The sequence below is a fragment of the Perca fluviatilis genome, chromosome 9 (genome assembly GCF_010015445.1).
Source record: "Perca fluviatilis chromosome 9, GENO_Pfluv_1.0, whole genome shotgun sequence".
Classification (NCBI taxonomy): domain Eukaryota; kingdom Metazoa; phylum Chordata; class Actinopteri; order Perciformes; family Percidae; genus Perca; species Perca fluviatilis.
This window is the reverse complement of record NC_053120.1, coordinates 18,425,446-18,497,534: the sequence shown is the minus strand read 5'-3', so window position 1 is coordinate 18,497,534 and position 72,089 is coordinate 18,425,446.

Genomic DNA, 72,089 nt, shown 5'->3' with positions numbered 1-72,089 from the left:
TGGAGTGGTTGTTGTGTGCGGGAGATCGACTTGTTCACGTTGTAGTGTATTAAGCTCTGCTCCCTTCAGTATTAATCTGCCCTGCTTATCTCACCACTTTGATCAAGGTGGAGCCCATTTCTTACAGTCTGCGCTCAAGTTATTTTTTAAACTTTAAAGGGCTGAAAACTTCACTTTTTGGCTTTCCTCCTCTCAGCCTTATTACTGCCATGTTCAGGAACTAATGACAGTTAAGTTTATTGAAGCAAAGCTGAGCAAATAAACAGCTTAAATAGTATTATATCATTCAGTAGGCTAGTTATTAAACTCAGTGGCTGTGTGGGAACATGTTTGTTTCCACTCTTCCCCCTAATACATTTTGGCCAACATCAGTGCTCTTTAGTCATCTTCGCCTTCTCAACTGCTATTCAAGTTATGTAAGGACCAATAAAGCCATCTTATCCACCTGGTATTAACTATGAGCCACTCCAGCCTTATCTGTAATTAGCATGACTCATGGGATGGAGTTCATGGAGTGTTTACATTGTGGCTTTAAGAGCTCATTTAGGGAAAGTATGTGTAAGGCAAGTATTTATCTCTTACTGCTCATACACTGGCTGCTTTCCAAACCAACGTTAGCAAGGACAGTTGGACCACAGGAAAAGGAAAACAGAGCTTCCATATTTTGCACTGATGATCTGCCTTAAGATTTTCCACACAACTTGACAAAGGAATTATCAACAGTAACAGTAAGTGAGTAATAGAACAGAAAAGAATGTCTCTATCTATGCCTTCTACCTTGATACAGCTCAGGTAATCAGCACGGTAAAGTTAACTGCCTATTCAAATCTAATCAAAATGAATCACTGTTTTCAAAAAGGTTTTATCGGCTGTAATGTAAGCCAAATTATTATTATTACAAACTATATGCTCTCCGTCCATAACATCAATACAAAGTAGGCACAATGCAGGGTCGCACAAAAACAGATTTTCAGGATTTAGAATTAATCAAGAGTCATTTTCCAAGAAAGACGCGGACTTCTCAGGTTTGCCCACAGTGGCAGCTTCCTGTCCTACAAGCCACATTAATGTCCTTACGGGACGGTACCCCTGCTGCATTCCCCGCCCTGGTTTTAAAGCTCTTGGTAGCCACAGCTATGGCTTCCAGATGCCGTCTTCAATGTGTTTTTAGGGATAAGAAAGGAACTAATCAAATAAGTGTGGGCAGCACAGGAGAAGCCTGGAAGGTGGGGAATAATATTAGCACATCTTCGTAAATCAGAGCCCTTGGAGCAGTCCAGCAGACATTTTGTCAAGATGCCCGGACCACCTCTGTTAGGGAATTACTGGGTGTGAAAACACAGGGAACAGATTGCCCCACCCCTTACAATGTTTATAACGATTATAGTGTATGTAATGAGGAAAAGGACAGAAGTGAAGATTATGGTGATTAGTGTTTTATTAGTCATCAATTCATGAATAATAATAATAAAAAAAAAACAGTTTTCCCCTTTGCTTCATTATACCAAGTCCTTCTTTGGAGGTTTCTCTCCTACTCTTTCCGCAAGATATATTTTTTCCAGACCTCCATATGGTGCTTTTATCTCGTCGACAGACAGGGCAAGTTGTATGTATTTATTCATTTATTTTGGGGAATGGAGTGGAAAATAGTGTTTCCGTGCTAATTTAACCAGTTCAAAGGGATCAATCTGAGGAGAGAAATTCCCAAGAAATGGCATCATATTGTCTCAATGAGCATGATCCTTATCATGCGGGCTCTGGCCCGTGCTGCACACAATCAGGAGAAATGCCGCATCAGAGGCTACATCTGTGGAAATTGTGAGCAGGGGGCTTTGAACCTTAACAATATCACTGCGATAAAAGAAGGTAATTCTGCTGGCTCTTGTGTGTCGACTCAAAAGACTCCAAATGGTGTTTAATTGCCACAAGTGTAGGAGAGGATGAGCTATTTCTGACTGCATCAGTCCTTCTGCTCTGCATTCCTGTGCAGTAAGCCTCAAGGACTGCCTGGGACTGGGCTGAGGGCTCAGTGCTGTCAAGAAGTTACGTTTGAGAGAGCCAAAAAGAATCATTGAGATTCAACAGCCCAACTGAGTTTGTCATTTAATTTTTGTCCTTTCTTCCAAAAAACACCCCCGGTGTCACTCTCCAGGGGAAGGCTACCTTTCTCTCCAGCGGCTGTCGCAGAGGGAAAGTGTTATTTAGAAATTCACAGGAGGAAAATGCACAGTATTCATTCAAGATAGACAGGACCCAAACGTTAGCATGCGCCTTCAAAAAGACACAGCTGTCCTCGCCCTCCCCGCCTGTCATACTCTGTTTCTCATCTTCAAGGACTCCTGGCTCTGCCAAATTTCTCTTCCTCTCCATCTTCCACGCTCTCAGTCACTTCCTCTTGCAAAACTCTTTCACTTTCTCTGTCACTGCTTTAATTTCCTCTCTCCAATTTCCTTTTCACTTCCTCTCTTTCAGGCTCCCAAGTTTCTCTCACACTAACCACTTCTTCTCTTTCTGCCTCCAAACTTTCCCTCCTCGTCCTCCTCCTGGTGGAATTAGGTTGTGCTGGGGTGTGCTGGTGAGATGCTAATTAGCTGGTGGTGTAGAGAGATGCATGGGCATCCTTTCACATAAACAGGGAAACGCGTTGACACCAAGGCCACATGGACTACCTATACTGTTTATAGCAATCACCTGAAGGTCTGACTAATGTTTGAGTTAATCAGCAGGACAGGAAGAAAAAAAAAAAAGAGAGAGGAGAGAGAGAGAGAGAGAGAGAGAGAGAGAGAGAGAGAGAGAGAGAGAGAGAGAGAGAGAGAGAGACTCAACACATTACATGACAGAGTTTATATCTTTCTGCAGTGATATGAGTTTGTTTGTAAGACATGTAATTAAATGGATTTGAGTACTTCACCAAAAATCTCTATTTAATGTTGGTCATTTTTACATACAATACAAGTCTTTGTGTATAATTCTGGAGAACTTTGTTTTATTTATTTTCAATATATGACCTCAGTGACCGTTTTGGGTGATGTCACTATATTGGCCTGATTCCCACTCAGTGTCCTTGGAGGAGAGAGCGATGTTATCTGTCCAAGTGGTGTTAGCAACAAACAGTAAAAATGTAATTTATATATTTTCTTTGTTTAAGTTATTTTATGTAGGAAAGCATTCACATCAGTGTACAGTGTAGGGATGTCCCGATCGCAAAAATGATCATCGGGACATCCCTAGTACAGTATTTTCTAACTTTGCATGACTACACAGTTATTTATGGTTCTTTTGTTTGAAATTGAACCCTGTGATAGACTGTTGCTGTGTCTGGGGTGTACCATGCCTGTGGATTCAGCAGAAAGAGTTTGATACTGACCCAGTCAAGTTAAGAGATCCTATTAACCGGTTTCCTGAAATGTTGATGTGTCACATGAGGACTTCTGCCAAATAAGAGACATGATGAGGACTATCAAGCTGATGGTGGGCAGCTACTGTATCTGTAAGTGTTATTACACAAAACTGATAGTATCTGACACATGTCATGAGAAATACATGTATGCTTAAGCTCGAAAGATATGAAACAAATACACCTGCATTTTTTCCATTCAACTAACACTAATGTTGAGATCAAGATTAAAGCTACTTTCTGCTACTTGAAAAATCACAACATTTCAAAAAAGTATTTTTCCTTTACTTTCTAATTTTAAAAGGTAGTAAAGCTTTTGAAACATCACTACTTTTCACAATACCACATCTGGAGTGGAGACACTGAATAGGAATTAGTGTCAATCTGACTGGGTTTCATTATGATTACTTTTACATCTGTTGTCTGGGCCATGTAGGTGGAATTAAAGAGAACCCAGGACTTTAAAGTGAAAATGTTATGTATCCTTTTGGATTAATATAATTTCCTGAATTGTATCATTCAGTTTGTCTAAAAAAGCAGATGGCAAACTGCTATCATTTTGTCCACCAATGTCTCTGACCTTGTCTCTGAAGTTGCTATAATTTGCTGTGAGATAATATTCTGCCCTTTCAAATTGTGACAACCTTATTTTTGATCAAAGCTCTCAAAATGTTCCATAATTGTGTAGAAGTTTCATGATGGACAGTCATATCGAAGACCATGACATGAGCATGGGAGACAGAAATTATTCTTTATTGCAGATTTGACTGGCATCATGACTTAGATATGAATGTAGCTTCCAAGCTCCAAATGTAGTTTAGATAGTTTTGGCACAGGAACTACAGCCTGTTGGGGGTCACTGGATGATAATGTATGCTGATCACTGTTAAACACCCACAGACAAAGGGTGCTTTCTTACTGCTTCTTAGTCAAAGTCAAGATGTATTTCCTGGTTCTGGCCACAGCATGGCACTCTTGAAATGTGACCTCTTTCCTGACTGTTCTGCTCTCTGCTGTGACATTTTGAGGCAATTCTGGAGCATCATGTGAGACCCTCACCATCTTTTTGCAACCCCTTCCTTTATTTAGATTTCGTGATGAATCCCATCCGTGACAAACCAATCACACATGCCCATCAGTGAAGGGACAGTACTACAATCGGGCACAGCAGGGTTAGAGAAGAGCTTCTTTTGAAATCAGAACACGACTTGACTGAAATCAATCCTCTTTCCTCCCTAGTCCCTGTTTTTTTATTACAAGGCCCCTCTCCTGAAGATCCCCACTGGGTGGTTAGTCTTTCCAGTCAACACTGAGACTGACATCGACGTAGCCATCTCATTACTCTCTGAGGGATCTGGGAGGTCAGTGCTATCAAGTGGAGTGGTGCCATAAAATAAATTGAATGTTCCGCTGAGGCAAATGTTGAAGGTGATGGACAGTGAGGGCCCCTGCTCAGAACCACAGCTCTCTCCAGCTCCCCTGGGTGCTGCAGACTGGGACCTGAGTTGAGCAGCTGGATGACTGTCTGGGAAAAAATGTTGCAGTCAGAATTAAACATGAGCAACGCGACCACTGTGGTATGTTGGCCATCCGTTACTCTCTGCAGCTTGAAGAGGCTACCTGTGCACGTCCAGTGGGCCTGTCAGGTATTGGAATAGACACAGTTGGCTGCACAGAGGTGGAATCAGAATTGCAGATGGGGAAGGAGAGGGAGAAGGCGAGTGAAGCCAGTCAATGTGAAGTGAACGCCTACAGTATAAAGCCACAGAGAGCTGGTCTGTATTTCTCTGGTTTTGGCCAAAGATAATGTTAGGCTACAGTTCCACTTGTCATTTCAATGTGATTTTGAGCTCTGATTCTAAAGATCACCGCTTATGACAGTAAATGACTTTGATTCCCCACTTGGACTGGAAATGTTTTGTATGTATTCATTTAAAGCAGAGTTCTGGTAATTTTTGACCTGGATCGTGTCTGGGATATTCCAAAGTCCATTTATCCAACGTTTGACCACTCAATGGTTTGTTCGAAGAATTTAGTCTGCAGAAATGCCTATATTTACAGTATTTTTTGGGGCTATTTGAATGATTAAACCATATTCCCAAGATGTAACTAGTTTGATGCCAACATCACTATGCCTTACAGTTTCTATATGTGGTTGCCTTGATCTAAAAGGCTAAAATAAGCGATGTCAGATGACATCCCAAAGTGACTGGAAAAAATATTAGTAAGCCCACTTTTCCATTAACATCACTATGTTGTACAATGGTGTGCTTTAGAGGCTTTCTAAGTGGATGAAGTATCCTCAGTCCATTAGGGCCTAATTTGAAAATCGTGCAGCCCATAGAGAGCAACTCATACATATCTCTATCGCATGATAAATAACTAGCTTTTGGTCAGAATTGAGTATTATTGATTGGTTATTATCTATAAGTAGGGTTCAGATTGAAATTTCAATCTTTTTTGGCATTGCATCAAACCTTTTTCCACTTAATTTTGAACATCCATAGAAGAATCCATAGATGTGTTCAAAATCAAAGTTGTTTTTGAAACTACTGTTGTCACTCTAAAACATCTTGGAGTGTTTGGATGATACAAGTTAGATTGAAAAGTAGCCTTTGATCAGACATTATTGCCTTGAGCAATCACAAATAGCGTAGAAGTAGGAATACCATTCCTTTCTCCACATTGCCTGGATTTTTTGCAGCATGTGTATTTGTGGTTCTGATTCCCTGAGAGTGCAAGCTATCACATTTCATTTTCAGATGCTGCAGACTTTGAAACAAGCCACATACTGTGTAATAGTTGTATGTTTTCTCTATAAAGTGCCATAAATAATGTATCTAAAGTTGTGCTGCAAAGAGAATACTTTGTTGGAGAAAAGAATACTTTTGCTGCACTCTTGGGTTTGCTTGTAACAGCCGCTAACACAACAGTGTAGCAGTGGCTCGCAGGCTTGGCACAGACACAATTTGAAATGTGAGCTCAATTATATGGATTCATGCCCTCATAAATGACATATGTTGTTGGTTATAGGGAGAAACTAGTTCAAACGTGGATATGCATTGACAAACAGTTGAGTAATTATTCGCCTGTAATGACTGAAATAAGGCATGATGAGTCAGACAAAATGTGTTAAAAATTAAGGAAAAAGGTGGCTGGGGCAGCTTTTTCTCATGGGGCATTTTTACAAGAAGGGCCTATCACACTCAGCTAGGCTTGACGGTGAAGAATTTAAAAAAAACTATTCAACCACCAAAAGAAGTATCTGGAAATGGGTAAGCTACAACTATTCACAATGACTGTTCTCTAGCGCACTGCAGGAGAAGCAATTTGTTGGAAGTAAATCCATTTAGCCCCAACAGAAAGGTGGACTGCAGACCTAATTGAGGTCTCCGGCTATATTTAAAAGGAGTAAATAATTTTTGGATGCAGCAGGTTATTTTGGGCAGAGTTCAAATGGCTGAACGCACATTCCATTAATGGAAAGACTATTTGAGTTGAAGGTTGTTTTGTAAACTCCACATTTTCACGTCAGCCTGTTCTCTGTTTGAAGCCAGACGACTAATAACACTCCTTTATTGTCTGAAAATTTGAAGTCTTCTGTTTGGCCTGAGATGTCTGTTCTGCCAGAGTAAACACTGGTTTGAACTGCACAGCATGTCACTGCTGAAAAAAACTCTGCAAAGACTGTGTGTGTGTAAATACAAAATGTTTAATCACTGAACAATGAATAACTTATCTTTTATTTTATCACTCTTCTCACACATTGCAAGAAAACTCTCTGAGGTGCATGCACACTGTTGGACACACAGGCACACACCAACATGCACACTACCTATATAAAACACCTGCCTGGAGGCTTAGATTGAGACGGTCCAGAGCCAGACAAGTCTTTGGCTCACTTCCTCCAACACCACAACAGGAAAATCACTATAGACTTGTGACCTGTGAGTCCTGGGTCTTTTATGACAAGTGCTATATAATTGTACTGTCTGGCCTAAATTATTGAGAGTCTCTCAAAAATGTGACAAATATTTGTCTGCAACTTGCCCTTTTGGCCTCCTTTTCCGTCTTATCTGCTCTTTTCTGATTTACAGTATATGTCGCCTCGCTGGCGTGCCGATTTAACCCTGTGTTTTTGATTAGTTTTCATCAGTGTTTTTCTAATGCATCAACTTGTAAACCAATTTAGCCGCTGGCGCCCTAAAACTATTCTGGCATGATACAGCCATTGCAGCGTTTAGCCCCAACCCCCTCCCCTTTCCTCCTTTCCTCCACTGCCAGTAAATGTTTAAATATGTTGCAGTTTTGTTTGAAGGACTGTTTCACCGCACATGGCCAGTCAGCAGATGCCGTCAAGATAAGAGCACACCTTTTACTAGCAATGTTCCAGTGTTGCGGTAAGACCAGTCAGGAGCACACTTCAAGGCCAGTTTGTTTAAAAATCTCTCGAAGATAGTTTCCAAGAAATCCACTTTTATCCTCCACAAAGCATTGGATGTAATGATTAATTGCACGCTATTCTGGGGACAGGAGAGGGCATAGTTTAATCTTGGTAACTTAATCCACTTTTTGACCACTTGACCTTGGGTATTCAGCTGTTCCCAGGCCATCCCAGATAGTGATAATGACAAAGAGGATCTACAGCTGGATACACAAACTGTAGCGAGAGGCATTTTTTGGTCATGCTCTGTTCAACCTTCTGTGGTTAGAGCCGTTTGAAGAGCTATTATCAGGAGAAAAATGGAAATCTCTTTTAGTCGTAGCAGTTCTTACCTTTTGGAAAGGACAGTGACCTCTTTTGTATTTGGTCTCGAGTTTTTGCTTGTTATTTGGCTTGTTCTTTTGTCTAAATGACACTTATTATTCCTGAACCAGGAAGTGGCATCTTCCAGATAAAAGGCCAGCTGTAACTGAAGTCAATCAATACAGTGAGATGGATGACGCTGCTGATCCAGGCACTAAGGGCTTTCCTTTGTTTGGATCCTTACGAACTTGTAGACTTCCACCTGCAGCCTTCTTCTTTACAAGTCCCAAATGTCACCCACTTCATCACTGCCATTCTTTGATTACTGCTTCCTTATTAGTCTTTTATCTGGAGGGCCATAACTCTTCAGCCAAGTGTCATTATTTTGAGTGTGACATTAATGGAATCAATATTTTGACACCTTGCCTTCCCAAAGCAGGTAATTGAAGTCATAGGTATAGCGGGTAATCGAGTTGTGTGTGTGTGTGTGTGTGTGTGTGTGTGTGTGTGTGTGTGTGTGTGTGTGTGTGGGGGGGGGGGAGATTGACATGTAATAGGATAAGGAGTCTCTAAGCTCTGAGGCTCTGACATTGTCCCGGAGCTTATGTGCATCATGAAAAATGTTTTTGGGAAAATGAGAGAGGGCATGAGTGAGGCTGACTGCTTCAGCTTAAGCAGCACTATGCACCACTCACGCACGCACGCACGCACGCACGCACGCACGCACACACACACACACACCTTGGTTAACTAACACCTCTCTGTCATCTGGCAGTTACAAGTTCTGCCTTGATCATATGCTTGCAGGAACATAAAGACAGCTCATCATATTGTCCTCCAGCTCCTTGTCTACCCAGGAAGTCAGCTCCATTATTATCCCAGCAGCAACTGCTTCTCCGGAGGCAACTTGCATCAGGCACTATACCTCATTTGTGGCACCCAGTAAGATTTAATATGAATGATTCATGTACAGACACTAGTCAACTTTATTTTAAAAACAAATGAGTGGGTTGGGCCTGATGTATTCATCATGTATCCATGCTGCTGTAGATACTTTAATAAGTAGATGAAACTTATTGGAATAAAGTTCTAATAAATTATGGATCTGCTTAGTCACCAGGACATTTTTACTCTTTTATTAATAAGCAGCTTAGTAATATAGACGTAATGATGAAGATGTTGATATCTTTTCTCACTGGCATCAAATTAATTATTGTTCTCTTTTTAACGGCAGAAAAAGACTTTACTTTATCCCACAAACTTAAAGTAATTAATAAAAAAAATGTCTCAAGGACCAAACATTAATCTTCTATTTGTAAAAACTGTAAGACACAACTGACTTTACACAGCAGCCTGAATCTGAATCATAATAACTTCAGGTATCAATCAAAATGCATTTAAATTATTTTGTCAATGCTTTCACATTGATGCAAAGGAAATGTGCATGACATACAATACTGCAGACTGTACAGTATCTTTAAAAAAACATCCATTCAACATCCATCATCTGTGTGCAAAACAATATCTAAAACAATACCTAATTAAGTGAAATGTGACTTCCATTACTTTTGGTTATGTGGAGCATTTATTTCAAAAAAGCGGAAGCCAACTTTCTTTTGAGGTTGAGGTTAGCAATTTAATGCATGGGAGAGCAACCTTAGTTCATGCTTTGTTCTTTCCTTGGTGGATTAATTTTCGGGATTTCTTTGCAAATTGCCAAGAAACACTGGCATGGAAAAATCCTCTGGTCATCTTTGAGCCTTTGCACCGAAGTTATTTATTGTATGGGCATCTTTTTGATTTTATAACTAATTACTTCAGTTTCCTTTTTGGTTGGCAATGCCAGGAGTTTCAGAGCAGCATTCTGATTAGTTTCTGCTTTAAGTTTTGACCTCAACATTTTGTTAATCGCATTCTTTTTTTTTTTTGCTGTGACTATAGCTGCTCTTATCTTGCTTTTCCAGTGCTGAGCTTAGTGTTATCTAAGCTCACGTTTATACAGTTATACATGGACAGTGCTTACAGTACAAGGCTACAGAGGCTGTGTCTCATACCTACAGTATATGCATGAGTAATTTTCTCATTACGTATGGGTTGGACTCATTTCTCAACTTTGCTTTTTCGGGAAAATCCGAGATCTGTGTTTTAAAGACCCAACTGCACAGCAAATTCATCAACTTGAACAAATGCTGTTATTTTAATTTTTACCTTTTCATAACTGAGATGCTATAAGCATACCATGTCGGTTAAACAAAAAATACTCTACTTCAAGTCTGAGCACTGGGTCACACAGAGTAGGTTAAGATTGTATGTTGTTGAAAGCTACAAATGGATAACTTAGCAAAGACCTCCTGATTCTGCTTGGCAGTCAAGCACTCAAGAAGCACACATTTCATCAACGACTTGAGTCAGACTTGAGGTGGCCTTGACCGAGCTTATTCCCAAGAGCACAAAATAAAATCTTTCATGTGGAAGGCATATGCTTCACTATTACCACCACTCATTTCCCCAGCTCTCTCTTACATGCACAGAAAGCATAAAGTGTTTATGACCCCATGTTCCAGAGGTCACATTCAGACTTTTATTCGTTACTCTGTCATGTCAAATGCCCCTATCGGCTTTCCCCATCCCATGCATTTATGTGACTATGGTTGTTAAACAAAAATGCAATGAGAGGTGCTGACCCTGACTTTTGACCCAGTAGAAACGTACATACAAATGTCAGGCCAATAACTAGCTTCCTTCTCAGAGCAACCTAAACAGGAGCAGTTGCTGACAGGTAATTCATTGGTCTCATCAGACAAGAAAGGAGGGAGGGGCAGAAAGACATTAAACAAAATGGGTTGCTATGTGGGTCGCAGTGTAAATACTTATAATGAGACTACCAATTGGGATTCTCTGTGTTTGTAGCAAGGCATTATGGGGCGGAGGAGATCTGTATGATTGTTGGCCCTGTCTTTATTGGCCAAAGTCATCACATTTAGAAAACTGCTTACCTGAAGGATGGAAATGTTTTCTTTCCACAGGTAAAAGGGAGAACAGAATGCATGGGTCAGTGCTGAAACCTGAGCGTATTGGGCATTAGTACAATTTAACAATTACTGATTATAAATGAGCACTTAAGGACCTTTAGATAGCAACGACACGGTCTCTGTTAGCTGTTTCCAATGAGAGACTGATTAACGAATTGCGCATACAGTGTAAAAAAAACAAATGTTAATATAATGAGTAGACTGCAGATGTGGAAACATGCAGGAAATATAGATTTTTCAATACAACCCCTCTACCCACCCTCAGTTTGTGAACGCGCTTGTTGCCAAATGATCATATTTCAAGTCTTTGAACCTTAGTGTTTGAGGTATTTTAGGCTTTTTAAGAGGAAAACCGGAGGGCCCTGCTTATTCAATTCATCCAGAGCTGGCTTTATAATTCACTGTGGGTATAGGTTCAGCGGGGCCAAAGAAGGGAATGAGGGGGCACTAACATTAGTGCCCGGGTAAAGCTTTCTCCAGAATGGACCCTGGCCTGCAGGCCAGAGGCACAAGGCCTCATAATTGGCCCTATCCAAAGGGATTTATAGATTTTCACATTCAAATTTATATTGTCTGGTTTCCATTTAAGAGGTAAGAGGATAGGCTTACCTTTTTGGCTAAAGCACTACTTTATTAAACCTCACAGGAAAAGAATGGTGAGTCCATTGAGGGGAAACATGACAGGAGAGATAATACTGTATCATACGTTAATACTGAGTGAGAAGTTAGAAGACTGCCAAGTGAAACATATATATTTTACATACTGAAAGTTTAATTTTACGATATCTTCACATATATTTCCACCTATATAACAGTACACTTAAATAAATTCTGGAATTTCTTATGTGCTATGTCAAAAGCACAGTTTTAGTTAAGCTGTTCGTAATATGGTGCAATAAAATGCTTCTTAATTGATATAAATATGTTATTTCAATACTTTGCCTATTTCAAGTATTTTCATGCCACTTTTCATTCACTAAATACAACTTAAGTGGTTTTATTTAACGCAGCTTAACTTTTCCTTACTAGAGTGTTTATATTTTATAAACTTGAGTGTGCTTTAAAAAAACAACAACAACTAGTGAATCTTATTACACTTCAGAGGAATAGCTACCGGTCCAGAATGAGGCCATGCAAGATACAATTAAACAGAGCATGGTACCTGCAAACCACCCACATTATGTAGACAAAAGTACAATACAGGAGAGGTATGGTTAGAATGATTGTGTTATAAATTATGTATCCTTATTTTGGTTTTTAAGCATAGACAATGTGGGCTTTTCAATATTTGATACATCCTTGCTGAAATGAAACTGTAATGCCCAGATGTTGGACTAATCATAAATTCTTTCTTGGTAAACAGACTCTAGATGCTCAAAGAATAGCAGCATTAACATATTGTGTTGAGTGGTCTAGCTTGATACCAAAGAAACCAAAACACTACTGTTGTTTATTTTTGCTTCTCAATTTGTATGGCAGACAAAATATAACGGCACATTTACCATCTGGTATAGACTTTAAAAACATTTTTTGATTCTATTTTTACAGGAATTGCATGCATCTTCTCAGAATCAGACTATTTCCCATGCATACACACACTTACTGTATGTTCACACCGGGCAGCTGCACAACACATCTGCTTAGTCTAGCCATCTATGGTCAGTTGCCTTTCTGCGGAGCACCTTAAAGGTTCAATGTGTAACGTGTTTAGTTGTTCATTATCAAGATCTGTGTTGCCTGTTCACAAACTTGTCCTTTTTCATGAATATTGACCACCACCATCAATTCCAAGTATTTCTTTTGGCTTGAAATTTTACATTTGCATTCGCATGAACTGGGGTAGACGCTCCATATTCATGCGCCATCTTGAAATATGTTAGCCGGTAAGGGACATACAGGACATACTGCTCCGCCTTTTGCGTTTTCACTGTCACATGATAAACTCACAGGTGCTGCTAATGCTGCTAATGGGTATCGTAGCTTCCCGGCCCCGGCAAGTTTGAAGAAGGAAACATGGAGGACCACACGTATTCAAAATCCAAATTTCAGGAACAGGAGTCGTCTTCTTCGCCCAGAAAAAGAAAAAAGATGTTGAAAAGTGCAAGAGACCGGCTTTTTGAAGTGTGAAGGCTACCGTAGCTGTAATATGTACTTTGAACTGCGTGGTGCGAGATAGTTGATTGTGATATGTGATCTCAATGCTAGATGGGAGAAATTCCTACACATTAGACCTTTAACAAAATGTATTGAGGATGTAGAGTGCTGACTTTTCACATGAGGAATATGTTACATATACACTGTTACGGTGAATTATGTGCTTTACTGTATTCCTTCAGCCCAACATGGTAAATAAGGCAAATTGGGGACATTTCAAGAACATCTACTCTTTATTTGAGTTGAGTTTGAGTTGTATTTAAATGATTGTTGTTTTTTTTAGGACAATTCTGGGTGGATTATTGTGTGTACAGCATTACTACTAATCCAAGAACAATCATCCAGTGAGATGTGTCTGCTGTGTTAAAGGTGTATTTCTTACAATTTGAAAGTGACGGACACAAAACGTAAAACCTTTAACTTTATACTGTAAAATAAGTGAGTAAATGATGATATTGATATTTGAAATGATATTTGTGCCATGCCAGAGAGCTGACATGTTTACTGTATGAAGCACAACATATTTTCTTTGCATCATTTTAGCTTGAGTGAATCCTTCTGTTTTGTATATAACCAATGCCAGACTGACATCATGGTTAAATAAAGTGTGATAAAAGAAGAACTGGGGAGAGTTGCTTGTGGAAAGCTATAAACCAAGATCTAAAAGCAACAATATCCAAATCACACACCATCTTATAGCAAATGTCAAGCAGAAAGGAAAGTGGTCCCCTTTTGGACTATTTGTCTGCTGTGACATGGACACGTGGGGCCTTTAGTCCACAGGGAACCATAACATACTCATCACCTCTGACACGGCTGCTTTACTTCGTCCAAATGCTTTCACTAAATGTCAGAAACCAAGATCTATGTGTGCTTTCATCTTTGCATGTGTGCATGAGTGTGTGTGCATGGCCATACCAGTATGTGTGTGGACAAAGAGGGCAAATATGATGTGGCTTAATAATAATTAGAGAGGCTCATCATCTTTAGTTCATATGTGCAAAATATTAGATAATGTGATTTAGATAAAATAACCCCCTGGTTCAGTTCTGCGATGGCTTTAACGAGGGATGGAGTTTATATCAGGCTCATGACCTTTTTTTTTTATGTCATCTCATTTTCATTCTGAACCTGATAAAGGAGAAGTGCCATGAATAGCCCTGCTTGAAATGTTACCTTCACCAAGAATTAACATCTTCATGTTTTGGCCTTTGCTTATGTGTGCTGTGGTGTCCTGGCTTTATCCTCTCTTTTCTGAGAGTCAGTGATGGTGTGTGGCCTTGCAGTATTAAGTAACATCTTGTAGTGTCTGCTAAGAACATGACCCCACCCGAGAGTGCAGTAGGTTGGCTCCATGGGGGGAAATGGAGACACAGCAACCATTCAGCATCTTTTCCTTCAGAAACTGCCCCTTGCCTTCAGAAAAGACCCCTTTCCTGGGTATAAGGCTCTGTAAAAGGGACAGTAAATGCATGTTGGCCTGTTTACATGCAGGTAAGTGCACCCATAAAACAATGGGGATGTAGTTTATGTAAGGTGAGCCAGTGAAACGCTAAAGTTTCAGGAGAATGTATGCACTCATGTTTCTTGTAAGGTCCCTTGGATAAAAGCTCTTACTAAATGGCTTGTGTTTGTTCTACAAAGAGAAATGAGGTGCTATCATGCTACTGCATCTACAAGTCTAATTAAGTGTTTCACTCTCAGTCATTTGACTTGTAAATTGATAAATACTGTGCAGGCACTTTTCCTTTTAACTTGTGGGATGCTCGTGGAAGGGGGAATTATAATGACAAAGTGTTTTGTAAATAACTTTGGATAAGTTGATTTTTACATTATGAATACATAATTGTCTCCCTGTTTTGAAAATATCTGAATATTTTAAATGAGATCTTGATGTACCTTTTGTTGGTCCAGCCTCCAGGTGTGAATGTGTCTATTTGAAGCAGAGCATTGTCGGAAACGGCACACATTCTTATACAGTAAACTTGGCCTGGATTTAAAGTTTAAAAAGATACACTTCAAAGAGCAAAACTAAATAGACAACGTCTCTAAAAAGAGTAAAAAAGGGAACCTAGAGGGCATCGAGAGTTCACTTTGACACTTTAATTCATCTCTCATCAAACATTCACTGGTTTGTTTCTTTTCTGTCACTTTCTCAAGCTCCCTCCCCATGCTTGTTATGATTTGAAGAATCCTCTTATTATCTGCGATGGATTGGAAAACATCCTCCCCTTGCACAAACCATCTCTGATGTAACTTCTGACATTGTTTCTGACTCAGTGTCTCAGGCTAAGCACAACCACTGACAATGTATTCCATAAATAACCAGCTTTAAGTTGGAATTGCCAAACAAGTAGTGGAGCTGCCAAGCTTTCTGCTGTTTTATCACAGGATTTCCAAAAAACTCCCTACTTTGCTAGCGTACAGATGGAACCAGTTCTGTGGCTCTAAATTAGATAGTTTAAAGACACAAGTGCTGAAGAATAAAAAGACAAAGACCGATGGTGCCTTTGGTATTATCACTGTGGTACGTTGGACATTTCCAGGCACATCTAGAGCATCGCTCTGTGTCTAGATTTTTCCTCCTACACCCACAAGCGTGGGCGCTGCAGCTGCATCCACGTTGGCGTGCTATCATGTGGCCAGGAATTACCATTACCAGCCTCAAGTGCATTCTCTCTCGCTCTAATTGACCCTTGTGGTTTTATATTAAATGAAGAGAAGGGATGCTGTCAAAAGCCACAAAGGCCTTAGGTTGGCCTACTATCAGTCAGTTAAGTCATTATCACATGCCATTGTTTATAGTGACATGCTTTAGGGTGGGGCTTAGCTTGTCTATTGTCTCAGCATCAGTAAACGCTTGCAGTGCTTACTAATGACCAGTAATCCCACACCCTTCTTACTGCTGTGTAATTGGCTATTTTATTAGCAGAGTGTGATAGCTAACCTAACTGAGAGCTTAGGGGGGGGGAAAAACTGCAGGCTAATGATTGCTTTAATCCTCTCGCAGAGCAGTTCCGAACTTTGCCTCGTGTTTATATTTAAATCTTTTTAACCCAAACTCAGCGTTCAAAGCTGAGCCACTCCTTTCAATTTCAGTACTGAAAGCAATTTCCACCGGCCCAGTTGTGTGCCTTTTGAAAATGTATCTGTGCGCCGCTCTGCTCTGTTCTTCGGACCAAAGGGAATGGAGAAAGGCTTGTGGGTTAGAAAGTCTAGCTACCTTTTTTTAATTGCTCTTAAAAAAGATTTTTTTTTTTTTTACTTCTTCTGTATTCCTTTATACAACACCATTGAAACAGATTGATCTATCAGAATAAGCACAACCCCAGCAAGAAAACCTGTTAAATGTATTAAAATATACATTTCTTAATAAGTTTTTATCCTACAGATAGTCCATACTGTATGTTTTCTCAGTTTATTTATGTGGAGCATTCATCATCTATCGGTGAGTTACACAGAACTAGAGTTATTGGAGAGGAGCACATCAAGAAGCTTTTTTTTTGTTAATGATGGAAGCATCAAAACTTAAAATATAATCATTTGTACCTAATAAAAGAAATCCCTTTGGCAAGCGTGAACTTCCCACTGTAATACATTTTAAAGTCGTCAGTGGACTGATTTCTACTCATCTACTGTATTCAAAGCTAGAATAAAGACAATTTATATGATACAAAAAGTTGGGTGCATGTCCTACTTTTTTTGTTATCAACATGCACTAAGAGGCAGGGTTGTGTAGGTGGAATGGGTAGGGTGTTGACAGAAGACTTGTCAACCTCTCTCAATACGTTTAAAATGGAAAAGTGTGCATTTATGAGGCTTCTTGAGTCTCAATGTGTTTGAGTGTAGGCATGGGCCGGTTACCAGTTTCAAGGTATACCAGGTTTCAAAACCACTAAAGTTTTCCGTCATACCGTTCCTAAGGTATGAGCTGTTGTCTTCAAGGACAGAAAGTGCACTTTAGAAATCCCTCTCCCTGCCAGTGTGCAATGTGTTTAAAATGAAATACATTGTGTTCAATGTTTTTTTTTTATGCAGACATTTAAAAAATAATATATTTTAAAGCTGTAATTGCGATACCGCAATACCGTGATATTTTTGCTGAAGGTTATCATACCGTTACTCACGTACTTTTAATGATTGTCTGCACGTTTGCTGACAGTTAATTGATGTCGGTTTGGCTCCTGCGCTGTGCTCCTTCTACTATGCTACTTCTGCTTGTGAAAATATTGATCTGGCAGCAATGACATATTTTTGATCTTTGCATATCTTTGCAGAAAGACCACCAACTCCCCCAATGCTTTCTTCATTTGTTTTTCCATTCTCTTCCTCAGAAAGCTGATAATTAGCTCTCCTTGGCGTTGGAAGCTCATTAATACCTTGTCACCATCCGGAGAGAGAGCATGTCATTGATTAGATTCTCACCCAGCGTAACCACGGAGACTCCCAGACTCTGTGTTTGTTCCCATGCTGGACGTTAATGAGATGGCGGAAGGCGGTAGAATTTTGCTGACTCCATCCATGCTCAGAAGACGTGAAGCAGTCTTATAATTGCTAATTTACTCCCGCACACACACACACACACGCACACACACACACACACAGCAAGCTTCCAAAATGTTGTCGAGACGCAACACTTGGAAAAAAACATGCCCTTAATATATCTTCAAAGCAACAGAGAGAAACCTAGAGGAGGAAGATGACATTTATTTCATGAAAAGAATTAAGATCCACAAGTTAGATCAAACAAAGTAAAAACCGAGACTACCAAAAGCAGACAGAAAGTACATATTGTTTATTTAGTTTTTATCAAATACAAATGTTTAAAGTATCACATTTTCCGAAGCAAACAAGTAGAATTGGGCAAAACCTAGAAGCAGATGTCTTACTTTTGAATTAATGGGTTTATAAACTTTCAAAAGAGCAATGTTTTATGGACAACAATGGATTGGTGTATTTAATTTATTAAAATGGAATATTTTAGGATACTAAAAATAAGGTGACAAGAGTGGATGTACATAACACTATTCATGATGGTTAGAGAATTCTGAAAGTAAGGTAAATAAATCGACCTGACCCTGGCTATACCTGTAAATCATGCAGTGATTCTATTAAAGTTGGTGCTCTAATGCTCTTTTAGTATTTTATAGAAAGTTTATAAAATAGTCATCAGATCTGAGAAAGGGCAGAGTTAGATTCACAAGAACAGATAGATTTTTGAGAGTGATGAAAGGCAATATTGCGAGTGTGATCAATGATTTGAACTCTAGAGAAATTGTGTCAGTAGATTTTCTTCAAAACTGTGCAATCTCTTTGTATCCATCGCATGCAAACTTCACCTGAGAGCAGACCAAACTCCACTGGATTCGGACTATAAGAGAAGCATCATCCAGTTAAGATCCCAGTATGCTTCATCGCTTGTCAGATATTGAATAGTTTCGGACACTCCTTACCTTTCTGACATTTGAAATTATGGGAGCTGTGTCCCTTTAACTTTCTGAAACTGACCATCAGACATTCATACCCACTTCCCATGATTGGCGAGCTGTGAAGAGATGAGAAAATGAGTAGGGTTTGAACTTCTCTCGCTAGCTCTCTTTCTTCATTCTATACACAACTATTTCTGTCACTTTTCAAGTGAACAATCGAGTGTTACACTATGAATGCCTCCCAGTAGAGACTGTGTAAAATGTTCACCTTCATCACCATATTTAAACAATATAATTTCTCTCTATGGCAGCCGGCTTTTCACTCTGTCTTTGAGTGTTGCCATTTGGATCAGGTATAAAAACTTTTGCCCTCTAACGTGGTCAGACAACATGTCATATGAGCTACTTCTTCTTTGAATATAACCAACCCTAAGACTCTACTTGCTGATGTACCATAGATTGACTTTTGAAGTATTCTTAGCCTGGAGCCACCCCTCATGTTTTCAAGTGCTCAAAATCTTCTAAAACAGCATGAGAAAACTGCTGAAATTTCTTTTGGTAAGATTTCTTTATTTTTTTATCAACCAGGATTTTACACTGACAAACTTAATAGTTTTGACATTAAGAATGTTCTGAAAAATGTGGTTTTGAGTAAAACTGAAGGTGCTAATTTTAAAACAAATTCCTATATATATATGTAGGTAGTTGATTCCAGTGTAATTTGGGATGTGTTGGATATACTTACAACCACTCGATCATGATCTTTCTATTTCTCACACTATCTCACTCTTATACACACACACACACACACACACACACAAAAACACACATACACACTCACACACTGCCCTGGAGTCACATCGTTTCCTCTTGCCCTTTCTTATCCGAGCCTGACAGGAAAGGATCAGCATCATCCCTTCCTTCCTCATCCCCTTCTTCCTCTCCTCACCACCACCACCTCCATCTGTATTTCTACACCTATGTCTTATTTATCCATTCCTCTCAGATAGGGTCTCGGGAGATGAGAGACATCTGCTGCGCGTACTTTGAAGATGCATCGCGTTGCTCAATTACGTGCGGGGCCAAGGTCTCGTTTGCATTCAGTGGCATGGAGAGTGCATCGCTAACAGGTGGTGGGAGAGAACATGTACGGCAGACCATTTGATAAATAAAATATATTATGGTAATGCCACTGAGAAGAGGCAGATATGTGACTATTGCTAAATTGGCTTGCTCTGCATTCACAGCCAGAGAGAGGACGGGGTTTGAGGAGGTGGACGTTAGAGATACACACACATTACACACCGGCACATGCGCACGTACTAAAAACATAAATATTGTGAAACAAACCCCTGTGTAAATATGTGCATATGTTTATGCACCTAAAGACAGTAAATTTGCATACATATTCAAACATGCTTATTTGTGAATATGAATGCAAATCAACTGAAATGTTGATAGGCTGGCAGCCAATCCACCAATACTGGTTTGACTTGTGCTGGCAGATGGACTATTGCATCTTTTCAGTGCGTATCCCATTACCTTTCTCAAATCCTAAGCCTTGTCCCGGACAGAAGTTGGACAGGCACTCTACCATCAAGCCAAATGAGGAATGTGTATTTAATGAGGAAGGAGGGGGAGTGATGGTGGGGGGTAGATTAAACCAACTTCTTCAAATCTGTTACACATGCAGGCATGCAGACACACAGATTTGGACACATGAAAGAAAACAAACAGGCACACACAGCACAGCGAAACACTTCAACCTTTGTCTCAAATGCACACAACACAAAATCTGAGAGGTGACCCAAGGTCAAAAGTCGTTAGGCTGGAGGGCATCTCATCTGAAAAATGAGAGCCTTGCAATTCATCATGCATTTGATCTCTTGTCAGACGTTATCAGTCTTTTTTGTCATATCTCGCAGAACAGGCTTTGATTGGTTTATCAAATTGTTAACGCTTTCACATTAAGAGCACAACTTAAGAATCAATCAGAAATACAATACTGATTCTGTCTCTGTGGTGTTGGTGCACATTTGTCACAACGTAATAATAAGTAACACAGCCCAACATTGTGGTACATTACCAGCAAGATGTCATATATAATACATCGGAAGGGACAATGTAAAACCAAACAGACAGATGACTTTACTTTGTAGGGAGCACTTACAGGCAAAACTGTAGGTTAATTATATTTTACTTAAACAGTCAGATCAACAATACCCAGGCTCCCAATATAGATTTGTATAATTCATTATATGTAAAATCCCATCATTATTATGCTTCTTTAAATCCCCTTTCTTCATTCTAAAAACAAGGCTTTAGCAGTGTAGTTATTTGGCTTTTTGAGTTGTCAATCACAGCTCTAATGAGAAGGGCACGGCAAGGTTGGGATGAGGTTAATAAATGACAAACAAACAAGAGAGAAGGAGGCCCTCTGTTCTGCCATTATACCTGCCTGCTAGGGGGAATCAGGCCCAGATGTGTTATGGGTAACTCCCAGTGGAAGTGGTGACTTTGGGGGTCACGCTGGGGCGGCTTTGTGCGCTCCTCATGGCACACAGCTGTGCTGGCCATCCAGAAACCCCTCACCTTTGACCCTGCGACCTCTTGGTACACGTTCGGTAGGAATGTTAGGTGATTGGCTACTTCGCTCCCCTTTTCATTTCCTGTCACTTCAGTTTTCACTTAACAGCTTCACGAGTCTCCCGACGCCTCCCTGCTCGTGCCTTAAAGGGATTTTCTCAGCTATCAAGGAAGATCCTGCAGCTTAAATATGAATTATGGATGGATTTGAGACTAACAGTAAATCAATAATGTCTGCTCAGGAATGCATTACACTTGTGTAGCTCATTATTCAATAAGCAATAACGGCAACCTAATCTCATTTATTTATGTGTTAGAACATTGTTAACCACTCTGACCCACTTTGATTTTGAAATAAAAGGTCACGTATGGTTCAATATTGTACCACAGATAGATAGTCACGATCTTGTAAGCATAGAGCCATGGTACCACGAAAGAGCCATGGTACCACGAAAATGTTACTGTTCATAGCTAGACCAAATTACAGCATATTGTATCCCTTGGCACAGTTGGATTCATTAGTCATCCTTGTTGTAGTTTTGGCCACTTTACAAAATACACTGGAACTCAGCACAATAACAAAAGAACTGCAGTGAGTCAAGGCAATAGGTTCATTTTTATGGTGTTCAAGGACGAAATGTTGGTCTAGTCATTGTTATGTTATAAACCCTCATACTTGCCTGTTTTTATGAGCTATAATGTTAAAAGTGTAGAAATCCTTGCTGTGCATCTGGTTTCCAACGAGACACCTCCTCCGATGTACCGATCTTGTGTCTTTAATCATGAAGCACAACGGTAATTGTAGCAGAGTGTGCTCAAGAGTTTACTTTGTGTCTGTGTTTATTGACTTGAGTCCATTTAGTTTGGTGTGAGCAATATTACTTGGAAGTAGAAAAAGTTATTATTCTGTGAGCTCACCACATTTATTCTCCACCTTGTGAGTGACCCTGGTTCTGAAATCTTGACTTGAATCCGAGTTTTGAGTTTGTGCATCAGCCCCCATGTTTTTATAAATCCCAACACTGAGCTGGATCCGTATACTTGGAACAGCAGTTCAGTTCATGTGAGTGAAATGGAACACATGGTTATGTGTCACAAAGGCTGTTTGGGGTTTCATAGAAAATCTGATAAATTATGTAATTCGAATGGAATGTAGCAAGTCGCCTTAAAGCTTTTCCCTCTGAGACGAAATGAAAATAACTTTTTTCTTTAACAAACCCCTCCTCATTACAAAATGCCCTCCTTTAGGGGAATGAAAGGATGGGGATTTAGACTGCCACAGATGATGGATGGGATGGGTGGTGTAGATGAGGTGAGATGTAAGACGATGTTCACTCACTTTTTTTGTCTCATTTGAGGCCAAATTAAGATGAAAGAGAGAGGCATTTAAACTCTTTGCCTTTGAGTTTCTTCCCCTCCGAGGCTGGGCTCTGTTGTCTCTCAGATGCCTGGGACAAATCCATTAGCTCTGCCATATCTCAGCTACTGCAGGCGTCACCTTAGTCAGTGTCACTCTGTCTCTGGCAAGTAAGAGAGACGGATAGACAGAGCGTCACAGAGACAGAAAGGCGGCAAATCGAGGTAAAAACCTCGCTCTTGAACATGCACAAGTTGCTAAAGTTGACCATCGAAAGTAGGATCCACAAATTCCATCATTATTTACGACCGGTGGTGTCATCGGTGTACCAAAAAAAATTATAAATTACCATACTGTATGTTTTATGTTAAGCACTTTATTCACACATAGTCTCTTTGAAGGCCGTTTAAGTAAAAGCAAATGTGAGCAAATCAGTATCACCCTTTTGATTTTCTGATCTAAAACCAAACAGGACCTCACAGGCAGATTGAAAAGTGCAAAATATCTCCACACGGGACAATACACGCTTCTGATACATTTAAAGTTAAAAGGGCACACTCAAATTTTAAGTTTTATTAGTTAGTGATTTGACATTTACAGACGACCAGGGAATTGTGATTCAATTCTTAGGTGCTACATGAAGCTATTACAGAGTTAATGTAGCCTGTACATTTCTTGTAAATCCACAGCTGTAAAAATGGAAGAGACTTGTAGGACTACAACAATGCTCTCCACTTAGAAGGAAAAATGAGCCCGGTCAGCAGTTAACTTGTTGTACAATGTGACATGATTGTGAACTGCCCTCTGCAAGTAAAGCAACACGATTTTCATCAAGTTTAAATAAACCTAACCTTTTTATCCTTGTTCCACCCTATAACACATTGAAACAGGTAATTTGGGTTTGTTGTGGCAGTCCGCTGCTATTATGGTAATGGATGAGACATGTCACAAATGGGAAAACAAAGGGAACTATTGGAGACATCAACAGGAAATTCTCACCATTGAAGTTCATTTTCTCCCCTCGCTTGACAGCTTCTGACAGAATAAGGAAGTTGGTGATAGCGAAGTGGTGAAAGGGTTGGAAGGAATGCATGACAGTGCTGCAGCAGAGTCACGGATATAATCAAAGGCTGGGATTGGTGTCTAACTTTTAATACCAGTACATATTGCTGTATCATTATTTACATTTACATAAATACTTTGTTGGGGCATCTTTTGATATTGTGATTACACATCAATACTTTTATATTGGTGACACATAAATGCACATCTCTATGCTTGGGTTTTTCAGCTCTTACTTAAAGGGAAACTTCACCGATTTAGCATTAAGCTTTGTATCAGTAGAAACCCGGTAGTATTTTTGAATGACCATGCTTCCCTCCTTCATGTTCCCCCTAGAGGGGAGTGTCGGTACACGATCCGTTCTGCCTGCACGATCCGTTCTGCACATGCGCGACACATGCGCAATCCGTTCTGCACATGCGCAAAATGTTCGCGCATGCGCTGTTGTACGAGGATTCACGACACTGCACGATCTGTTCCACGCTTCCGGTCGAACGCCAAGCTAACATTAGTTACGCTTCCGGTCGACAGCCAAGCTAACGTTAGTTTAGCTAACAGCTAATTCGGCTAACCGCTAGCTGAGACAGCATGTAATAACTTTAGAAGACCCTCAAAATAAAACTTGAAAATAAACGTTAACATATATAACAGCTGTTACGTCAGTTCTACTTTACTTGTGCTCATTTAAAATACAATCACTCAATATTTGTCTTTATTGTTATTACTGTAAAGTCTTAATGTAGCTGTAGCCTGCTTCTCCCATTAAGGTTGACTTAACGTTATTTTAGACTGAATCTAGCTGTCAGCTAGCAGTTAGCCGAATTAGCTGTTAGCTAAACTAACGTTAGCTTCCCGGTGGAGGCTAGCCATAGGCTAGCGTGGAACAGATCGTGCAGGTCGTATCCTCGGTAAAACAGTATTATCTTGCGCATGTGCAGAACGGATTGTGCAGGCAGAACGGATTGTGTACCGACAGGGAGATCTCTGTATTGTGGGTCCGGAAAAAAGCCTCAGATGACACAAAATGACGATTTTTGCGTCATCTGAGGCTTTTTTGCCCAGAGGCAAAAGACTACAGCCAGTTTTAGGAGCCACTTCTGCATAGCCCATAGAGGGGTTGGACTGTCGGCTTTTTCCGGAGATTGCCGAGGAAAAAACGAGTGTCAGCCATCTTGAATCCTCGCTTAGCTTCTCAGCAGGAGCAGAAACTGTTCATCCCGACGGAAATTTTAGAACAACAATTATGTGCATTCAAACTACCACACACGTGTACCACCGGGATACATTGGTACACATCGGAGAATATGCAGGACACTTTATTACAGACGCAATACTCAACACACTACGCGAGCTTCGCCTGCATGGAGACCAGCGGTTGTGCTCGATGCCTCTGGCCGGTAAACGGACCTCATCAGCGGGGAGCGTTGAACGAGTGTGCCGGTGGAAAGCTAACGTAGCTGGCCACCTGTTCCACCAGTCCTTCTTGCAAGTGTCCGCTCATTAAACAAACTGGACTACATCCAACTTCAACGAAAGTCACAACTTGAGTTCAGAGACTGCTGTGTTTTTGTTGTTGTGGAAATATTGCTGTGGACAATCCAGCCTGCTGCTCTGTCACTGGGTAAGACTACTAGTGGAGGTGGGCTGTGTTAACTCGCACTGCCTGTTGCAGAAATGGGGTGATTTGTATCCAACTAACTGCTAACTGCTGGTGGAGTTTGTAACTGTAAAATGCCGACCATTCTAGCTACATCCCACGCAAATTTACGGCTGTGTTTATACTCAATGTTTATTTGATTTGATTTGATTTGATTTAATTGTAAGAGAGTGCCCTACACATGACAAAAGGACATCAAATACAATCGAGGATAAAAACACAATAAAATCCAAGACTTATTTCCATTGTGATCCTCAACACACATCAGGACAAGACAAGATACTCAATGACATAACATAAAAACATTATTCTTAAATATAAATAGTAACTTGCCCTTTAATCTATTCCGCAACCCTCTCTAGTAACCAGACCTTGATGCTCTTTTTAAAAGAGTTCAGGCGTTATACCACAGCCCTAGCCTGGATACCAGCCGAACTTAGCCCCGCCCACAAAATTCGAGGTCGGGAAGTTCATATTCTGACTAGAATCTGAGTATGACCACGTCAGGCTACCACAGCCCACCAAGAGCTAATGCTAGTAGCTATGTGTTAGCCTTCTTTCATGGCTTGGTTGAATTCTAATGTAGAATGCGGTCTGTTATTTCTTGATAACAGACCGCTGCTATGGATAACACACTGTTGCCATGCATAGCAGAGCGTTGCCATGGACACAGTTCTGTTCACTCTGGAGCTATCAATCAATCCGCTGAAAGAAGTCTGAATAATGTATCAGCTGTGGCAAAAAAGTATATATTTTAAATGTGTAACACCACTTGAGCCACGTTGAAAAGTTTTTTCGTGTATATGGTTGAAATAACAATAAAACACACTTGTTGAGTTGATCGCCTCAATGTCTGTCTGTAAAGGGTAGGCGTGGCTTGGGAGTAGACGCTAAAGCAGTGAAGCAAGTGCATTCTGGGATTTGGTGTCTTTCATCCACATGAGCCAAAAACACATTTTCTGGCTTTTCTCGGCCTAGAAGCCACCAATTTCTAAAAGAATTTCACATTTCTACTACATAAGTGACCCAATTTAAATATATATTCATCTTTCCAATGGTGAAATATTCCTTTAACTATTCACTTCTACTTGAATGTAGTAAAACACTCTTTGGGGCTTTGGGCAGCACTATATAATATATATATATTAGTGCTGTCAAACGATTAAAATATTTAGTCGCGATTAATCGCACATTTTTATCTATTCTAAATGTCCCTTGATTTCTTTTTGTCCCCTTATTTTTTTCTCATTTTAAAGCTCTTATCAACATGGAAAAGTGGATCGGCTTGCTTTGTGCTTTTGTCGCCTGGCTTTGACGAGGGGACGGAGAATTCGCATCAGCTGTGTGCTTGGCCATCAAGTGGTATTTCAGACTGGATGTGCTGTGATGATAGCTCAGTTCACAACGACAAAACACACAGGTCACTTTGGTCTTGTCAACGGAGCCATTTGGCAACTTTTTAAATGTAAACTTTCCATTCAGAATCTTATTGGCATCCATTTTGGCGTCTCTCGCTCGCCATCTACTCAAAACTTAACGTTAGCCTACTACTCTTAGGCCGGCTCCCAAGCCCAAACAAGTGTGTGCGGCGTGCCTGTTGTTTTGTTTCCGGTCTAGCTAGATCCGGTGTGGTGTTGTAGTTTTTCTAACGTTACTAGTTGTTGTAACAGCATGTGAAAAAAAACTACAAAGTTTGCTAGGCCAAAAAGAACTTGCAATAAAAAAATTGACGCCATTAAAATGGGTTTGCGTTAACTAAATAACAGCACTAAAAAAACAATCACATGGATAGAGATGCACAAATTGTTACATAATAATGCATGTGCATTATTGACACATCCACAATGCACACACTATGATTGTTTACCTGTTGATCCTAAAAGAAAAATAAATTAAAAAACAGCCAAATAGCACTTGAATGCAATTATTTGTATTGTATTCAGGTAGTGTAGTGTACCAGATGGTTGCCTAAAGTAGCACAACAAACAGCCCTGATGTAGTAAACTCCATGCAGCTGGTACTCTAGGCAGATTAAAACAAACATTACATTTCTGCTTGACGCAGGTCTGAGCTGGCTTGAATGGAAAGATCTCTCATAAAAAGCTACCCTGTCTTTACAGAAAACAGCATTTTGTACACCTATCTGACTTTGTTATTGTGGTTAGCTCCATGACAGTTTCAGACAGATGGAGAGATAATATTTAAACTGCGTAATAGCTTTATAGTTGGCAGTTGTATTATTGTCTTTGTACGTCAAACTGCTGCTTTTTATTGAGGGAATTCCAGCTTTATCAAACACACTGTGTCAGTTAGTCATTTAAAGAGAAAATGAACAATGGTTTGAGACACCTTCAATTATAACTTTGTAGAATAAATTGAGTTAAGCAGGCCCCTGAGAAATTCTACTTCATTGGAACATGCAGGAGGAAAATAATCCTTGATGAACAGTTAATTTGTCATATCTAACTATTTCCCACTGGCGCCTTGACTGGTGAGTTACCGCATTTGCTCAATGGGATATGTAATTTTCTAAGCCTATATTTTCTTCACAATTATATGGTGTATATTTGTTCATGAATTCCGGTATTTAGTTAGATACAAGGAATAAATGAATCCATTTTATTTTTTCATAGTTTTCCAATGAACTACAACAGTATACCCAAGAATAACTGATTGTCATCTACTTTGCCATTCTTTGATCTGAGGGTCAGAGGTCAGACTTGGGTTGTGGACACAATAACAACATTTTTTTTACACCATTACTTTCAAAGACCTGTGTTTTTATTACTCTCTCTGTGAAATCTAATCAGGTTGACCTGAAAAAGACCCCTCTGTTTAGTCTTAATAAATCTACTGCTTAAACGATTGAAACAGAAGAAAGTAATATGTTGTCAACTTAGACCGCTGGTAATGGAGAGTTCACGGCATCCCATGATGGCTGGAATGATTACATACTTTTCTGCAATTTATTTTAATTCATTGTACATACATGCCATTGGCAGACCAGTCTGTGAGAGTAGGGAGGAGAGTTCATTTTCTGTCATCAGTTTAATAGAAGTAGTCCGATGGAGTTACCAGAGTTGCCATAATCAGGAAGAAATTCAATTATTTAACATCTGTCATCAAAGCGTTCTCGTTGAGCACTTAAGCAGACTGAAATTGTAACATGAAATGAATGGTATGATTTGCAAAAAGGCCTTTTTGTCAGTCCAAATTCTTACATCTTACAACATTAAAATAGCTTTAAGGGAATAGCCTAAGCATTAGCAACATTTCTCATGATCGTTTTTGCAGTCTCTCCTAACCTTAAATGGTTTTTCTCCTTGTTCCTTATGAGAAAAAAGAAAGAAAGAGGTCATTAAGTGTAGAAACATTGTCTCTACTAGAACAATAATATTCCTTTCTCCAAACCAATGATTTCATTCTCCCACCCTCTTATACTGACAATGTTTCCACTGTGTGACAAAAAGGCTCATGTTTCATTCAGGGATACTGTATCTGCCGACATGCTCCTCTGCATTACCCTCGCTCGTCTATCCACAAACGTGTACATTGCTATGTCAGATATACTGTAGCTGCACACTTATGTATGCTCTATCCTGTCACTGATAAGGTTTTTAGTTTGAGCATCGCGACATTGTGTGTTATCTCTGGTGCCATAACTCTGGTGTCCGGTGTTTTCTTTTTCGAGAGCAGGTCTGATACGGTGTGTTGAGGTAATCACAATACAACCATTCCAGTGATTGATACTTCCTCAAAGCCTTATGGGATGCCATGTTTTTACAGGAGGAAAAGGGTGAACAGTTTTGTTTCTCCAAATGAAAAACAAATGGAGCTGGATGGAAAATTGTAGAGGGATGGAAAGGGATCACTACTTTTGTGGTTCCATGTCAACCACAAGGTCGCATACCAGAAATCAAGATCCCCCTCACTGGACCGAGCGTTTTCTTTCGACGGCAGCACATTTTAGTCCTGTCAGTGTTGCCATAATCATGGAAATTGGCCTAAAAAAAAAAATGCTTCAGTGGCTCCCACTAGCAAATGCCACCCTCTACATTCACTGTACCATAAGGTCACCTCTGCAAGACATTTCTGCGTTTTAGTTTTTTAATTTGGGGAAGAGTACAAAAAGCCAGGAAGCTTAAAGAACAGTGTATATGACAAACCCTAAATTCAACAATGCCTTGTAGCATAATGTGACTTTGGGTTGAAACCTAACCACAATAGCATGCAGTAGTATGGCATTTTTCATTGTACCCCAGAGACATTAGACCAATTACCTCGTTAAGTAATGTGTCTCCTTAACTGATTGGTCTAGAGAGAGAGAGAGAGAGAGAGAGAGAGAGAGACTGATGTGTTGTATAATGAGTTAGCTATGGGCCCTTTTTCAAAGTATCCAAAACAGCATTCAATAGCTACCAGATGGCTGAGGGAAAATATAGTGAGGGAACTTGATTACCTCTAAGCATTTTCTCTTAATTGTACTGAAGCTGTGATGTACTTAATACTACAAATGCTCTATTTCTTTACAACATATTCTAAAGTGGGAGTTTAGAAGCAGTAAAGAGTGCCATCAGCTACTTCATATGACCTTATGATTTATTGAAAGAAATAACGGAATATGGCACACGCAAGCTTGTAGTCTTTTAAAATCGGAGCAATAATATGCTTTGAATAATAACATATCCATCAGTGAGTGAAAATGCTAATATTTTAATACATTGCATAATTTCGGTTCTAAAGTGCCCCATTGGGTGAGGTAAAACCTTCTCAACCTCCATCATAACTTCTTTGTCTTCTTAATATGCAGAGTAATGGAGGTGAGGGTGTTTTTCATCACAGCGCTTTGTGAAAGTGTTGAAGCATTGACAGTATAAAGCAGTAATTTCCACTTCCTCGGGAGTGTATGCCAGTGTGTCAGGGCAGCTGGGGTCAGGGCCTGTGTGAGCCAATGACAGGACTCGGAGGGATGAGGTCATAAGTCAGAAATGGCTAGAGGATCTCTTGGGTGTCCCATATATGTCATCAGGGGTCTTGTAAACCCAACACTTTGCTGATAGATCGCCACTCTTGCAGAGAAATTGTTTTAAAGGAAGTGCTGAGTCGTTGATGGAGACCCTGCCACATAGCTGACATATCTTCTCAACGAAAGTGTCCGCAGCTGAGCAACGACGGCAACTATGTAGGACATACTTCTTGCAATCTCTGGTGATTCTCAGTTATGTACAACAATTTAAAATCTTACCCTGCTATGGCTGATTTTATCAGACACGTGGACCTTCTAAACTGTATTAAATTACCCAGAGTGCTAGCCTCGTTGTCTCGTCACAGCAACTGCTATGTGGCGCTCCAATTGCTCCTGGCTGCCAGGTTGGCGGTGTCAAGGAGTCTGCCCTCTACCTCGTTTTGCAAACACAAGTCAATTACCCCAATTAATCTGGCGGGAGAATGGAATGGAGATGGAGATTGTTTTGCTTGAGTCAAAATAAACACAGTCTCCTTCCCTTTAGCATTTGCACATATTGCTGTTAATGAGTACAGGCCGCTGCATTTTTGGCATTTTAGCAGGATAAATGTGCACATTTAGTAGATCGAGATCATGTCATGCATTACGTGCTGGAAAGATATGTACAAAGCTTGTTTAGTCTTGGAGTCTCAAGCTCTCTTCTGGCATTATCAACTGCAGACAAAGTGAATGGGTAAAAGACAGACTTTCAGAATGACTTGGTTACAGATGGAGAGGCTCATATCTTCAAAGGGACAGAAATAAAGTTTGGTTTGGTGCAGAGCACTTTTACGAGAATGGCGTGTTTTAAATCATCTTTCAAGTAAGAAGAGCAAAAGAATCTAGCGCTGTAAAAATAGACAGAAAAAAATTGACAGGAGATGAATGAAGGAGATATGAAGCATGGTGTAGAGAAACATTTCATGGGTCTTGGTGCTCAGGTGGTGTGACGGTTTTGAGCGTTTCACTGGTTGCATTTCCACTGTGCGGTACACTGTCCCAATGAAAACCAGGACCCCGTTAGGCCATTTGGACTTTGTCTGTGTCAGCCATCGTAAGGTGACCAGCTGGTGGTTTATTAGCCAGGGCAATCTGTCAACCGTTCTCGTTAAACTCCTGAACCTTTCTTGTAGCCCCATACCTGCTCCAGCAAAAATCTGCAGTTGACAATGAACCCAAATTTGCTGATCTCGAGCACAGACCATGTGGCAACAATGATACACCCGGAGAGAGATGGATCAAAGCTTCCCGTGACCAGGAGTGTATGTTCTAAGCTTCGAGTTATTTTTAATATGCGTTATTCAGAATATGAGGTCTGCATGCATGTGAATAACTACAAAAGCAGAGTTGAGCTTTGACATTCATAAAATATTTACTTTATTGTACTGCATTTTTAGAGTGGTTGCTCTTGCTATAAGCCATTACTCATGTATTATTGAACTGGGTGAAGACATTTGTCAGAAAGCTGTGACTTGATATTCTGTCTCAGTGTTTGCTTACCCACATTTCAACAGTAGTGTAATGCCACCAAACATGCTCTTTTGTAATGTTTTCCAAAGTACTAGATTATCTATCAAAGTATAGATTAAATAAAATCATACATATTACAAAAGGTGTCCTTGAAAAAGCCTCTGCTGATTAATAATAATGCTCAATGCAGCAGGTAGAGCACAATTTCACAGTACACACTTGTGTTAAAAGTATTCCCATCCACTACACCCTCCTGAGTTCTCTGGGTTGGGATTACAATTTTAAAAGATCCCTGATAAAGAGATCTGTGAAATAAAACTCCAATTCGTAACCTTTGCTCTCCCTCTCTGCACTGAACTCTCTTGACTTCTGAAAAAAGTGCCACCAGTTTCCTCAGCTGTTCCTGGGTTTCTAGCCATCCGATAAGCTGATCCGGCAGGCTTATTCCTGCCTCCCCTACTCTCTGACCTTTGAGCTTCAGCGTAATTGCCTCAGAGTTTGATGGACCAGTGTCTCTAAAGCAGATGATGTCTCACTGCAGCTTGTGATAACCGCTAGAAGTCCTCCTCCCTGACCACCACAAGAACATGTTAACGTTGGTGGTAAAGGAAGTAGCCATCTGCTAAGGAAATAAAGTCTCCGTTACTCAGCCCCACAAAACTCTGGTTTTCATTTCCACTTGGGGGAATAACTTCAGGCTTTCCATCATGCACCTTTTAGCAGCACTTATGGTGCATAGTTACTGTATGTGGCCTGTCATGTGCATATTTCTGTTTAATACAGATGTCAAAATACATGTCCTTCTTGTTGTGATCAAAAACATAATAACTCTGCAATCCATTTTTAGTGCCTGTTTTTGTTTTCCGCCGATGGAAGCTTTGCCAAGCCCAAGGATTCCTTCCAGCCTTCTGTGCAGTACCAAATGTACTTCCATCGAAAACATAACGTGATGTCCATAATTACATTTAAGTGACAAGAATTAGGCAATTAGCAAACCAGATGATAGGACAAAATACAGGTTTGTGAATTGGGTCACATACATTCTGATACAAAGCATAAGCTGGCAGAGTAGCAAAAAGCCAAAACATCTCCACAAAGAATGGAACACATGTTTGCAGGGACTGGGATTTGATCCAGGTTGAAACACTTCCTTCTGCTTTATCTCCTGTTTTGAAGGTGAAAGAAAATGCATCATCCCAGACATCTTCATCAGCAGAACTTACTTTGTCAGAGAGCAGAAAGTTAGTTTGTAAGGCAGTGAACAGAGATAGACAGGTTGATTGATGCACAGGCGCTAAGACATGCACGTGCAGAAAGGAGTTCACCCTGTCTGGCTCCTGGGCTGCCCCTGAGCCCCGGTGGTGACGGACAGGACGGTGGATGATAGATGAAGATGTACGACTGCAGATGGACCATCAGATTAGTGGTTTGTTATATCTGATGTTATGGTGTAATCAATCCCACTCATCCCCTCTCTGTCCCCCACTTGACGGTTGGATCTGCTATCTCTGAATGTCCGGTCCCAATGACGTCCAGGCACACATGCTAAACTAGAGGACTGTGCAATCATAGAGCAGCGCCATTATATTCCTTCTTTTCATCTCAATCTTAACCCCCCCTCAGTAATAGAAGACAGTCTTTAAGGTTTCGCTGGTTCGTCACACATCTTTAGGTGATTATTTTCTCCTTTTTTTTTTCTAAATGGGACGTGATACATTTTAGGGCTTCACATATCGCCAGAGCGCTTTAAAGTCTTGCCAGTTCTGCTATTTCCCTCATGGAGATGAGCTAATTGCTGTTGGTACAGTTATAGTGTGCAGGACAACAGCATTTGGATTTAAAAAGTGAAATGTGTGAGGCACATGTTGAGATAATTTTTTGGAGCCAGACAAGACTGGAAAACAGCCCCAGCCACCTACATGAATACATCCACAAGATTCAGCGTGGCTGCAATCACAACGTGGGCGTAAACACCCAGATAACCCAAAATTAATTAAAATCTGAGAGCTTAAGTATCTGGTCTTAAAACTTCTCTGTCACTTCACAAGTTTCTAGAGACACAAACACCAAACTGCCTCTGAGAAAGTTTAACTCATTCCCTGATACATCTTTATGTGATGTGTATGTACATTTGTATCTGTGTTGTTTTCACGATTCACGAATTGAAGCCCGAGTATGTTCACTGGTCTAACTTGAAGTGGTGTAGAGCTCTGCACTGCATAAGCAAAAGCTCCAGGGATTGTTATCCTCATCCAGAAAATTCCCCCTGTCAGCATTTGAAATACACAAAGGCTGACAAAGTCATGCTCTTCGCAAGATGAGTCGCTTCTGCCTTCCTAAAGACGTGAGAAACGCACTCGGAAAACATGCTAGTATAGCTCAGCCAATTAGCGTCTGTTTTCCAGACTCGGAGCTATGCCTTTGACTCTGTCAGTGTTGTAGTTGCATAGTGCTGCAGTCCTACATCTGGCAGCCATGACAGGTAAAAGGAGAATAAAGCACTATTCCACCATCAGCACTAATGGGAATAAATGGCTTACCTGAGCCAGCTAACAGCAAACCACATCCTGCTGAGAACACCCAAAGGTTCCCCGTCAATCCCGCGTCTTAAACGGTCCTTTCAGTGAAGAAAAGAATGTCTTAAGGCAAATTGAAATGTTTACGTTATGAAAATAACTTTCTTTGCTAAGTTGGCAGAAATGGAGAGAAGAAAAGAGAAGCACCTTTTACATGAGCGAGTTCACTCAGCTGGTGTTTGACAGATATGGTTGACAGTGTGACATAGCTTTTAGATGTGAGCCAGTCTTTCCTGGCATGACTTCTGGGGAATTTGGTCAAAACGGGCAACATCTTTGGCTTAACTCATCCCAGTTACTTGAAGTGAGATTAGCACAAGTACCAGTGTTAATTAATATCACATGGAAGGGAAATTCAGTCATTGGGGGTTTGGAAGTGCCGCCCTAAGGTGATGACAATGTAAAACAGCTTGCAGTATTTTGTGGTGTAGGAAAACTCCTTGCAAACAATTCTGCTCATGACCTAAGCTGAATGATTAGCTTTTCTCCTCTTTAGAAAAATTCCACCGAAGAACAAAAGCAAAGTAAGGAGGAAAAGAGAAGCCCTCCTGTGGTGCACACTCAATTTGCTTCCTCTCATTTATCTGCTGCAGCAAATGCTTCTCCTCTGACCAACCTGCGAAAACTGCTGTCTGTGAAAGATATTTCAGAATTCCTCTGCCTGTTAAAATTGCTGAAAGCATGTTTTAATTGGTTCATGAGATGATGTGTGCTGTATAAATTATTTAATTTGGTGTAATTAAAGTATAGTGGACATTATTTGCTCATCCTTCTCCCTTTAGAGATACCACTAGGATCTTTCTCTTGCGGTTCCCAGAGCAAATTATTGTCTCATAATTATTATTTTTTTCCCCCCAAATGGTTTACTCATTTAAAGTTTTAGCCTCATAGCTATATGCTGCATAATCACGTCTGTGGATGCATACAAGCTTGAGTTTTATAATAAAAAATAAATACATCAGAAAATAATAAAATAACAAGCTTTCCTTTTCTCTGTGCATTCATAATTTGACATCCCTGGACACAATTAATAGATGGATATTAAGTTGTTGAAACTCTTGCTCATTTGCTTTTCTTTTAATAAAACAAGTCACAGTATTATTATCTTACAAAGGTAAAGTATACATACAAGTTAAGTAAATGAAAATGTTCATAAGACATCTATGTTTGCAGCCCTCCAGAGGAGACAAATGTAGTGGTTGAACTCAAGTGCTGTATCTAATTACAATTTTGAGGTACTTTAAAAAAAAAATCTTTAATTTATTTATGAATTTATATTCTAGAGCAGCAATCTCTTATTCTGTCTTTTAAGATTCTCACACTCATTTCTAAAAAGTCAAAACAAGCTGATTTCTGTCCGAAACTGAACTAGACAAGTGCATTTTGTCAACTATTGTAAGAAAAGAAGATTTTTAGCACTCAATAAAGTTGTAATAATTACTTATATTGTATCATATAAAAACCAGGTACACTTGACCAGCATTAACAGTAAAATACTTCTTAAATGTTAATGCATAGGTAATACATTGCTTGTTATTGAAATGCTCTGAAAGGGGCCATTCTGCATATTGAGTACTTTTACTTTGACACTTTAAGTGCATTTTACTGGTAATACTTCTGTACCTTTTTTTAAGTAATTCTTTGAATGCAGGACTTTTACTTGTAATGGAGTATTTTCACATTGTGCTATTTCTACTTAGTAAGTAAAGGATCCGAGTACTTCTTCCACTTCTGGACTGCTGTAGGAAACAACACACATTACAGCACAAGTTGATTCCTTTTTTTTCATATAAATGTCCCTAATGTTATGTCATTTATTAATGCGTTGAAATCCAATAACAAGTTATTGAATATTTTAATAGTTTGTCTCACACTTTCTTGGCAGGCGTTCATTTCACTGTTAGATGGCAAAGTTAAAAACCAAAGCACACACTGATGAACTCAACCTCCAGATATTTCGTTTAAGCCCAATTCTGACCAAACTAATTCACCTAATTTATTATATTATATCCTTAATTAAGACAAAGATTACAACGAGTCTTGTACGAGGAAAACGGAGATGGAAGCAAAGTTGGTCTTGTTTATCAAATGTTAAGAAATGCAAAATGAGATAGAAATGAGAGCGCAAAGGATTTATATCAAACATGCCCCCACACCCTACCCTTCGGCCTTACGCTGTATGTGCTGCGTTAGCTTCAATGATCAAATCCACATGTGAGAGCTTTGGAAGAAGTTAAGAGAGGATATACTGGGAGAAAAACACAGGATGGAGAACAATGAGGAAAGGGAAGAGTACCTGATAAAGAGATAAAGGGAGATTGGTTTTAGAGAGATACTCGTGTATGAGTGTGTCTCATTAGAGGAGCGGGTGGAGTGCGATAGGGGGGAAGATTTGGAAGAGGAGGAAGAAAAGTATGGGGGGCGAGAGGGAGAAAAGTGGGTGTGTAACAGGGGAAGTCTGAGAGGAATGAGTGTCGAAAATAGGGAAAGTGCTTGGCAGGAGAGAGGGGGAGCTGGAGGACTATAGCTGAGGCAATATTCACACTGCAGCGCAAAGTGTCCTAGTTCTGATCTTCCTTCTTTCACGTCTGAAAGAAAACCAATCTGATGTTTTCTTTTATAGTTGTGAGGGAGAGAAACCAGCCCTAATGCACAACGATTAGAATTAGAAAGCTGTGGAACACTTCAGTCTTTATGCACACACAGTGATGACTCACGAGTCACTACTCATACAGCAATGGAGAGCCGCAGGAAGTCCACTATAGCTAATGTAAAGCCTGGCAAAGAAAAGCAAATACCAAAAAAATTCACACAAAATATACAGTACATATATGGAGCGCCTGGGTAGCTCATCTGGTTGAGCGTGCGCCCCATGTACAGAGGCTGATAACTCTTTTTTTTTTCTTTTCTTTTCAAGCTAACACATTTACTGGTACCATTTTCTCAAATGCTTGAATTTGCGGCTTTTCTTTATCAAATATGATCACAAATTCAATATCTTTGGTTAACATGCAATTGAAGGAGTCATCTTGGGTATAAGAAATTGTGAGCATTTTGAAAATTATTCTTATTCATAGACTAAACAATCGAGAGAAAAAAAGCAGTTTAATGGGCAATGAAAATAAATGTTAGTTACAGTTCTTGACAGAGAAAATTAGTGCATCACCAGGTAGGGATACTGTACCAGTAATAGTCAATAATTAAAACTCAGTGACATATTTGGCTTGAATTTGTTGGTTACAGAATTTAGAGAATGCATCCTGTTTGCCATGCAGAGCAGTTTATAACTACCTCTCGGAGAAGAACGCACAACTTACTATTGCCAATTAGCACAGATTATAATTCTGTAAAAGGCCATTTAACTGTGTCAATTACATCTTGAATGCACAGGTTGTGAACGACTGAAACAAAAATGCGCTTTGGGTGCTTGGAAAGTCTCCAGGCATTAAGACATAGCATAGCATAGCAAGAGCGGTGACTGAAGGGTTGTGTGCCCTGTATAAAGGTTGTGAAATGTAGCTGAGATGAGTGGTTTCAATTAGCCTTTCTTCACTACAGAACGGCACATATCCCTTAGACTGGTGATAACTTGTTTTTCTTTCAAAGTTCAATGCAACTGTAAAGTGCTCCAGTGTCTCCATAAAACTCATTCAATTTTATTAGTGAGATGTAAGCGCTAATCGGCCCTAACATTACATACCATTTCTTTTTACTCAAGAGGCATTTGGGGACTACTGCCAGGTGTGAACACATGGGCTTAGACTTTTTCATACCAGGTGGCAATGGGGTCATACAGATGTGACATCTATTACGTATCCTTACTCTACATGCATGTACAATTGATAATCATCACTTCGTCACACTGTAATGTATTATAGCTTGAATTAGATATGAACAAAGGTAACACATTATCAACAATTCAGAACTGAATTTTAAGACCTGTGTGGTGTGAACGGCGACTGTGACATGGCTGTATGATGGTGATGTACTAAGAATGTACAGTAGATGATAGGAACTGTAAAATGAGTCAAAGAGCCTTTTTCACCAGGCTCTACTTCAATTCGAAAAAGGGTCTGGCTTTTTAAGGCTCCTACAAACAATCTTCTAATATCACAAAGTATCCACAGTAATAATTCCTCATGCTGGTAGATAGTAGATATCAGACTCATCCATTACAGCAGGCCACAGTGAGGGAGTTTTATCCACCGTGAGAGTGCATCTGGAAGTTTAGCCTTTACTTGGTCATATTTTGAAAGATACAAATGAGTACAGTGTTTGGTTTTTGATAAGCAGTCTCTTATCTCTTATCATGTCCTTTTTCCTGGACGAGTGAGATATACTGGAGATGATGGATCGCAGTTAATTTAAGTTTAAGAGGACGTCGGGATTAATGAAAGCTCGCCCACCTCTGTGTGAGCATTCCTAATTTGTCAAAGAGTTTATGCTACACTAATTTACTGATAATGTTTTCCAGGGCAGTTTGAATAATCAACTGCATGTGATCCAACTTGCTGTGCTATCCCTGCTTCTTCTTATAATAGTAATAATAATGAGAACTTTATTTATAGAGTGACTTCCAAAGTAACACAGCTGTACTGTGGCTGGCAAAATATCAGAGCTTTTCTTTCTCATACAGTATATTGGTTCAGACTAAGATAAAAGTCCCGTGTACCCTCTTTCTAGCTGGTGGTTGAAATTGCTGAAACAGACTGATATTAGATGCCTCGTGAAAATGACCTCTTAGGTGTTGTGATTGTGTGGGAGAGTCTGGATCACTTAGTGCTAATCCATCTGAGTCATCTGTGCTTTTCTCTCACTCACCTTTGACCTTTCTCAAGCTCTCTGGTCCAAAATCCATTGCCGGTGAGGAGCTGGGGAGGAGCGGGTGGGGGTAGGGTTGGAGAGAGAGGGAACGTTTTCCTCTGGATGTTTCCTGTGGTTCGGAGTGTTCGTAAACGTTTCCAAGCCTCAAGGTCTCGCGGGGCTTTTTCGGCAAACACTGGAGGGCAAGCACATTATTTGTTTCTGACTGACCACTAAAAGAGAAAGGGGCGATCCTTAACCAAGCTAATAGCTACCAGAGGGGCTGTCAAATACTGTGAGAAACACAAAGTCAAAGAGCACTGACATCACTTTAGCATCCCAGGAAGCATGATCATTGCAGTTACAAAGACAATCGCCTCTGTAAAATAAGTCTTTTGTCACAAGAGTTTGGCATGTTTGAATTTGGTTTTGAAGGACAAGGGCACTGGGAAACTGAAGCCGTGGCTGACCCACCACAAAGCGATCTTAAATGTTTTCAGAGGGGGCTTTTGTGGCGGAAAAAAAGGGACAGGAAGATAATTGAGTGGTAAGCATAGCTGAATAGTTTGCAATGGGCCCAGGGGCTTTTAAATTAAGACCCGCTTTGACACTTTAGAGGGAGGCCAGGCCAGTTGTGTGAGATGAGATCCTGTCTAGGGCCACATCAGGCAGGAAAGGGGAGCGGGGAGGTCGGTATGTGGGGGCGAGGGAGAGTGGCTGATGATGGCTTCAGTTTAGACGGCTACCCCCTCTCCTCTTCTTTGCCGTGCATGGGGAGGGAAAGCGATGCAGATTTGGGAAAGTATTGGTAAGGGCTGGGGAAGGAAAGGGGGGTTAAGAATCCACAGTGCAGCGTGGCACAGGACAACGTCTCCATTTAGTGCAGCCAGAAAAACAGCTGCTTCTAAATATTCCCCCACAGTAAGCCCTTGAGACAATGCCCCATGTACCCCTGACAAGCCCCCCCCCCCCCACACACACACACACACACACACACATGCAGAAACTAGTTGCCCCACTAGTTTGTATAGTTTAGAGAAGCTGATTTCTGCTAAAACATATCATCAACAGACTCCTTCACACACCGCACCTTTTCAGCACACAAACACACCACAATCTCAACACTATCCTCACAAAGTATACTCATACACTCACAGACTTTCTGTATCCCCTTTATGCAACTGCCAACCGTTCCATCGCTGTGCAGAGAGTGAATTCCAGAGATCAGCCGCTAGCGAACAGTGAACAAATGGACTGTGGACCACCCCTATACTCCTCGGCTCTCCTCACGAGCCCCAGTGTCTTACACAAATAAACCAACACAGATTTAATGACGACAGGCTTCAGGATCTTTTTCACTCTCTTTATCAAAGGATCAAACACTTAGAGTGCCTGCACATGTGTGTGGTGTGTGGCATGAGTGTGTGTTATTGTCATTTTTCTGAGTTTAAGTGCACCATGTGCTGAAGTTCCAAATAAAATGGTGGCCACACTGACTGACTTCCATCATAAAGCAAGACTGCCAATAATAAATGGTAATATATTCAGCGCTTCAAGATGTACACAACAAATTTGTCATAATATTTAGCTGTTAAACTGTATTTAACAAAGAAAAACCTTTTCTCAACATACAGTATGTGTTTCTGTAAATATAGATTCTTCCATGCATGTATTGCATGCACTGTGTGTGAAAGAGATATGGAAGTTCCAGTGATTAATATAAGACTTTCTTTTTATTCCTTTCCAACAGCTGTTTATTTTCATTACCAGTATACAAACCGAGGAGGATTGAGATCCTCTAACGATGAATGCTTTATACCTCGCAACGCTGATGGTTTTTTGTTGTTGATTTTTGCGCGTCCCTTGGGAATACATGCAGCGTATATTTCAGCACATCTTTGAGACGAACACTTGCAGCACAACAAAGCGGAATCACTGACCCACTCCAAACTGTTTACATAACTCAATCATCACCCTTTCTGATGTGGCATGCAAAGTGTGTGCTGCTAGGATGGAGTTGGACTATTATTTCACGGTCATGATAAGAACGGGGTACATAAGAAAGAGGTTCCATTCATTCACAGTAGTAATCTCACAGTAGCTTCTGTATTTTCAGTCCCTTGTCCATATTGTAGTGGTCTACAGGGATTTTACTGCAGACAATATGCATTATTCACCATTGGCTCCTTTTGCAATTCTCATTCATTTTGTATCTAAAATGTAATCAGTATCTCGAAATACTGAATGTAGCCACCAGTTTCCCTAAGGTTAAAGTTGACATTATAAATTCCAAATAAACTCGAGGTGTGTCTTGCACAATGGTAAACAGATGTTGCTTGCATGTACTTTTCTGACTGCTGTTCGGTTATGCAAATGTGAAATGAAAATCTGCATATTCATAAAACCAGAGTGTTGACCTAATTCTTATGGATCACAGATAACATAATAATTATGCTGAAGCAGATGTGGACTAATGTTCTGTGTTCTTCCACACATTCAAAAGCATTTAAGGTATTTCCCCTTCTCAGTCCCACCGGTTAAAGCTCCTCTTCTCAGGTTCAACTGCAGCTTTAAGTGATGCTTGTGCATAATTTAACTCCCCAAACCACATATCATACGCTAACTGCATGTTTATGTCGGAAGCAATTAGCTTTGAAATTGTTTGGGGGGTAGGGGCTGGTGACAGAAGCAGAGTGTGTAATCGAAGTGCAGAGAGCGGGTGATTTACGCTGGTCAAGACAACTTCAACACATACAGGAAGTGAATACTGTTTCGAGGTCAGCAAGCCACGAGGCACCTACTAGACTTACCTTATGAAATCCATGTGAGTGGCTGGTGTGAATGTGTGTGTGTGTGAATGTTTCTGAGGGAGGGCCAATTAAATGTAATCACAACACTCACAATAGCAGCAGTTAACGACGGTGTGAGCACTGATACACTTCACAGAGCTTAGCTGGTGGTCCTCGGCCTTGCAAGTGAGCACGCAAAATACTGTGCTTTTTCATCACCTATGAAGGAATACATGTGGGATATTTTAAAAGGAGGTTTTAAAACATATGCAGACTCAAACCTTCTGAATTGCCATCCTAGTGTCTGAGAAATGTGACTCTACTTCCTAAATTGTACCGTGAGAGAAGAAATTAAATGTTTTAATATGTATTTAATAAGTTTCAATGTAACAAATGACACGTGTGAGTGACATTATACTGATTATACTCTATTTAAAAAATAAGCACTCACCTTTCCTAGAAAAATAATATTATAGCAAATGTTGGCCAAGTTGAATATATGATGGAGTTAATGTGGTGAAGCAATCAAGGCGCGCGCAGTTATGTCTGAAAATATAATTTTTCCACGGTTTCGATCTCATTACTAGCATATTCACTGCTGTCTAAGACCATTTCAGGGCAGAGCCGGTGCTGTATGCACACGTCGTCAACGGTGGTGGTGAGTAGTGATGCTTTCCAGATTATGACTGACTGCTAACACACGCAGACACTCGCACATAATCACACAACCACAAACTCAGACCCTTTTTCTGTCACACTTGTACACTAATTTTTTACACACATTCTCTCCAGCCCACACAGGCACACACCCAAACACCCATGTCAAACTGTGCCAACGGAAGTGGAAATATGGAGCACATTTTCAAGGTGCTCACCGTGACCTCCGACCTCATTGATTTTGAAAGACGAACCAAGCCAAAAGTTGTGTTTTGTCGGTGAGTGATACCATCACTCAAACTTTGAATCAACTCACGTAGCATGCAGTGAAAGGCCAATATAAGGGATCAGGCACTGGTTGAAAGAACAGTGTGCCAAAGGCGGGCTCAGGGTGGGACTGTGTGTGAATACAATTATTTTGTTATTATTGCGGAGGCAAGATAGCACTTGCCTTTCACTTTGGTAATTGAATCCAAGAGAGAAGCTAATTGGTTTTCAAATGAAGCATTAAGAAACAAAACCAAGGACTTATGATAACAAAAGCAAGTGTGTCCAGTCACTCTGAGTGCTGAAGGGTGCAGGGGCGGAGAAGTGATTAAAAAAGACACGATTGAAAGAAAATTGCCACGTTGGAAAGATACTTTGTAATGAAAATGAAAACTCTAATAATCAAATACGCTACACTATACTGATACTGCTGATAAAAGAAATCAGGGACTTGGAAAAGAAAAACCTGCTCATTACCAAAACTGGTTCTTTAGCTCGTTTCACATGACTGCTGACAAAATGCCAAGTAAAACACATTGAGCCCCCTCAGTATTTACAGCATTAAGACAGAAAAAGAAGTCCATCTGTCCGGCAGTCTTCGATGGAGGAGCTATTGTGAGCTGCCCTTCACTAATCAAGTATGTCTGTGAATAGCCAGGCTTTTGATCCTGACACAGTCAGCAGCGTGTGTGGGCCATGGCCACAGCTTAGCCACACACACACACACACACACACACACACACACACACACACACACACACACACACACACACACACACACACACACACACACACACACACACACACACACACACACACAAGAAACAAACACACACACACACACACACACACACACACACACACACATCAACAATAGCCAGGGTCTGCAGCCACCAAGGCACCTTCCCACAGTAACTGCAGAGCACATGTTGATAGCTACATGACTGGTAGCTCAATCAAGAAGCTGTTGGTTTTTTCGAAAAGCAACATCAAGTTTCCGAGCATGTGATCTGCATTTGTCTTATTCATCATTTGACTTCCAGTTGGTAAGAGTAAGTTTCTCTACACTGTACTGAATTACAGTGCTCCCTTTCCACCTCTTCCATTGTACTACTTCTACATTACGGCTGTAGAATAGAAAAGAAGAGACTGTTCCCACCTTGAGTGGCAGGACTGAGCACCGTGTGGCGTTTTGGACTTGGAGTTCACTTGCAGTGGTGTTACTGTAAATCCAGTTTTTGTTATGGTACAAATTCTAGACACGGATGTTACTTTTAACTTTAATCCGACAAGCAATATTATTAGCACTTAAAATTTTGAACTGGGTGGTTCATTCCTTTAATTTCACGTAATTTCCTGCGTCAGGTCTAGAAGATAACAAAACTATAGCCTATACAAACAAAATGGTTTCCGAAATACAAAGAACATTGTTAATTACCAAAAGGGCAAGTGTAATTCAAATATAAAGTATTGGTAAATAAATAAATATATATATATATATATATATATATATATATATATATATATATATATGCAACACTGCATAATAAAGTGGTTTACAAAATATTTTACTTTATTTTAAAAATCATAAACTATAAAAGTAACAAAAGTTTAGAAAGTTTAACAATCTTCCCAGCATCATCTGAAATTCAACTCTGACCTTCTAAAATGGACTTTATATAGCTGCTTGCACTTACTTAGTCCAGATCCATCATGCATTTTAGGGGTTATCTGAGACAGAAAAGATTTTTTTTAGAAGTGGGGTTGTCAAGAAACATGTGGTGGTAGTAACTTTGCCTTTTTCATCTTTATGTGTGGTGTTACTCATGGAGGATCAGCCAGATCAGACAGGACACGCATCCACATGCAGGAATGATAACAAAGGAACCACTCAGACATCAAAGTGCAGGTTTATTGAATTGCCACAAAGTGATGTTAGTTGTTTTTATGTTCAGCCCTGAACCAGATTAGACAAACTAAATAAACTAAAATAACCATTTATAGTAAAATGCACTTATATGAAAATGTATTTATTGTCTCAGGTCATTCTGTCACTGTTAATGTGCTCTGTGGCATCTCAAGGATCCAAACACAACCATGTCCCAAACATAGTTTCTTGTCAGCAACCATTTCACATCTCCTCCTTTCGACTCCTTCAAAACATTTATGTTTCTTCAAGAGGATAAAGAAACAAGCTGGTCTGAAGTTCCTCGTGTGATGCATAACAACCACACTCAAAGAAAGCCTGTGGCACCTGTTGCTGACTCTCTATAGCAACAAGGCCTGGTGGAGAAGCTGTCAACAGGCTCCTCTGGGACTCTGAGGGATTGGGTGAGAGAGCCATGGTCCACCAAGTGTGACTGGCTGGAGATGTGAGGTTGACTAGGGGCTGCCCCTGTTGCCATCACCAGTGTGCATCCTTCATCTGAAAGAGGAGAGAAAAAAAAGCTACATTTCCTGCCTGACTCGACAGCTCATGCTGCCTGAACCTTCATTTCGCCTTTTGACAGTTGTCACGGCCCAGCACCATGCTGCCATTTCCTTGAACCTGTGACTGACCGCACTAAGCAGCTTCCTCTGGTTTTAATAAAACATAGAGCATACCTGGTATGTGAGTGCTACCTTGAATTGTTGGGTGAGATGCTGTCTTATTGTCTGTTTCAGCCAAGCCCATTATTTGGCCTTTGGACCTTGTAATATTGATTCAAGTCAATTTAGTGAAGCTAATAAAGGCTCCCTGGCAGTACAACTTAGTGTTGGCATGCTTGCTGTGTAACATTGCCAATAATGTGGCAGAAGTTGACAGATAATATAGTACAAATCCTTGTACTTTATCCCTCTGGCTTCTTCTCCCCTCAGCTATAGTGTTCCGACTGTAAGGCCTTAATCATATCCAGTGAGTGTTTATAAGAGCTGTATGATAGCAATATGCAGCAGGTGTGGAAGGTCTTGTTCTTGCTGCCTTTCATGAATACAATCCAAGTACATTTATTGTAACAAATGTAATGATTATTTTAGTCCCGACTGCTCTAGGTCAGTGTTACTCACACGTTTTTTGTTTTTTTTTGGGGGGGGGGGTGCATTTTTCAGCCTTTATTTCTATAGGACAGCTGAAGACATGAAAGGGGAGAGAGGGGGAATGACGTGCAGCAAAGGGCCGAAGGTCGGAGTCGAACCCTGGCCCGCTGCGTCGAGGAGTCAACCTCTATTTATGGGCGCCCGCTCTACCAACTGAGCTGTCCGGGCACCCACTCACATGGTTTTGAGTCCTATCACAACAGGCTTCATCGCATTGTTTGCTTGTCTTGACTGTGTTACAGTACCGTGACATTATATGTTCCCAGGAGCATGTCAATAATGTCTCAAGGCTCATATACTCACATACAGCATCTTTCACATTCCTGCTGTGTCTATTTGTCTCCCCTTGAGCGGGGGACACCAAAATCATATTGAAGCCCTAGGAAATGCCCTGGAAAATTCATGAAAACTGACAAGAAAATCTGCGGGATGCATAACGTCCAACACTCTGGAGAATGCGCGCACCACATTTTCATGGCTAATCATTTTGAAGTGCAGTGGATGGCTTACAGTGAGCACGGTGAATTATGCACATTATACCAGTAAGCTTCTGTCGAATGCAGCCGAGCTGTCTGGGAGCTTTTCCACAAGAATATCAATCAGAGTTGCTACAATATGATGACAAGTCCAGCTAGAGCAACATGGTGGAGATGATTCAGGGGCTGAGTGATTTTACAGCCCGTGAAGGGAATGTTGCTTCGCTGGTCGTAGTCAGTGTCAATGTAAGGCATTTCTGTTAGGTGAATATGTAATGTGTGAAGAAAATGTATGAATATTTTAAGAAAATCAAAAACAGTGTTTTTCATTACATAAATGTTACTAACTGTGAAAGATATGCTGTATGTTTAATAGGCTGGCCTGACCGATGGGTCAGAACGCTCATACACAGAACGCTAAGGGAAGGTGTAAATCAACTGACAAAATCTATTCAGTTTTATCCCAAGAAGGCAGAATTATATACTCATGTGTAAGACGTGTAAAGAATCCAGACGAAAGAAGAGGCAAAGCGCCTGTCCTGTTTGCTGTGTTCCTTTTCCAGGCTCACTTGACAGGAGGCATCGAGAGGACGTTTACTCAGGCAGCGTCCGGAATCCACAGTCAACATCTCATTGACATCTCTCTCATATTAGCACTGTCAAACATATGTAGGCTTTCGAGGACATTTCCCTCTTAATTTTTCATTGCAGACAGATAAACACATCACAGGTAGGCACATAAACACGGATGGGCCTTTGCACGGATGTAAACACAGTAAACCCATTATTTCCTTTTGGGGTCACTTTGCTCTCAATTTTTACTATTTTTCTTGCTTTATTTGTGTTTTCTACTCCATTTGAACCCCATTTTTCAGCCACATCAAGCAGAAGCAGGGAGGGAACAAAATGAGAGAGAGGGAGAGAGAGAGAGAGAGAGAGAGAGAGAGAGAGAGCAATTATGATCAGAATGAAGGAAAAACAATAACATAAACAAAAACAGCAGAAAGCATGAAAAGTTGTTAACAGTCCTTTTTAGAAAATAATACACTATTGTTTGGATGTGGTCAAAGCAGGATTTCTCTGTGTCAACACCACATGGAAAATTATAGTATCAGGCAAACCCAAGAGGAAATGAGAAAAGACAAGGGAACAAACAGAGATTAGCATGTTTATGTGTCATGCAAAGAAAAACTGCAGTTTCGGGATGCTATACAGGCTTTCTGCCTGCTATTCTGCAAATCTGCAGCATCGCAAATCAGTCTTAGCTTACTGTATATTTCAATCCACTGAAGTATGCTAAGCTGGAATATGACATCCTTCGGATAACACAGTTATGCCTACAAAGCAAATGTAATAAATGTATCCATTTTTGAAAGTCTTACTCTACTTTTTTGTGACAAGTTACTAGATAACTGATGCTATTTAAAATGTACTTGATAAAATACTATTAACAATTTTACCAGCTCAATGGTGTTTTAAGCCCCCAACGTCGACTTCAAGGCAGCGCTGCGACTGTCGACTTCAAGGCACCTAACCCTAACCTTAACCTTAACCTTAACCCTAACCATTGCCTAATCCTAGTGCCTTCCAGACAGGGCTGCCTGGAAGACTATGTTGGGGGCTTAAAACTCCAAACACCATTTTACCATTTTATCACCATCGTCCCCAAATTTGCCCATGAATTGTGAATTTGAATGATAAATGCGTCTAACCATTTTACCAAATGTGATATTTTAGGAACTATTAGAAAGCTAATGGACTAATCAGTGCTCAAGTCAAATTGCTACTATACTCAATCTTTGTATTCAAGAGCACCGTATCCCATTTCTCTCAGCACAGCCTGCTGCCAGTCTCTATAATTCAGAGCCTGTCATAGCCTAGATTACTCCCTGGTTGTCTCAAACCACACCTGCTAGACTAGACGCCCTCTGCAGCAATGAATGGAAATATCCCACATGCACACTGTGACCCAAAAGAACTTGCAAAAGTATACCACAACGTTACCCTTACACACCTTGCAGACGTGACACAGGCCTCGTCCATCAGCTTGCTTGGCAGCAAAACGTCCTCATGGAGAAGTCTGAAAATGTGGTGTGGCTCCTTGTTAGCTTGATACCATTCACAGACCGGATGAGGCCTTGGGTTTTGTCCTGGCGGGAGAGCAGTGGCGGCTTCCAACACACGATCCTGCAGACTTTTTACACACCATGTGTATAAATGCATGCTTCTCAGAGGGCGAAGCGGCTGAAAAGCTTGATGCATTAGAAACTCAAATCAGCTCATGTCTGGATGGATGTTTCACAGAATAAAAGCAAAGACCGGCTCTGGCCAAGCACATTTGGAGGAGCAAGGAAACCCTCTCAGGTTTCAGCTGTCCACCGGCAGCCCTCAGCAGCTCTTTGGTGCGAACGTGAGGGGAAGGCCAAAATGTAAGCCGCCCTCACACACAGAGTCCACATGAGAGCTGGGGGGTTAATCCTCTTTCAAACGAGCTAGGTTTAACCCTCGTCAACCTTACCACCAGGGCTGCTAACACTCCCACCCAAAATGATATATCAGGACTTCTCACATACACACTTGCATGTACATAAGTACACAGACTATTAATTTGACTCACAAACATATTTTGTCCACACATAGCACAGAGGCCTTCAGTGTGTCGTTTGTTCGGTGTTCCCTACATTTAAACAGCTGTGTCGGTGGTCAGGCAGCAATGTTGACAGCTGAAGGCCTGTTGTTCCATAAAACCGTTCAGCCTTTCACAGTTTAATGATATCTATAACTTATGTTTTAAAATACACACAAACATACACACACACAGCAGGTGAGGTGCTGGCTCACATGGACAAAAAGATTTTTCTTTCTTTCATGCATGTCTGTGAACATGCATACACATAAACATGCATGCATGATCAGGCAGGTGATCTGGCCTTTCTCATAGCCAACACTGCCAGAGTGTTAGCCCCCCCCCCCCCCTTAATTCCATACCCTCATAACTTCTTAATGGAGGGACTGGCTACTCGGAAACTAAAAAGATGCCTTGTTGAGCCATGTTGGTGGGGGACCCATAACTCTCCACATTTAATTTTAATACCATTTTCTGGTAAATTTCAAGCATGTCAAGAGGTCTTCTCTTGTAACATTGCAAAATATTGAGTTTCACAATTTCAAAGTTCCCTGCTGAATCAAACACGATGAAAGCCACAGACTGGTGAATGAAAAGTGACCTTGAATTTGCTGACCTTCATAATTCTCACCAAATGTGTTATGGCAGAAGCTCCATCTGAAAGTGGGATTCTGTGAGACATATTAGCACTGTTTGTGTTTTCTACATGCATCCCCCTGCTTTTTTGGTCGACATCCCTCCATTAAGCACTTGACATATTTGTCACCTAATCTTGTTAGATTTAAAAGAATAATTTGTCTTTATGTGCATTCCTGTGCACACACTAAGACGTGTATGCTAGTTTTGCATTAATGGGGCATGCAATTGTATAGTATTAGTATTTCATGTTAAACAAGATGATGGGCTTTTGTGCGTTTCTGTCACACAGACTTCTCCGATATGTGCACTAAAGACTACCTTAATTGCACATGATATTTAAAATGAATTTTGAAAAGGTTGATCAACAATTTGTCAAAGCCACTTCCATTCAAACTAGGGAGAGGCCAACCTTTGTGGCTAATAATATGCTGTACCTTCCATGCTGTAAGTCTGTATGTTTTCCTGGGATGGATATAAAACCATATTATAGAGAACAAATCAGTTAATAGCTTCTTTATGGCATATTCTAAATGTCTAATTTAAAAAGCTTTCAACTCAATAGCGGTCCTCCCATGTGGCCTGACTGCGTACATAGATAATTAACAGACACTCTGCCATATTAGTTTGAATTAGGAATGAAAATTTTGTATAATTCATTCAATGTTTGCTAACCATTGTTACACATTGCAGTGACTATTTTCCCCTTCTCCCTTTGTGTGCCTCTGACTGTTTCACATCCGCCAAAGTGATGGAATATGTTTTGAATGCCTAAATTCTTCATTGGGCTGCAAACTGACTCTGCTAGATAGTGACAACATCCAACAAGCAAAGAACAGAGGAATAGTCAATAGTTTAAAACTTCATCAAATTGAGAGAAAGAAGATACTGTTTTCCTCTTAAATGTCAGATTTGCCCGTCTTCCAATGAAATGCAGATGTGCTGCTTTAGTGTATTCTTACCATGTCGTGTCAAATATGAAAAGAAAAGAAACTGCTGTAATGAAATGCACAAACAGTGTTGGGAAGGATACTTTCAAAACGTATTTTGTTACAGAATACAGAATACATGCCCACAAATGTAATTTGTAACGTATTCTGTTACGTTACTCAATCTGAGTAACGTATTCTGAATACTTGGATTACTTCAGGATTACTTCCACATCGAATTGCGTTTTATAAGTGTAGGAATGCAGCTATCACATCCAGCTTACTAAACAGGCCTATAATGGTGTGTTCTTTTTATTCCAACTAGCTGAATGTGTACCTGAACAAGCAGATAGATTATTGTATTGGTAGTCCCGAACTGCATACTACAAATATCTAACCGCAGTCTTGCTACCACGAGCTAATTTTAGCTAACGTTAGCTAGCATGTCAAACGGGGCTAGTCAGTCTTTAAACGGCTCTGGAGCTAGTAAATCAGCACGTAGGAGAATGTAACGTCGCACGTCAATGTTAAAATAGCAAGGTGACCAGTAAAACTACAGCAGACGACTACACCTGGCTAATTAAAAAAATAGCTTACTTTAAGATGCTTCTTCAGGTTGGAGGTGGAGTAATTTGGACGCTGAAAGGAGGTTGGTTGCTGGCAAGCACCGGTTGCACTGCACAGTTATATTTCATTCTCCCTGTTCGTTCTTTAATGTGAAATGCTGTTTGAATTTCCAAGATAGAAACTTATTCCTGCCCTGGCTCTGTCGTGCCGCTTCCGACTCCATTGTGACTGATCACGCAAATAGCTATTTTTTTCGATTTCATATCGGGGCTTCTGGAAAATGCATAGAGTTGCCTTAATTTAGTCAGAGTGAATAAACCCGTGAAACAGAGAAGTATCGTCATGTAATCCATTGATTTCAACAATGTAACTGGATTCTAAATACCAACGATTTAAATTGTAACTGTAACGGAATACAGTTACTCATAATTTGCATTCTGAATACGTAACGGCATTACATGTATTCCGTTACTCCCCAACACTGTGCACAAATAGGCACCTTCTGAAAGGAAGGGAGAGTAGCCTTTTGTATGTTGGACTTCATAGTCTCTAGGCCTTCTCTTGCAAAGAACATATACAGGCTTGACAATGCAGGGTAAATGAAGAGTTTAAAGGTCCCATGGCATGAACATTTCACTTTATGAGGTTTTTTTAACATTATATGCGTTCCCCCAGCCTGCCTATGGTCCCCCAGAGGCTAGAAATGGTGATAGGTGTAAACCGAGCCCTGGGTATCCTGCTCTGCCTTTGAGAAAATGAAAGCTCAGATGGGCCGATCTTATGAGGTCATAAGGAGCAAGGTTACCTCCCCTTTCTCTGCTTTGCCTGCCCAGAGAATTTGGCCCACCCATGAGAAAGAGAGAGACATCATGGCTTTCAAACGAGCAAAGTGGCAGTTGGTCAAGGCCACACCCCAGGAGGAGCGCTAAGTCTAAAAGCCAACATGGGCTTAGCGGATAACGGTGGTACTGCACCCCATGGCCCAGAAAGACTTTTCACATAGACATTACATGGCGAAAGAAACGTCTATATTTCAGCGGATAATTTGTTTCGGGGTATATCAACCTACCAGCCCGAACACTGAAAGGGTCCTTGTTTAAAACATTTTTAACATTCACTAGAAGCAAATCCAGAATTATTAAATTTGAAATGATGAACGTGCATAATGGACGTGAGCAGACCCACGGGACTGCGCACGTCCGCTCACATGACTGTTCTCCCGAGCTCATGTAGCTAGCTGTAATAATGGATATAGCTAATGGTTGTAATTCACCATGTGTTCTATTAATACGTCCATGGTATTATCTTATGAAGTTATGATACATCCGAGGGATGTATGTATGTTGTAAAGCCTGTTACGTGGATGTAACGTCATTAGCGTGTCCCAAACTGGCGGGGCTATCGGCTAGCTAGCTAGTTGCTAACATCAGGGTTAGCTAGCATGGCTGTATTAAGATCATGCCTATATAACGTTACTACAGACATACTGATTACATGGCCTTGGTTCTCTCTAATGATACATCCGAGGGCTGTATGCTGTAAAGCTTGTAACGTGGATGAGAGATGAAGACATGGATGAGCTCTGTTCACGAAACTGCAGGCTAACTGCTAGCGCTAGCTAGTAGCTAGCTAGCTAGCTAGTAGCACAACATAATGATTAAATCTCCTTGGTTGTCTAGCTAAATACATCTATCGTTTATTTAGCTAAGCATGTAAACAATAGGGAACAACGAAAACACAATGTTTAACGTTAGCTAGTGAATATTTTAGACAATGAAAACGGCGAGTTCATGAGTTCACCACTTGTAAGACAACATTTAAAACAACACAAACAAATTGTTGCTAGTGGGCGTGTCCACCTTGACGTCATGGGCCAAGAATGTGGAAAAGCCGAGCTCCATGTTGTCTTGATGCGCTTTTGAGCACTCTCATTGGAACGTACGGGGCTTCCCGCCGAACACTGTATCCAGTTCTCTTAATACATCCATGCATATACTAAGTAAAGCTCATTGTGGGACTAGCTCTAGTAGCTGTAATTCTGCACCAAGGCTGAATTTCGGGAAAGAGACTTCAGATACAGTATTAGGGGACCACTAAGGCATATATAAAAACATCCAAAGAGCACCATGTCATGGGACCTTTAAAGTAGATCGGATACTTAAATTTGCCTCACCTTTTGTGTAAGGACATACATTGATAGTGCTGTTGTGCATATTTTCAAAAGAGAATTAAACCATTTATGGGCTTATTTGTGGAAACAGCATCTCAGCTTCAGGCCTCTGGGTTGGTGTTTCCCATTGCAGCCAGTGTTGCCAACTTGTTAACTTTCTTGCTAGGTTTAGCAACTTTTAAGACCCTCTTAGCAACTTTCTTTCTAAAAAGGGAGTATCAACACATTTAGCAACTTTAGACCATTAGGGGAAAAGCGAGATATATTATATTGTAATTGATTTCCATGCATGCTGCCCAGAGTTATCACAGTCCATTGCTCTCCTGCCAACAGCACAGTGTCTCTCTCTCCCTCTCCTCTTGTGCCTTGCAGCAGGCAGTTAGCCAACACAACCACCAAGCTTTATGCAATTGATACGTAATGACGTCACCAATATGCAACCGAGCGTATGACTTGATCTAGCAACTTTCAGCGGCTTTTGGAGCTAGTGCTAGGTACTTTCATTGGAAAAGAGTTGGCAACACTGATTGCAGCAGTTGACGTTTGAGAGCTGCCGTTGCTAGGAGACAAGTTGTCAACTACAGTGGTGCGCTACTGACTGGAGCATGTAATAGCACTGTATAGCACACCAACTTCCACTGACAAAGTGCTGCTTATGTACTGTTAGCAATTAAAGACATCAGTCCCTTTAACATTCAACATTTGAAAGGACCCATCATGCTCTTAAGTTTGCATACCATTCAGAAGGTGGAAGCTATATAGTTAGCCTAGCTTTGCTAATGTTAGGGATTTCCACTAGACATTTTTTGTTTTTTATTTCGACACTCAAATTTTAACATACTGTTTCCTCTACTAGGATTTTATGGACCTTGTCAACTATTTTAATTGTGTTCAGTCATGTTAAGGGACACACCCTTGGCATTGTTCTGTCCTGAGATTTTATTCTTGAAAGTGTGTCCGACCACAAAGCTAGTGCATTCAAGATCCTACTTCCACCTCTTGCTCCAATAGTACTTTAATTTCTCTGGCTTTAGCTTTCATGATTTCTACGCCCTGCTACATCCTGCTATTCCCTGCAGTTCCCTGCTACCCCCTGCTATATCCTACAGTGCCCTGCTACGCCATGAACTACTACAACTACTATTTCTAGTCATAGTTCCATTATCTTTATTGTGACTATTATTTCCACTGTTCATCACACCCCTAACTGGCACCGTCAGACACCCGCCTACCAAGAGCATGGGTCTGTCTGAGGTTTCTCCCTAAAAGAAAGTTTCCTCACCACTCAAGGTTTCTGCCTAAAAGGGAGTTTTTCTTGCCACTGTCTCACTAAATGCTTGCTCTTGGGGGAATTATTGGAATTGTTGGGTCTTTGTAAATTATAGAGTATGGTCTAGACCTACTCTTCCTGGAAAGTGTCTTGAGATAACTCATGATTTGATACTATAAATAACATTTAATTGAAAATGATGGCTTCTAACTACTGAGTCACTACTAAATAATTTGAATATCACATGCAAAGCAGTGCTGGATCATAAAAATATATAATAATAATAATAATAATAAATGTCTTCAACTTTCAGTTTGACCTCCTATGTGAGACATGAACTGTATGTGATGCAGGGTTTGTGCCCATCAGAATGTGAATGCACTAGTGCTGTCAAATGATTAAAATATTTAATCGTGATTAATCGCATTAATTTCATAGTTAACTCGCAATTAATCGCACATTTCTATCTATTCTTTTTTTTCTCATTTTAATGCTCTTATCAACATGGAAACGTGGATCGGCTTGCTTTGTGCATTTGTCGCCTGGCTTTGACAAGGGGGCGGAGAATTCGCATCAGCTGTGTGCTCGGCCATCAAGTGGTATTTCAGACTGGACGTGCTGCGATCATAGCTCATTTCACAACGACAAAACACTCAGATTACTTTGGTCTTGTCAATGGAACCATTTGGCAACTTTTTAAAAGTCAACTTTCCATTCAGAATCTTATTGGCATTCATTTCGGCATCTCGTGCTCGGCATCCACTCAAAACGTAACGTTAGCCTACTACTCTTTGGCCGGCTCGCAAACGTGTGTGCGGCGTGCCTGTTGTTTTGTTTCCGGTCTAGCTAGATCCGGTGTGCTGTTGTAGTTTTTCTAACGTTACTAGTTGTTGTAACAGCATGTGAAAAAAACTACAAAGTTTGCTAGGCCAAAAAGAACGTTAATCTCGCAATAAAAAAAATGACGCCGTTAAAATGGGTTTGCGTTGGGTTTGCGTAACTGACAGCACTAGAATGCACATGAGAGACACTTTGCAGCAGAAACACACCAATATTATGAGAAAAGCAGACAAAAACAAAACTTTTGGAAAACGTTGGAAAAACCAAGGGGAGGTAAGAGAGCAATGGGTGAACTGAATGTAATTAACCTATACTCATCCAGACAAACCGTGTTGGGCAGGGGATTGAGTAGGCGAGCTGTGCAGTCGCTCAACTGAAGCTGGTAGTTTCTAGGCTAATTAGGACTGTGTTGTGGTGCAGTGTGAAGGGATTCCCATGTGGGTTCCTGATTCGTTGGCTGTGCGCACATCCAGACTGCTCATTTGTGGTGAGGTATGACAGAGTGAGACCCGAGGAGTAGACGAGAGCATGCACACGATGAGTGAGAAGTATGTACGTTGGGATGAGAGCAGGAGTAGAAATGAAAAACAAAATGAGAGGAGGAAATTAAACGGTGGAAATCAAAGCACGGAAGAAGGATACAGGAAAGGGAAGTGAGTTGAAGAAGAGACAGACAGAGAGTGTTGCATTGGGGGGGTCTGGGAAGGTTAATCTGCTTCTCTTCACAGTTGTGTCTGTCAAGTGGTACAGCTTCTACAAACAAAGCATCTCCTTTGAGATTCTGTTTGCAAGGAAACAATAACTCTTCCACTGCAGAGGTGCAGTTATTATGCTTGGAAATATACTGCACCTAGAACTATGTGACCCAACATCAGGATGACTTGTCATCATATAAATGTATGTGACTATAGTATTTATAGCAAAGCTATTTTTATATTTATCTTATAATCAAGTATTAGTTCCATTAGGGCTGGGCAATATATCAACATTATATCAATATCGTGATATGAGACTAGATATCGTGTTAGATTTTGGATATCGTAATATTGTGATATGACATGTGTTGTCTTTTACTAGTTAAAGGCTGCATTACAGTAAAGTGATGTACTTTTCTGAACTTACCAGCCTGTTCTAGCTGTTCTATTATTTGCCTTTTCCCCACTTAGACATTATGGCCACATTACTGATAATTATTTATCTAAAATCCAAGTGTGAAGATATTTTGTTAAAGCACCAATTTTCAACCCTAGAATATCGCCACAATATCGATATTGAGGTATTTGGTCAAGAATATCGTGATATCTAATTTACTCCATATCGCCCAGCCTTAAGTACCACTAATTTTACAGTAGCATGTAATTGCATGACATGTGCCACACCTTATCGTGCCATGCAATTTCATTAAGAGCAAGTTGTCTTAAATTACAAATAATATACTACAAAATAAAATGTGAGGAATTTCACCACCCACATTGCATGAAGGAAAAACAACTGCATGCCATATAGATGCTAACAAGCGTGCGTTTGATGTTGAAATAGTGAACTGGAAGTTAATGCTATCATGAGTTATAGTTTTGATTGTATTGGACTACAGCAATAGAACAAGACCTCTTGACCCTAACGCAACTGCTTTAAATAAAGTCAAAGTGGAAATTAAATGTATCTGTTACATTGTCCCATGAAGGAACAGATTCTTATTCATTTTCGCGTCATTTTACAAAATCCATGTTTCAGAGTTTGCAATTATTTTATTATTACCGTTGTGACTGTATTAGGGTGCGATGAAAATGTCCCAAGACAGGAAACTGCATTTTCACTCTGATGAAATGTACAGCAGTGTGTCTCTGATGGTTATGTCGAGGAACAAAAATAGGAATTTGCTCTAAATTGCTAATAGTTTGAACTTTTAAAAGCTATTGGAGGTTGTGCGGACTATTTTATAGTGCATTCATCACATCGCATGTCTGGAGGGGATCTATTATCCTGGTCTCTATGCTTCCCACACTCGACCGGTAACAATGCACAGCACTACAGGTTCATATCCTCCTCTGGGCTTTGATCTCTTTTACAACCTTAAAGCAATCTCACACACACCACATTAAAATCTTAGTAATGTCAGCAGAGGGAGGAAGTGCCATCCACAGTGAATCATGCAGGACTCTCATATATGCATATACCAACACAGAGTAAAGATGAAGAGCCCTTCAAATTCACTTTCCTACTAAGGAAGCAAGGTTAATGTGTGGGAGCTGAATGCGAGCAGCAGGAGGCTGAAGCAGTATTGCACTTTTCACTTTTACATGTTACAGCGACTACTCTGTAGAGACTTGTTGGTTCTAAGCAGCATGGCACTAGTAACAGTATGCTCTAAAAGCTGCTCACTATTTCTATACTTAAAGCTATACATTTATGTTGTAGTCCTGCTACATTTGTACTGCAGTTAAAACGTGGAACAGCTTGCTTTGGAGGATTCAATCAGCACTAAGAGCAAAAACACTTTTTATTTTTTTTTTATTTATGGAAATGTAATCCTAACATTTTATCTGAATCAGGATATGTAGTCATTATTGGATGGAGTCACTGCTGTGTAGATCCCCTCTCATTCATTTTAACTGGGTTGTTTTACCACAGCAAAGCTTAAAGCTCCTATATTTTATGTAGAGGCTCTGGGTCAGGACAAGGGCTGTGTTGCGTTTGTTATGGAATGCCAGGTGGAAGGAATTTACAAGTAAGTTTCCTTTGGTTTAGTGTTTTCATTTCCATTAAGTTTATATATAGGTTGTCACTGTGCCTGATTTGGGCAATGCCATCATAAAGTGGTGAACACTTTCATTCTTGTTACTGTGTTATTCTTTTTCCTTTCTGCCTTTTCGACTGTTTTCTTTTTCTTGCATAGAAAAATGTGCCATTTCCTCCCTCGACCCTTCAGCAAGACCGGCTGTTTTCACATATTAAGAGAGATAAGGATAACACAAGTTAATTTGAAAGTGCACCTGAAGATTTTAATGAACAGAGCAAAGTATGCTTTGCTTTATCTTTCCAATGAAAAAGTCCATCTTTTATAATGTTACAAAGGTAAATTAATTTGTCTCTCTTGCCCAAATACTGAGTTAAGAGCCGGGTTCATTTCCTCAGTTGTTTGGGAGAAATACTCATCACCATGGCTTAGTTTGTGCACAGGAGAATCTTTTTTGTTAACCAAAGCTCTGTACTCTACATGACATCTGCGAAATACTGTTAACAGTAAGAGACAGTAAACAGAGAGAACCCCAGATGTATTTTGCATTTCTTATTAAATCATATCCAGGCTTTCAAGTACTGCATTTAGTGTATACTGTACATTCACACCACAAAAACAGTATTTGTACTGTATGTACCAAACTCTTTTCTGGACCACACCAAAGTTTGGTACTCTAAGGAAAAGTGTCCTTGGATCTGTAAAACACTCTTGGCCCAAGTGTGAAAACATCTTTTCTCCCTCTCTTTGTAGCCACACAAGTAACTTCATCAAGCCCGATCTTAACTAAAGCTTATGACATCGTTGTACCATCAACCAACACTGACCACAGCTCTGATTGCGTAGCCAAGAGTAGCAATTTCAGGATTTCAGAGCAATTGATTGAGTGGTCTTAAACCAGATGTTTGTTGTGTGCCACCTCACTTCCTGAAGGGAAGCTTCCCTTATGAAAATATTTGAAAATCCAAAGTTGTAGGTCATGTTACAACAGGGCTGTGATAAAGGGTATTAGCATTTTGATAACATGCTGTAGCCCAGAGCAGTCTCCACCTCTTCTCACTTTGGTTTTGGAGGGTGAGTTAAAGGGACACGCCACCATTTGTTGAAATAGGGCTTATCACGGTCTCCTCTAGCTGTAGATAGGTGAGCCAACGCATTTTTTGTGCATGCATTGTTTTAGTCCGGTGCAACACTGGCAGCACCGTCGCTAGTTAGCTTAGCGTAGTGAATGGAATCCTATGTTGCCGGTTAGCATGTTGTGAGGAAAAGTGAGCCAACAAAAGACAAAAAAACAACCTAATTACTTGCACTGAGACAAAAAATGCATTGGCCCACCTATCTATAGCCAGTGTAGACTGTGATAAGCCCTATTTCAACAAACTGTGGCGTATTCCTTTAACACACAAGGGGATGATGGAGTATTCAGTAGTCTCAGGTGGCTTTTTACAGTCAAATAAATGGAAACATCCCATATTTCCACGATGGAAATAGTGGACTCCCATACAGTGCACCATCTGAGTACTAGTGATAACATATTTACTTATTCAAAATAAAAACTGCTGCGATAGATTAAGTTGTATGATTACTGCAGCCACGGTTGGGATCTCATGTCCTAAAGTGAAGTGCATACTGTAATATGCCCGCCTTTACAAAGGTCCCTTTGTTCCATCGGCTGGGGGGTCTGTGCACCCCTGAACCCCCCTCCTTCCTCCTCCACTTCCCACATACATCCCCCTGATGTCTATTAAGCACACTGATTCCCAGTTCAAATTGGCCCCCTGTTATTAATCCCAATCACCCGGAACACATCGACCACAGCGCTCCACGAAAACACATGTGCCCAGCACCCCCACCCCCCAGCTCGGCACACTGATTCTAATTAATTAATTACATCCCAGGTGATTTTACTTTGAGATGGAGAGAAGAAAAATAGAAGAGGGAAAAAAACTGCCTCCCACGGGCACCACCAAATTGGCAACAAAAGCTCCCCAGCAAAAGAAAAAAAAAGGCCCAGTTCATTACTTGAGGGAGAGTCGGCTTCTTGTAGCTGCTTCCTAACTACTGCTCTGCTGTCCAAGACCAAAATACTCTGTTTTTTTCCCCTTTTTTCTCTAACTTGTCCATCTGCCGCCCACAAAAACCCTTGCCAAAAACACACTGTGGAACTAACCCGCAACAAATTGATAGCATATTTAAGTATTCAGGAATATATTTTTTTGAAGAGAATGGGTAAAAAAAATAAAAAAAAAGGGGTTTGAGCAAATCATATTTCTGGCCAGGGCTTTACTGGATAGCAAGGGGACTATTTAGCATAGCACTGGCACTGTCTTAAATAAAAATGGACTACATATTTGATATAGCTCAGTTATTTGAAAGTCAACGGGTTTCTTTCATGTCCTTCCAGTTTGCTTTTCTCCTCGTTCAGGATACTCTGCTTTCTCAACATAGAAAAACTTTCTCTGACATTATCAGAGTAATCTGCTGATGTGGAAATGTTTGACTCTGCACTTTTGTTATGCACCATGTTTAAATAATGATATCTATCAATAATCTTCATCTGTAAAGTTCAATTTGAGTTGCATTTGACATTGCAGAAGTTTGCAAAGTGCTGTACAATTCCTTTTGAAGAGAGTTTTAGTCAGAGATGAGATATGCACTGAGGGAAATATATGACATGTACACTGACAAAGAAATTCCTGGTAAGTGATTCTGAATAATTTATCATGAACATTTGTTGAGAGTTACTTACAAATCACAAATGTACCATGACTGTGCCATGGACATTAACATTTCAGAACAGAAATGTTAGGGGAGTGTTGAAATGAATGGATGAATGAATGAAAGCCCCCAAAAAGAAAAATGTAGGGTCATGTTTTAAAGGACTGTATGTAACAAATGCCCTTGGCTAACCATACTGTACAGACACTGAAACTTTGAATGATGAAAGCAGTGATTTTATAAAATGGAAATTAAATCTTAGGTAGCACTTTACAGAAGTAAGAAAAACCTTTTCTTCAGAGAGTAAGACATTATGGGCTGCACTTTTTAAGAACATTTAAATGTACATTTCTCCTGGTAGGTGGGAGGTAATCGTAGCTGAATATGTAAAAGAAATACAGTATATGTTTTTAGACTTATTTCAACAAAAGGACCTATGTTATGGATATCCTCCTCAATTTCTTGTGTTCTCTTCCAGTAAGTTAACTGCTCAGAGCTTTTACTCGTTTATTTATTCAAGTTTTTCATTTTTGTGTCGAGATCACATTTTCGGCAGCTTCAAGAAAGTGGCTACTTGACATGGGGTGTAACCAGTGCCTTCTTCTTTTTGGCCCAAAATACAAAGGAAATGACTGCTTAGGAAGATTCTTGAAAAATTGTCCAATTGTCAGAACTTGAGACACAGCATGCTAATATATATTCTTATATAAGACTTTATTGATGTCTGAGTGTTTTTATTCAGAAGTAGCCAGACCGCTGCAACAGCCTGTACAGGCAGGTTCTACAGTCTCCATTTCTCTCCACATGGATAGATGCCACCCACTTTTCTCACCTCTCTATGAATCTGCAAAGAGCTTCAATGATGAACTGATAATCTCTTGGCAGGTTCTTATGCCCAGTCCTCCTTAGGCACCTCCTCACCTACATTAGCACTCATGGGTACTCTGGCAGGCTTTTACTAAACATCCACAAGTGCCAGGTTAGGGTTGACAGGACACTTAGCAGGCAGGAGGAAATCTAACCTTTAGCTTTTTTTTTATTTTCAAGAAGTGACAAATGAAGGAACTTAACATAAAATTAGCGCAAACAAGCTGGCTGTGACCCCCTGAGGAACTTATACCCCTTCCCCATCTTTAATGCAGTATGGTGATGAAGCTATCAAAGGTCTTAAAGTCCGTATGTGTTATCTGGCACAAGAGTAAGAGCTTAGTCCATCCAGGCATGGTTAATGGTACGTAGACTCCATGCTGGTAATTTACAGGATTTGCCAGCTCTCTGTCTTGGCAAAGATGCTACATTTGAAACCAATGTCACAAGTGATGCAATAAGATATTTGGAAATAGACTTCTGTGGCTTGCTGTTATCTGTAGTACCATATTGATCTATAGTGAAGTTACCTTGCTGGATGACCCCCTCTGCAGGGAGGTCAGGGGTCAAGGCTAACCACTGAACAGCCTCCTTGGAGCTTATAGGGATTCAGTAATGTGTTGAAGGCCACCTCAGTAGGTGTTTGTCATCATGACAGCTTCAATCCGGGCCTTATGTTTAAAGACGGTCTCCTACTTGGTATACCATCCTGCTATAACTCATGTGAGGCGCGTGTGTGTGTGTGTGTGTGTGTGTGTGTGTGTGGTGTGTTTGTTTGTGTGTGTGTGTGTGTGTGTGTGTGTGTGTAATTTGCAGTGATAGAAGATGGAGGTATAGTGGATTTTAGTTAAGTAAACAAAAGCAAAGCATTTACCCCTTCCCCGCATGCTCCGTTATTGAAAAGTGTTGACCAAGTTTACAATGGCAACAATCTCTAATCTTTAACATATTGCTGTTGTCGTTTCAGTTGGACATTTTCCCTGCACATCAGCAGCAAGCAACAACTTTTACTTTTTCTTAAAGTAGACCTGCTACCAGGGTGCGAACTACGGGGGAGCTATGGGGAGCTCGGCTCCCCTTAATAAGACATGGGCTCCCCTGAAAAAGTGATTTGTGAAATTTTGGGGGGTCTCTAAAAATACTGACAATGTGTCATTTTGACGTGCAATTTCAGTTTTGTAATGTGATCATCATGGATTATTATGTGTAAAACTGCAAAAATATCATTCATTCAAGCATGATGGCGATTTAAACCTAATTCACTTCAATAAAGATAGCTATACATGCTATTCTTGTTATGAGCATCAAGGTGCGGCGGTGCAAATTCAACTCATGTTTAGTAGGCTACATGTTAACTCAAAGATTCGCAGAAAAAATATAAACGTTGGAGGCCATTAATCGGTGCGCAAAGTCCTTGAAATCCATTCTACAGTTAGCATCATATAGCCATGGCAAAAAGAAAACAAGGCAGTTTAATTAATTTTGGTTTTACTAAGAAATTGTGTAGCGATGACGTTAATAGCACGACCAATTCACCTTCTGCAAGCCCTGTTAGCACACCTCCCACCGGGGTGACAACACAAGAAGAAGCTGAAGAAATAATGTCCTCGCTGAAGATGATCCTAACCCCTCTTGCTCCTCTCTCTCCTGTTAAATTGGAACAGCCAGCAGTGGAGAGACTGGAAGAGCCGATATACATACATGGCTGTTTGTTAAAGTGATGGTTCGGAGTAATTCACCCTAGGGTCCTTTGCACCATGACCTCGAGCCAAACACCCCCCCAGAAGCTTTTTTCACCTGGGTCTAACATTGGGCGAGTTAGCGTAGAGTAGCGTTAGCCGCTGAATAGCTTAGCGCGGGGCTAATGGACCCACGTTTGTATCTCTTAAATGACCCCACTAATAATGCCCGAAATGATACCAAAGGTCTACACTAGTATATATAGGTTATGCACTCATAAAACGATGGATTGGAAAGTTTGTAAGTACACCAGAAGTTTATGTAAATAACACTTGCCTGCTGGCTTCTGCTTTCTGCTGTTGTTGTTGCTGCTGTGAGACGAGTGCTTAGGGACATCTACAAATTACAACACTGAAAAGAGATGCAACAAAAATATTTTTTAATTTAACTTATTTTTTAAAGTAAGTGCTGTAATATAACTAGCAGGAGACAAGTAATAATTGAGGTAAGTTTGGAGACATTACCTTATTTAATCATTAAATTAATACATATTTTTGGTGTATCTCTTTTCGGTGTAGTAATTTATAGACAGCCTCCCCCTCGACTCTGACTAACTGCAGGTAGCAGCAGCAGCAGCAGCACAGCAGCAGCAGAGAGCAGAAGAGAGCAGGCAAGTGTTCATAAACTTCTGGTGTACTTACAAACTTTCCAATCCATCGTTTTATGAGAGCATAACCTATATATACTAGTGTAGACCTTTGGTATCATTTTGGGCATTATTAGTGGGGTCATTTAAGAGATACAAACGTAGCGTACCCGTGTAGGCACTCAGCGGCTAACGCTACTCTACGCTAACTCGCCCAGTGTTAGACCCAGGTGAAAAAAGCTTCTGGGGGGGTGTTTGGCTCGAGGTCATGGTGCAAAGGACCCTAGGGTAAATTACTCCGAACCATCACTTTAAGGATGGAAGCTTGGGGTGCGTTGCTAAGGTCTAATTGAACGGAGGAATTATGGTATTCTTCGGTAGCCTGAGTAACTTTAACCGTTGTTCATGTGAAATCTCAAAGACAGCCTGATGCTTTGTTTCTAGACTATTTGTGGCTGGCTGTTTGCTGTTTGACCTATCAATTCCTGTCGATAAAGTATAATAGGGTAAATCCTGTAGTGCATAGCTACACTTGTAGCTGTTATGTATCTTTGTAGATAGCGCACGACCCCCTCCTCCCCGTGGAAAAAATAAGTGGGCTCCCCCGAAGGCCACGGTATAGTTCGAACACTGCTGGCTACTCTGTCTCGTTGTCCTGCTTGTTGTATATTGTACCATGAACATTACATTTATTGTTGTTATTACTTGGGATAATTTAATAAAGGAAATTATAGCATTGGTATTGTTGACCTATACTGTAAAATATGTGGCAAGAATATTGAGTAAACATTTTTTAGTGTTTTCAACAGGGGGCGCCCTCTCCCAAAAGTTTTCAGATTTCATCCGACAACAGGTGGAATTTGAGAGGTTGAACAGAGCAGAAACATATCATGACAGATGAGCTGCTGTAAAACTGTGTCCATGCTGAAACAGGCCACAAATAACCAGTAGCTACTGTAAGTGTACACTGAAACTCAGACTGCGTTCAAGATGTCAAACCCGAATCCTGTGAGACACATGAGATGAGCACAAAGAGGCGCTGAGCTAGTTCTGGTTTGTGTAGGACAGGATTGAACTCACTCACAGTGCAGAGAAACAGCTTTTTTTCACAGTGTGAGACACATAGCGTGGAATTACAGCAGAGTATGTCATGTATTTTCTCCACCTATATTTTATGGAAATGCTCCAAGTTCGGGGGGAAAACCTTTGCCAAAGTCTTGTGTGATTTTCCTAGGAACCCTGTCGCGAGCATGATCTCCAATGGTGGAATGTGGAACGGAATGCTGTTCTATGAGGCGCAGATCCTGGACACATATTATTTGCTCATTCATCACTCCTAGACAACCTCTGACCCACTACCGTGTGTTTTTGCTCTCCTTCACTCCCAGGTTTTCTTTTTTTTTTTCTCTAGTTAGAGAAAAATAAGGCAGATTCTCTGCCAGGGAGACATGTCGACATGCAGCAGGAGTCCGCAATTTAGCGTATGAGAGACAGTACAGATGGGGCGGAGATGCTGGATTTCTTTCAGGCTCTCATAATGCAGTCGCTATAGCTAGAAAGTGAGTTTAAGTTTGTGATAGTATATGGGCACCAAGATTAACGGCTCACTGCGTGTAAGGAGAAGTGTTTTTGAGATGTGTGCTAGGTGGTGGGTACTTCTACTTCAGTGAGTGTCTGCTGGGACACAGTGGTAAAGAGAGATAACAGATGTTGCTAGTACCCAATGGGCACACATATGATATGAAAGACAATGGTATATAGAAGCTTAGTGAAGGATAAATGTAAGTTTAATGATGAGATTTGAATCCTCTGGTGAGAAAAAGACTATTTTGGGCATAGTGTGCTGTGTGTAAAGTGGAGACTGCAGACAAATTCAGCACTGGAGGAGACCTGTGACAAAAGGATTGCCAGTGCATATTATAATGTCACATCTGGTTGAGAAACATGAATGAATCCTCCCACTCTGAGAATATAGTTGCTCAGGGTTCTCTTGAGCAAGGCACCCATATCCCATGGTGCCCATTCCAAACTGGATGAATGTTTTATCTTAATATATTCATTTTGATTTGTGGTTTTGGTGAAGAATAGACTGAAACAAATGGAGACAATGCACCCAAAAACAAAAGAATTGATTGAAACTAAAATAATTGTCATGCATAGTATGGCGATAAAAATAAGAATAAGAATGTGTATAAGGTTTTATGGGTGGTCAATACTCTAAAAGGCTTCATGGAATATGCTTTCTCTGTTGTTGAAATGTGTATTTTCAAAGTGTGTGCACCCATGCAGTGATTTATACCCCAACTCAATTTCTGCTTTACTTTGTTACCTTTCAAATGGCCTGTAAATAGTAAGGATAAAATAAGGTTATGTGCTGCAGTCAATTGCTGCACAGTGGAGCCACGAAACATCAAGCGCTCTAAACATCTGCCAAGGGAGAGGCAGGGAGATTTGTGAGTCAATCTGCTCTTAAGGGCTAAAATGCAAGCATCTGCCTTTGAATATTTAAAGCATCTTACATCTTAGCATACTAACTGCATCAAATGAATATGTGAATCCTTCTGTTCTGCTTTCTTCCCAGCTAACATATTCATGTTGAATTAAAGTTGGCAAAACATCCTGCAACAACATTAAAAACCCATGTAAAAATATGGCTGAAAATTGAGATGTTGTCTGTGGCTGTAATTTAAAACATTTCCTAAAACTAGGATGTAAATGTATTATTTTTCTATACACTATAAGGCAATTTGTAGTCGTGGTGTTTTGAACTTATATTAAATGTGGGACATATTTTCTAAGGGTCCATTTCCTTTACAAATATAAAAACATGCAGACAAACTGCTATTTTATTCATGCATGATGCTGCCAGTAAACAATCTGTAGCATGGACAATCTATATAAAAGAAGTGTTGTCCGGAACTGCTTTGACCAAATCAGCAGCTCCTGTCTCTGAGTATCAACAGAAGACGGATTGCTGCTGCTATCAGTGACAAAGAAGCTTCCTCTTGGACACAAATTAATAGCATCAGCTTGACACCAGCTCCTGAGGTTAAGTCTATGTTGTCGACATGCTTGGGCATCCAGGAGACAAATGATGCCAAAGAAGCCACACATTGTCTTCCAGCCTGCAGGCACAGTCAAACTTTGTAAAGCCTCTTCTGTGACTAGCGGAGTATAGGGGAGCCTTAAGCTTGTGTTTAATGTTTAAAGAAAATGAGTGTCAGATGTACCACAGACAGTTTTAAAAATGAAAGAAAATGCAATCTGTATGAATTACACATTTTTAATTCTCACATGTGATCTTGATAAGGAATAAAAAGGAAAAGGGAGAAGATATTTTAATTGAGGAAAATGAAGCAGTGTGATGCAGTGGTTAAGGACATCTTGATCTTGCCCTTGTTCCAAACATTCAACTAAGTTCCTTTGATCGCACTCAAGTTTTCTTGTGAGATACAAGTGCCAGCAATTCAAACTTGTGTACACAGTGGCTGTCAATGTTGGACAGAAGGAGAAAAGTTATCCTTTGAAAAGCTGATTAAAAATGGTTCTTAGTCTTTTCAAAGGGTTTCTTAACTTTGCCAGCATCTGTGTGAAACTGCAAATTCTCTTGGTGATTTTTATAAAAGAGCTATTGATAAAATCTTAGTGATTTATCCAATGGCAAATATGTCAGATACAATATTACACAATAAAATATGGGATAAATAAACAACCCACTTTTTTGCATTTCTCTTGTCTATTATATGCCTAAAAATATACCTCCGGGTGGCCATATTTGTCTCATTCAGATTTAGTGTATTGTCATTGCACAGTTGAAGTACTAATACAACAGTTTCGGGTGATTACTAAAAAGACTTGTTGAGTAGTATTGCCAAGTTTTCTTCAGGCCCACATAGCTTGATTTTAACTTCTAGCTCACATCATTAAGTTTCCAAACATAAAAGAAATGTTTCATGCGGAATCACTGGAAATTAAATTATGCATAAAACATCTATAATTTTCCATCTGATGTAATGGTGCGGTCATACAATATGACCTGAATATTTCACTCATACCCATGATATTGCTTTAAATTATTCCTATAAAATGCAGATAAAGAATGTCTGTTACACTGTCAAACAATGTGGGGAAAAAGGATTTTATCTAACCTTTAAGAAGCTTATGGGGAAATGTGAGAGACACATTACGAAGGTTAAAGGAACACGCCGACTTATTGGGAGCTTATTCACCGTATCCCCCAGAGTTAGATAAGTCCATACATACCCTTCTCATCTCCGTGCGTGTCGTAACTCTGTCTGACACACCCACCGCTACTTGGGCGGAGTGATTTGCTCGCAGCACCTGAGGTGAGGAGCAGAGAGTTCGCCTGGAGTTCCCACAGGTGCTGCGACCAAATCCCTCCGCCCAAGTAGCAGAAGTAGCAGTGCATCGCCTTCTGAGAATATAGTTCCCAGTATACGGTTAGAAGATGGCTGTGTCTCATGTGACCTTGTTATTTGTACACGCTGTGACTATACAAATCACAATAGTGTTAATTTTGTCACATTTTTAATTTAGTCTTAGTCTTGTGCCAAATGTCCTTGTTAGTTTTAGTCATATTTAGTCATTCACATATCTTTTTTTAACTAAGTTTTAGTCGATTAAAAGTCTCGTCATTTTAGTCTAGTTTTAGTCAAAAGAGAACTCAAGGTATCTTAGTCAAGTTTTAGTCGACTAAAAGTCTCGTCATTTTAGTCCAGTTTTAGAACTTAATATATCTTAGTCAGCACGAGGCTGGTGAGGCGAGTTTGAAGTGAACGCAACATATGTGTTGTTTTTCAGACAACGGCAGCTGCAGACTGTCGTACGTCCCTCTGTTGGAATCCTTTACAGTGAAACACGTTTACAGACACATTTTTATACCGTTTAGCTGTCAGCATTTTAACCGTGTTTAATCCAGCTGCTAGCTAACGGTAGGCTAACGTAACCTGCTGCCAAGTGTAGTGTTAACTAGCGTCCCGTGCAGCGATGTTTCGGTTGCCTCTAACGTCCGTTTAGGAGCATCAGAGAGAAGCCCAGGCATTTAAGTGGCACCAAAATCTGCGTTGCTATTCGGTCCGGTAGATAACGGTCGCTAAGGCACCTGTCGGTGCCGTATTAGCACCGGGTCTCGGTAGCCAACCCTATTTTAGTCTTGTCTTTTTTCGTCAACAATAATGTATGTTAATTTAGTCTTAGTCAGCGTTTTTGGAGCAGTCTTGGCATCATCTCGTCTTAGTCATGGAAAAAAAGGTTGTTGACGAACATATTTAGTCTCGTCTGACGAAATTAACACTAAATCACAACATGTAAATATGAAAATGTTGCCGTTTTTTTGTCACTTATTGGGAGCTGTAGGCTAGATGGAGCCGGTTACCTCCATGATCTGTGCTAAGCTAGGCTAGCGCTGGGTGCGTCAGACAGAGTTACGAGACGCACGGAGATGAGAAGGGTATGTATGGACATATCTAACTCTGGGGGATACGGTGAATAAACTAAAGTCCCAATAAGTCGCCGTGTTCCTTTAAGATAGGGAACCTTGTTACAGTATATTAGATTTTCCTCCAGGTAAATTGACAATTTCTCAAATTAGATTTAGTTGGACCACTTGAATCTAAAGTGAGTGCATTTTACAAAATTCATCTTTAAACTCTGAGCGTCTATTTCCTATAAAACTGGGTTTTGATTACCCTAATTCACCAAACAATTGCTAGAATCCTTCCAATCAGACTCGTATATACTGTATCTTTCCCTGTGTTGTTACATGAAAGGAATTAAAAACTGATTATGTGTGTGATTAATTAAACTGACATGAAAAACACACAGTTTACAAAGAGAGCCCCTCTCCCAAGGACCTCCACTTGAGAGCAGTTTCTTCAATTATCGCGCGCCCCCTTAGATGGGCCAAATGTAATGATTTTTCAATGAAAATGCAGTTTAAACCCCTCCTGACATGCTGTGTAATGTAACATCAATTGAAATTAAAACCGATCCTTTCAATGTAAATAGAAGCCAAGGGAGACTTATGTAATTTGTAGGTTTTATACACTGGGAGCTACAGTACTCTTTTATTAGAAATGCTCTTAATGAAATGGCATACATTGCAGTATGTGTGTAGGATTTAAATGGTAACAATATGAGGAAAAAAGGAAGGAGATCTTGAAGAAGATGAAGTGTAACTTTACCTCAGGATCAAGTTTGCATTGCTGGAATTATTAATACAAAACATTTATTGCTGTTCTGAAGGATCTTTTTATTTGAGTTGCTTTAGTATTATCTTATCATTTAAATAATAATATCCCCTGTTGTAATCAGTGTTTACACATCCTCCACAGTGAGAGTTTTTGGATTACCAAAACCTCAAGTGCTGAAAGAATCTTAACACATCTGTTTAACATTCCTGCCTAACTGCAAGATTTATTGAGCTCAACATTTTCTTCTTCCTGCTTCCACAGAATGTTTCAGGTTCATACATATCACCAGAACAGCAAACATTTGTTTTGTAAAACACAAAACATATTGCCTGCATTGTTAAACAGTAAAGAAATAATTGATGTCTTATTCTTAGGATTGAAAAAAAATGCTTCAAAAATGTCTCCAGATTCTCGCACATTTGATGGTTATTTAAAAGCAGGGATAGCAGCCTGATAGTGATGGCCTCATAGCCTTAAAGTAGGTTGGAGAACAGGTGCCTGCTGGTAATGTGGAGCTAGTCCCTGTGTCCCAAGGTCCTAGGGAATTGCTCTTTAAAAGGAAAGGGCCATTGGCAGGGTACAGGATGAGCTCAATCGCCGAATCTGACCTGGTAAAAATGGGAGCTACATTGCTGTCACTCTAGGGTCCCTCTCCAGGGATGGAGTGTAATTATAAGAGTGAGGGCCCTGGGGCCCAGTCGCTCTAAGATCCACCCACTAATCACAAATCACACAACCCTGGCACAGAAGGTGGCTTCCCTCAGAAACTGAACCAAAAACCTTTTATTGGATAAAGGTCAGACTCAAAGGTAACTTGGGAGTCAGGTTGTATATGTGTGTATTTAACAAAGGTAGAGAAAGAGAGATTGCTACGAATAGTTGCAGAATATCTGTCTTGCCGCCAATTCACTGTACAGTTTGTGTATGTACACTGTAAAACACTTATTTTCAGGTTTTCCTGATGCCTCATTCTGGATTGTGTTATCCTTAATATTTACCTATAATATGATGTCATGAGTATGATAATGAGCTAACAATGTTTCTTCAGTCATTTCAATAAGTTTAGTGAGTGCTCAGCAGGTCATTCATTAAAGTTATTTTTGGAAGTCTGAAGAAACTAAATATGTTGTGAAATGGGTCTGAAAATGGGTCTGATTTGAGATTAAGAATACACTTTTTTGTTGTTGTTTAATAAACACCCATAAGACCAACATGTTTTCTCCATGCTACCTCAATTGGAATTTTTTTTTTTAAGATTATTTTTTGGGCTTTTCCGCCTTTATTTGATAGGACAGCTAGGTGAGAAAGGGAAGAGAGAGAGGAAGACATGCAGGAAATCGTCACAGGTCGGTTTCAAACCCTGGACCTCTGCGTCGAGGCATAAACCTCTCAGTAGATGTGCGCCTGCTCTACCCACTGAACCAACCCGGCCACACCTCGATTGGTAATTGATCCAAAAGTGAGCAGATATGACTACAATAAAACATGATTTTCAAACACAGTCACAACTTTGTTTGCTGCCTTGACATTATTATGGAGACATTTCAATTAATTAATGTAACAGTGTGGCAGATTTGTTCTGACAGGTGGAGTGGTAAAATCTTGATACCCCAGCTCAGAGAGGGTAGTTAATGCACATAAATCAACAC